Source organism: Macrosteles quadrilineatus, unplaced genomic scaffold (assembly GCF_028750875.1).
Source record: "Macrosteles quadrilineatus isolate MER2022 unplaced genomic scaffold, UCM_ALF_1.0 Scaffold_8__2_contigs__length_117827958, whole genome shotgun sequence".
Classification (NCBI taxonomy): Eukaryota; Metazoa; Arthropoda; class Insecta; order Hemiptera; family Cicadellidae; genus Macrosteles; species Macrosteles quadrilineatus.
Genome location: NW_026542601.1, coordinates 43,791,552 through 43,863,640, shown reverse-complemented (window position 1 = coordinate 43,863,640; position 72,089 = coordinate 43,791,552). Strand labels below are relative to the sequence as shown.

The window sequence follows — 72,089 nt, the reverse complement described above, 5'->3', positions numbered from 1 at the left end:
ATTTACCAAACCAGGCCAAGAACAAAGTGTTCTAAAATACGTTTCTTACACTACTGAATACTCCAGTTTAGAGAAAATATAATAGGTCTTGGAGACAAAATCAAATGTTTTAAATAGCCAATTTTTCCAAATCAATGGTTTACACAAACAAAATTTAAGAAACATTTTTGATCCGACATTTTCAGTTTTTATTAAAGTCGCCAAATCAGCTGGCGCAATGACTACCTTATAAGGTTTGTATTCATTGGCTGACGTCACGCACAGACACATTCTTACCTCAAAAGACAACATTTTCCCTCAGAAACAAGCAACCATAAAAAATTGAAACTGAGTTCATCGAATCTAATTACCGGCCCATTTCGCTACCATTCCCGGTGCCAAAAACGTATAAAAAGCTCGCCGCCAGTCAAAACAATAGCCTCTGTTGACCACCAGAGGGCACGCGCTGCAGCTGCATTCTGCATACTAATGCAACGTTGCATATTTATGCAAGCGCTTGCCCTTGAGAGATCACAGACCTTGTTCTGTGGCGATATGGTGATGGTGAGTACAATCACAAGGTGCAAATTTACAGATTTTGTATAAATTCTACAAGGATTTTATACCTTCACTCTTGAGTTGTGATATAAATTGTGCTTAGAAACACATATTTTTGTCTGCGGATTACTTTAAAACAACATTTAAATAAAAATTGGAAAACAAATTTTAACTTTTCTTGTGACTTTTTTGCAAAACTTATAAAATCATATAGGTACTTCAACTTTCAACTTAATTTACGTATTCATTCTTCAATCGCTGGGTTAAACTTTAGAGCATGACAATGATCTATATATTAAGATGTTTATTTTGCTTTACAGTTTAATCCTGGAATTATTGTACTCAAAGGTTGAGTCTAGCGATGATTGAAGTGCACAGTCAAAACCGATTGTCTCTTATCCAAATGATATATAAACATATCCAATATGGAAATATAAACTTACTATTCTTTGATCCATGTTTAAGTCTTGTGAACTCCGTAATTGTTAATGCAACTTTAACCGAGAGTATCATATTTGATTTACAATCAAAATTAAAATCATTACGGTGTTCACAATAGATCATTTTCGTGATATTTATAACTCTAAGATGAAACCGTTGCTGTAAAAAATCTCTATTACTCAAAATGTAAGGGTGTATTGCATAGGAATAGTAAACTGAAAGAGATCACCTGTTACAATATTTGTTTCACATTATCCATCTCATAAATGAATACTGTATAGAATTGGATGATATATACTACAGCTCGTCCCGTGGTCGAAAACTCGACCAAAAGTATGTATTGTGCAAACTTCTCTATTTTCACTCCACGCTGTAATTAAAACATGTGATTGGAATTTCTTTCATTTGTTATGATTTTCTGTTTATATTTTGTTGTTATTTCGTCACCAACATGGCAACATATGGCCTATGTTGTCATAAGTTTTGCAAACGATTTTTTAATGTATAAGATTTTAAGTGTTATTTAATTTTTTCTAATAACTTCTGTATTTTTAAAGACACTATCACCATATCAAAGACTTAGTTAAACATCTACAGTAGTCTAAACTAATTAAAGATGGATGGTTGGTTTTAAGCTAAATCCAAACCATTTAACATGAGCATATTTCGCACTTCAAACATATGGTGTAAAATAGTTAATGACTCACTTTCTACTCTTGTTATATACAGAGTGCCCCACGAAGAGGTTTAAACGTTGGGTTTTATATTACCTGTCTATTTATGCACTGAAAATTTTGAAACGCTACACAATTTTTAAAGTAGGATTTAAAAATATTCTGGGAAAATTTCAGCTCCTTAACCATTGTAGAAACAAAATGGTGGGATATTGGAAAAAATACTTTAAAACATTTAAAGTGGTTTTTTTGGCTTTCTAAACTATTTATATTGTCAAATTCTCGGAAAATAAGGTTTTTTAATCAGGAAGCTAGAACACAGCCTAATGAAAAACCTAAAAGTTTTGAGTTCATATTTATTCAAACTACTGTGATCCATACACAGCGATACACTGATACTCGCAAGCTCATATAAAGAAATTCTTCGGTATCCGGAGAAGTTCTTCTTCAATTGATTGTTTTAGTTCCTCATCCTTATTGAAGCTATGGGTATAAACTTGTTCCTTCAAGTAACGCCATAACAATAAGTCACACACAGGTAAATCTGTAACGTAGTAAACTAATTAAATAATAACTCAAGAAATAGATTTTTACAAAAAAAAATTCCATAATCTTTTAATATGCCACCATTTTGTTTCTACAAGGGTTAGGGAACTGAAATTTCCAAGAATATTTTTAACTCCTACTTTAAAAATTGTGTAAAATTTCAAAATGATCGGTTCATGAATTGGCAAGTAATGAAAAAACAAATGTTTTAACCTCTTCGTGGGACACACTGTTTATACTATTACATCTATATATCTAGTTCCGTAAGCCCAAAATACTGTATTACAATGAAATTGTGAGCGAACGGGAGGCCTTAGAAAGCTAGGAGAGGTCTCATTTTTAAAGGTCTGGGCGTGAAATTTTGGAAAAAATTATTCAGTTTTCTTAACTATACTTACACCAAAAGGTTGTTACGGAATAAAATAATTCACATTTAAATAGCATGGGAGTCCAGGTCATGTCTGCTTTGTTTACTTTAAAACATGTGGTTTAGGTTCAGTAAAAGCACATGGTAATATGTAAATCATTGATAAAACATACTCCCTTAGTGTTGGTTAGTCTATGGTAATATCCAAAGGACTATGTTTTAACCATGGTAATATGTACTGTAATATTTAAAGTTGATATTTAAATATGTAGTATTTAAATTAAAGCAGAAATAGACTTTTTCCCAATTTTATGTTTTTTTTTTATGGTAAAACAGCTGAGGTTATATAAATTGAAAAAATTATAACCATACCTGCTGAATGTGCATTATTTTGTTGGTGTAAAAATGTTATTGAAGTAGTAAACAACACAAAGTGAAAATTAGATAAAATCTTTTGAACAAACAATTTGACAAATTTAAACTTAATACTTTACAATGGATTGTTCTTTTACACAGTTGGGCAAGTGGACACTACAACTCTTCTGCCACAATGGCCTAATATACCTACCACAGCCTCAAAATAACAATGAGCTGCAAGACCTACCAGGTAGTACCAGGTAATGGTATGTAATAACTATTATAATATACAAAAATGTTAAACGATAATTCAAGGTATGGTAACACATGAAATTTGTACAAAATAATTACTAGAATATACATATAGGGGCTATTGCCCCTACTAGCCACTAGTATATTGAAATAGTATATTTTATAACGAGAGTAGGAAGTGAGGCATTTTTTTAGACAATAATATGCTTTAAGTGAATTTTACTAATTATTTTTTTAATAAAAAATTACGGAATGTTTTATATACATTACAGTTAAGAACATTACAAAACTAATAGCATTTTTTAGATTAATCTTTCTATCTGAAGTTCAAATTTTCATCGATTGTACAGTTTTGGTTATTACAAATTGAAACCGTTGATGGTAAAAGTCACATATTTGTATGTTACGATGTTGTCAAATAACATTACTTGTGCATAGTAAACATTCTTTTTGCGTGGTAAGCATTAATGATGGATTTTCGCAGGTTATAAACATACAACGAAACAGGCGATTTCACAGTAGTCTAGCGACAATATTTACCCTCCTTTGTTTGGAGGACGAGTGGTGTAGGAATTTAACCATGCCTGAGAGGCAAATAGCTGACTTAATCCTTTGAGGACAGGTCACTTTAAATAGATTAGAAATCAGTTTTACTCCGAATTAGTTTAACCCCTCAAGCTGTGCCTCTTCATTCTTGACTGAGTGCTTCAGGCTGCAGGCTTTAGTAGGTGTTTAGGAAGATTGGTACATAAAATAGGTGAAAGTGTAATATAGAGAAATCTTATAAAAATGAATATTCTATAGTAAAAACAATTTTACAATGAAACAACAATCATTCACTCTCATTTAGTCATTTTATGCAATACGATGGTCATTCTCAAGATAATTTATAATTTAAAAAACAATCCGTTCTGTATTCCAATACATAAAATTATTACTTACTAACTTACTCCCATGGCCATGGATACCCTAGGTGGTATTTGGCCTCGCCAACAAGTTGCCTCCATCTCTTCCTGTCTTCCGAATCTTCTTGCCTCGCTCTCAATATTCGCAAATCTTTCTCCACCTGGTCCTTCCAGCGATTTTTGGGTCTTCATCAGAGTTTTCTTCCCGCTGGGTTTTGTCTTCAATTTCTTTAATAGTTCCCCCTGGCCAGTCCACCTTAGTATTCTGCTCTTCGCTATGTCTGGGGAATTGAATATTTCTCTGATTTCTTGATTGTGCATAATAATTCTCCATTCTTCTCATTCTTTAACAGGCCCAAATAAATTCCCCAAATTTCTATTTTCAAATGTAACCATTACATTTTCTGTTTGTTTATCTATAATCCATGTCTCAGCTCCATAAAGAAGGATCAGTCTTATAATACACAAAAACATACAATAAGCCCTAAACAAAAAACTATCTTATTTGTATATTTAAAACACTTTTCAAAACTTATCACAGCTAGCCTGACGATACTACTGGACCGAATTACATGCGGGTTGTACCAAAAGAAAGGTTATCGGTCCTATATGTACAGGTTTTATTTGTATTTTGAGAATATTTAATTTATGTTAATTGGGTCAAAATGGAAATTCAACTTTTCTTATAGAGATTTAACATGGGGCCTATTCTATATATTAATAGACAAGCGTATTTATTGAAACCCTTTTTCAGCTCCTGAGCATCGCATGGAAAATCTACGCAAACTGTTAAAAATATATTTGCCTGTAGAAGTGCAGAATCCCTTTATAAATTGAAATAGGTGAAAATTCTATAAGAATAGGCTCAAAAATAATAACAAAAATGAATTTAAAATTTAAAAATAAAAATAACATGGGCCTTATGGGTTGCCATGTTGGTGACGAAATAACAACAAAATATAAACAGAAAATCAAAACAAATGGAAGAAATTCCAATCACATGTTTTATTTACAGCGTAGGCTGAAACTAGAGAAGTTTGCACAATACATACTTTTGGTCAAGTTTTCGACCACGGGGTGAGCTCTAGTATACTATTTATTTTAGTGTTACAACAGGGTTCACAATCATAGCTCACTCGTATATTCTTAATTTGTATTCACTTAAGTTGTATTTAAAACAATCTGTTTGAAAGTAGTCTAGTGAAGCAGTCACAACGAAAATTTGTTCCAGGATAAAAAGTACAACAGATTATGCAGTATACTAAATAGATCGTGTTTGCGCATATTCTTAAAATACATTGCAAATGAAACCAACTTCAAAATTGAAATGTGAAAACTCTCCACAAATAGAATATTGAGTAAGGAAGTTAGTTTTAAAAATGAACAAATATTGACTTGAACGAAAAATCAAACTTTCCATCGCTAACCCAAACTAACCATGACTTGACTGTAGAACCCAATAGAACCTACAAGGCGTACTCGACTTCTAACTCACACTTTCCAAAGCCCCACGGCCAACCATTATACCAAAGATAGCCATCCTACTTTATGCCTTGTGTCCGATAAGAAGCCATAACTATCTGTGCTTAGTCTCAGGAAGTGAAGTGAGAGCGTGTTTATGATTAGTACAGGTAAAATTGTACTAAAAAACCATTAGAAAACATAAAAATTAGTCCATTTATGAAACTTGCAGGAAACGTAGTAATTACCATTAGGTTTTAAAATCTGAAGAGTCCCTAGTGATTGTGGGGGTGGAAGTACCATTTTATGGGGGTTAAAGTTTATGGGGGTAGTGATTTTGAGAAAATTTTTATTTATGGGATCCAAGCAAGTGAGGTGTCGTATTAGGATGCAGAATCGAAAAAGAACAAATTAAAAGCAATACAACCGACGGTTTATTAGAAAAAGACTAATTTATTAATGAAAAACGAAATATGACAAATTAATTAAGGTAAAATAATCCAGTTAATATCAATTATTACAAAATTGACAATGAGTCTTTGTCAAATGTTAAAGTTGTGAGGAAAAGTAACCAAGAAACTGGCAATTTCGCCTCTTTAACCACCACGTGTCATATTGTTCATCAGCTACTGATGCATCATCACCATCCCTGGAATGGTCAGGGTCTCTAACTCGTTCTTCTCCATCGTCGTCTTGACTTAACACTGACGGCTTAGTATGGGTAGTAAAAATATTTCAGTTCTGGCAGTGATCCTGCAACTTAGGGTGAAATAATATATAAGACCAAGAATGTAAAACGGCTCGGACCCCAATTTTTAAGGACCTTGGTCGCCCGTAATGACGTCATCAATATGGCGCTCGTAAGAGGATGCTGGGTCGCTATGAATTAATAAATGCCTGAACCGATTTTAATGAAATTTGGCATACAAGTGCTTGAATACGATATCTAATCCCAGTTTGTCAATGGTCGAGTTTGATTAGGCCATTTCAAAATGGCGGCCGTTAATCACTAAAATAATTAAAAATTGTTTAGTGTTTTGTTTTATCAACTCTCTCCAGAAATCTGCAGCAATCTTGCATTTTCCTCGCAATGACAGGTTGTGATGCCGTTTCTGCATTTCATGGAATAGGCAAAATACCCCCACCACAGCAAACCTGCAGATTAAGTGAGTTTCCATTTGCCTGATTTTATTTTCAATTCAATCTATTTAAATAACCTAAAGTTTAATTAGTGTTAACTAGGTTTGCTGCTACGGGGAGGGTAATAAAAGTGTGTTTTTTTTAATTAAAATATGAATAGGTTAAAATAAGTAAATTGTCCAAGTTTTATAAAAATATAACCATAAACTAGCAAAATATCCAATAATGGTATTCAAAATGGCTTAGAGAGAAATTCGGAAATTTTACGTTTAGAGGGGCAAACATGAGAAAACCCAATTTTTACCCCATAAATCCCCCCGAAAACCCTGTTCTCATGGTTCGATCATGCTCGTTCGCAAACTCGTTCGAGTAAACGTAGGTTTACACGTTTTTACCAAATTTCGTCAACATTAGGTCATTTTGCTTGAGTTATCGTGCTAACGTTCTTTAAAAAGTACACGTCTACAGTCATTAACGCTGTTAACGTTTGACGTTTTGTCATATAAAAAAGTACAAAAAATCGAAATTGATTTTAACGAGTTCGCAATCCAGTATGACCATGGGAACGGGGTTTTTGGGAGTATTTATGGGGTCAAAATTGGGTTTTGTCATGATTAACCCTCTACACATAAATTTTCCAATTTCTCTCTACACAATTTTGGATACCATAATGATTTTGAATACCTTAAAAACCAATAATTTTGTTTATTGAAGTGTTTTTGTACGAATATTGGTTACCTACCGAGAAAATTCAAAAATTGTAAATCTATCATTCTCATTTTATTCTTATGGAGAATAAGTAAACTGTTGTAGTTTGCTCGTTTAAGGATATATTTTGATAAAACTTGGCTTTATTTATTTTGACCTTGGCTATTAATATTTTATTAAAAAACACACTTTATTATCCTCTCCGTAGCAGCAAATCTAGGTACTAATTAAACTCAATTAAAATATATTTAATTGGATATTAAATCTGGCAAATGGAAACTCACTTAATCTGCAGGTTTGCTGCAGTGGGGGTATTTTGCCTATTCCAGGAAATACAGAGACGGCATTGCGACCTATGATTGCAAGGAAAATGAAAGATTGCTGCAGATTTCTAGAGAGAGTTGATCAAACAAAACACTAAACAATTTTTAATTATTTTAGTGATTAACGGCCGCCATTTTGAAATGACCTAATCAAACTCGACCATTGGCAAACTGGGATTATATATCGCATTCAAGCACTTGTAGGCCAAATTTCATTAAAATCGGTTTAGGCGTTTTGATATTGCAGTATAACCAAATAGCGACCCAGCACCCTCTTACGAGCGCCATATTGATGACGTCATTACAGGCGACCAAGGTCCTTAAAAATTGGAGTCCGAGCGGTTTTACATTCTTGGTCTCATATATTATCTTCACCCTAAGTCACAGGATCACCGCTAGAACGGAAATATTTTTCTGCTACCCATACTCACTTAGCTGTCAGTGTCAAATCATGACGACGATGGAGAAGAACAAGTTAGAGACCCTCACGATTCCATGGATGGTGATGATGCATCAGTAGCTGATGAACAATATGACACGTGGTGGTTAAAGAGGCGAAACTTCCAGTTTTTTGGTTAATTTTCCTCACAACTTTAACATGTGACACAGACTCATGGTCAGTTTTGTAATAATTGATATTAACTGGATTATTTTACCTTAATTAATTTATCATATTTAGTTTTTCGTTAAAAAATTAGTATTTTTCTAATAAACTGTTGGTTGTATTGCTTTTATTATGTTCTTTTTCGATTCTGCATCCCAAGAAACATAGAAAACGACACCTCACTTGCTTGGGTCCCATAAATAAAAATTTTCTCAAAATCACTACCCCCATAAACTTTAACCCCCATAAAATGGTACTTCCACCCCCACAATCACTAGGGACTCTTCAGATTTCAAAACCTAATGGTAATTACTACGTTTCCTGCAAGTTTCGTAAATGGACTAATTTTTATGTTTTCTTAGGTGAGTTTTACCTGTACTAGATTGTCTTTGAAATCATAACAGTTTGTGTTTAAGTTTTTTCCACCGTCGATGTCTCTCTTGTTTGCTTTCGAAGGACTAAATTTCATGAAGCCATTTTTATGTAGTGAAATGACCTATTGTAGATAATTAATGTGATGGGAATTGTACGTGTTTATGATAAAAAGTTCTAGAAAAGTTGTTGATACATCCACTTTTCTTTTTCGTTGTAAGTGTAGATACAGTAAATCAAACAGAGTTCTAAGACGTCATTTTTTTATGTTTCTGTAACAAATAGTTGACGTATCAGATCAGTTCAATACATTAGGAAAAAATTAGACAAATAAAACCCCTTAAAGCAATGTCAATTAAGATAATCTCATTGTTATCCTATTAAAGAAAAAAAATAGGTATTTATTTAAAAAAAAAACTATTATATTAACTTCACCTTGTGCCTAGTGGTTATCGACCCCCTAAAATTATGGAAATATTATTTTTAATAAGACATAATCTCTTTAATACCATTAGAAGTAGTATAAATTAATTACAGATTGTATTCAATAAGACAAAATTAAACGTAGGGTTGAAGGCCAAAAATAAAAAAAAAATACGTTAAGTTAAGTTTAAGATATCACGTTTCCCTTTCTTAATAATTTAAATAAATTATACTGACGGCAGAAGTCAAATGAAATAATTGATTATTGACATGCAATCAGTATTCTATAAAACTCTTCCCAAGGAAATTTTCCTCCTTCACTAATTATTTACAGGGCTGTCAGTGTTACAAAAAATGTATAAAGCACATTGATATTTTTAGACACTTCTGGTGGGTGCTCAGTTTTTTGCCCTGTGAGCAGCTGCCCAGGAATTTTGAGTGGGGTGGAAGGGCTAAAACTGTTAGGTCATCAAAGGTCAACCCAACCAACAAAGGGTAATTTATAACCCTTATCACCCCCTTAGTGGGGTTAGGGGTGAAACAAAACTAAAAAACACACTAGCGTTCAAAACATTACATATTGTGGGTGGTAAAAACCCTAACAGGGAGGTTTTCTTGGGAGGGGGGGGCGTGTTTTTTTCTTATTCTATTGGCTCCATTGGGTCTAAGATTTTCAAAGAAATTACAGTAACATGTTTATTAGTGTCTTAAGACCTAAACCATCCATAAACCTGGTAACCATAAACTTTGGTAACTTTAGTGGAATTCTCATTTTATCGTCAATATGAATCCTTTTGTATATGTTTCTTGACCAGTCATGATAATGTGAGCATAATTAAACTCAAATATAGGTATGCAACAAGTAGTTTTATTTTATAGCAATTGTGATAACAATTCGTGAATACAGCCATTACCGGTATTTTTTTTAGATTAAACTATAATAAATTGCTTTATCACGTAAGTTTAACTTTTTTAGTTTATGACTGGAAAAATGTGGATTTTTTTTAAACCTCTATCTTCGTTATTGTAGCGATTTAAAATTTCAAATCGAAAACTTTAAGTCTAAAATGCCACCAAAACGTACAGTTTAGCAAACAGAGTTATATCCATTACGAAAACAGAATTCCCATAAAGTATAGTTTTACCATACCAACGCGGTTCCCACAATTTATAAGACCAGCGTACCCACACCTATCAGCTGTCAAACCAAAATACAAAACCCATTGTTGAAACATGAACACGACTGAAAGTTCCCAAATGAACGTCCTGAACATTGACTCCGTGGTTCATGACCTCAAGTCTCCTGTCCAGTAGCTATTGTTCTAAAGGATCTCTTCTTACAATAGAGTTCAACAGCTCAGCAAAATAATTCCAACACAGCTTCTATTGTTTAATAATTGCTGCTCTGACTGAATCAGTATTAATTATGAGTTTTACTGTCCACACAAGAAATTCGGTTCAATAGAGGAGTCAAAATAATTTGCTACACAGCTTTCATTGTTTAGGAACCGCTGATCTGGCTTTTATTCTTTAGAACATGTACTTAATACAGTAGTACCTTATTGGTAAATTTAATTAAAATTTTAATAGAAGTTAGTTGTAATTGTAATTTTTACTGTGAATAAGAATTGTAGCGATTCTGTTCAAATATGGAGTATAAACAAATTTTCCGCAGCTTCAATATTTTAATTTTTTATATTGAATTTGTATTAAGTGGCAAACTGAAAAAAATATAGTTTTAGGTTTTATTGTACACTAATCAGTGAAATTATTTGGTATGATAATAAACAATAATAAATAATAATTATTAATTTGTCGAATCAATAAACTTATTAGTATTTGATTTTGTGGGGTTTACCATTACATGCTCAACTTTACAAAAACTGTGATTTTACTATCCGTAGACACTATTTCTTTTTTACGTTTGACTACATCGTAGCTCTTAAAAATAATTCCGTTGAGGTTTTCTGCTATCCAGTTCTCACGGATTGTGAAAACCTCATCCGGACGATAAGTTTATCATTTAGTTTCATTTCTGGTAGGAAACCAAAATCCTGTGCGTAAAGAATCGACTTAGAAGTTGAGTAAAGTTGGGACTATAAAATAGATTAGAAAATGCAAATTTTAAAAGAGTTAGTGACCTTAATACATTTTTCGTACATTTCTTTATGCATTAGTTTCATACATATATTTTTATTTAATACATATGTGCATCCGTTAGCACGATAACTCGAGCAAAAATGATCAGATTTTGATGAAAAGTAAGTACAAACGTGTAAACCTACATTTATTCGAACGAGTTTGCGAACAAGCATGATCAGACTACGGGAACGGGGTTTGACCCAAAAACATAAAATTTAGCATTTTCTTTCCAAACAATTTTGTGGAGCTTAAAAAACATATACAATTTAGTATATTGAAGCGTTAGTATGCGCCTAATAGCACAGAAAACCTATGTTTTCTGTGCTAATAGTTAGGGGAAAATTCCGAAAAATTGTAAATTTAAAACTGCCATGTTATTCTTATGTAGAACATCATTGTGTTCTAGGCCTATGTGTTTCTTATGGATACTTATATATCCTATAAGTATACTGTTGGGGTTTGCTTGCTTATGGACATATTTTGATCAAATTTGGAACATGCATATATTTCTTACTAAACTATTAACATAAAAACACTTATACCATCCCTGTTGCAGAAAACTTAAGTACTCTTTAAAATAGTTATATTCAAATAGGGAATAAATGTGATATATTTAAGGAGACATTTTTGTGTAATCAGGCAAATGGAAATCCACTTAGTCTGCAGGTTTGCTACGGCGGGGGTTTTATTTGTATTTTACGTAGTAATGTATGGAAAGTTTATACTTTTATTAAACTGTAGTTTACTCTTTTCGCAAAACTCGCCTGGTAATACAGTGTTGTATTATAGAACATTACAAATACAGTTCCGTCAACAGGGCCAATATGACTAAATTGTCATTGAATAATTATTTACGAGCATGTTACTTATTTATTACGTGCAAACAGATTGTGCATAACTACTCTCACAGACTTTTGAAAACATTGAAATAGTCGCGATTTGATGGAGAATGAGGGTGCACAATAAGCTGTTCCAGCTGCAATCCCATGGTCCCTTGTAAGCCTAGCCCTATGTAAAAAACAGGCTCTCTAATAATTTGCTAATTTGCTAGAAATAATTAATTACCAACCTTATCATAAAACACAAATTCTCGTTTGAAAACAAAAGCATATTAGAAAAAAATAAACTAAATCTATTCTGGGCTAATGATGTTTTGCTCACCTAATAAGTGGAAACCCCGAGGATAATTACTTAAACAATTATTAGCAGCAACTAATTGTGCCTTTTGGTTGTTGTGTTTGGACTGCTCTAATTGTGAAGTGTTATTGGACTAAAGTCGACACAATGGTTCAGAGAAAGATTATGAATGTTATGTTTTGAGGAGTTAATTCGAATTAGATGTTTGCCCCTTAAAATTCCCCGTCCCTATAGTCTAATCATGGTTTGTGAACTCAAATATACTTAAAGTGATTTGAATATTTCTACAAAATTTCTTCAAAATCGGATGATTTTTTCATGTTGCTGTGATGGAACATCAAAACGAAAAAGTAAATCCGCCCCTAACCACTTTCTATCGACGCTTTCCTTGCGAAACTCTCCACAATTAACCTCATGATAATTGGGTTTGAGTTGACATCGCAGAGTTATTTTGTACTGATTATTTTAATTGCGTATAAAAGCACCTTCGTAATGAGACCCTTTTGTACGGAGTGTAGATAACGCTTAAATTAAACAGATTCTCACAGGTAACTGGTACAGCATGTTTTTTCAAAGCTTGCAGATCTAATTGCATCGGATTTCTTGCTAACGATTTTGGAAGATGTATTGTTGGAGTAACTACCACAGTATAATAAGCACATAATGAATAAAACTATTGGCGAATTTCCCAACTTAGGGCTCATGGTATCTAGACCCGGGACCGATTTGCTTTTCGTTTTAGAGTCCCCAGAGGCCAAAAACAATTGTATTGTAAGTCTGAAGGTTTGCTGCGGTGGGGGTATGTATATGTATTGTCAATATAACAATACTGTACTGTTGGTGTAACCAGTATATCTTCTGGTCACCCTATGGCAAAAGGTATATTGAAAACAAGGCAAAAATAAAACAGTGTATGAGTTAAAGGCTGGCCGAAGAGGAGTAGTTTATGAGCTTGGTGATGTTTATGATTGCAAACCCATTTCACCACCATTGAAATAGATACTTCAAAGACGTCTTATTAAATTGTAAAATTCAAAGACTGTTTCAACAGCGTTTCGTCCGTTTGAGTTTGTATGTCTTTTGAGTGCGCAGATGTCGATTTAAAGTCTTGCCTGTCATTTGGTGTAAATTTTGAAATTTAATATTCGATGGAAATACTAGAGGACGAACGAAAGTCTACAAAGAAATCTTTCTATTTGATCGTAATAGTTTTGAGATCGGTGAAATAACAAGAAATTTAAAGTGAAGCATCATAGAACACCCCATATGAGCATACGGGGCTGATACCCTTAGTATAATTTTCTTCACCTGAATATAAGGAAGAAATGTCTATTCAGTGTTTCATCTACTACAGGTCACATCTCAACAGTAAACTACCGTTATCAAACAGCAGTGATCAGTCGCGTTTCTAAAAGTAAACATTGTACGACGTTTCGCAGCAGTTTCACCCTTCTTCTTCAGGTGACATCGTGGTTGAGCCTCACGAACAGCAAATGTCACAGGTAATTGGTCGTTGTACCGTTGTGGCTTAATTGGGAGAGACACTATCTTGCGTTGCACAACTTGGGAAAATGAGGGGCACAGACCGCTGGGAGTTGTAACGGTGTATAGGGTGTTTTTGTTTTTGTACAGAAATAATTTACAGTTTGAAGTAGTTGTAGTAGTAGTACACATAGTTTGAAGTAGTTGGTATGGTTTTTGTAATCCGATTTTTAGAACGTTCCTTTAGAGGTGGAGTAGGATGATAGGATTAAATATTTTAACATGGTCTTAAGGCGAAAGCCTGTGGAAATTCTGACTGACTAATATAATGACAGACGAAATTCAATACAAAGAATGTATATCAAATTTTTAGCTCTACTATTGACGTTTGGACACTGAAGTATATACATCACACGTATACGGACCAGCTGTAAGCAGTTGTATATTTTTTAAATACCCCCACCGCAGCAAATCTACAGAATAAGTCAAATTTCATTCACCACAGATAAGTAACATGATAACATACAGTAGGTACTGTATGTTATGTTACTTTTGTACACGCTGGTGAATAAGAAGATAGTACTGTATTTTAAAACATCAAGTAAGATAGTTTGTATTCTAAAACTGGTTACAAATTTAATATGGCCATTTTGTAGTTCGTGGTAACGAGCCTGTTATTATATATCACATTATATTGTTCACAAAAAAAAACACACAAAACCAGTTTATTATTTTTTTCTCTCTTGTCAATATAACATACATATTATTAAATTTAATTTTCTCTCAATCAATGAACATTCTATGGCCTGCACTTTATAACAAACAAAAAAATAACTAACTGCATTTAAATAGATTTACAAGTTTTTGTTATTTATCTTTTTCGGTTGGTATAACATAAATGTAAAAAGGACAAACCTTGGACACAATAGTTTTAAAAATATTATATTCCGCATCGAGAGTTATCTAATTGTATTATGAATCTTGTGATTTTTCTTATTATCTCACTCTATTCTCTATTGCTAACAAGGTTTATTCATTGACTGAATAACGTTGACTGTACAACGTTAAACTCCTCACAGATTTGTATACGTTTTTACTGATTTCTGTAAACAAGAAATTAGTAAAACTTAATTTAATAAATTTTACCCAATAATTAAATGGCAAAAGCCGAAGCTAATCATATTGCAAAAACTAATATTTCTGCCAAACTATTTAGTAAATGATTCGCAAATTCCAATAATGAAACCTCCCGCTAATGAATCTTGGCTAATCCTACCTTTAAAAACCGCCTTTCCAAAAAATCGATTACAACCTTCGATTTTTCAAAAGCGCGCTCTCATCGCAGCCCCGGACGTTGATGGATACAGTTATTTCGGTCGTTCTGGGCAGAACACAATCAAGAAGTCCCCCTCAAAAATCGAGATCGCCGAAAGGGCTCTTAACGCACAATAAATCCAGATCGAATTTTGATAAAGGCCAGACGCCCACCTGTGTCTAACCGGGCGGTATTGTAGTAGAAGAAGGGGACAGAGAGGGAGAGAGTGTGTGTGAGAGAGAGAAAGGTAGATAGGGGGAGGGATAGAGTGAGAGAGTGAGATACCCTCCCCTACTACTCCCACCACTCAACTCACTTGTTGATCAACTCAACCAGTATCAGAGAGTTCTCCGTTAGTGCAACATCGCTGCTTCAGTGATAACCTTATCACCGAATACGGAAAAGGAGGCAAAACTGACTTTGCCAGTTTTCGACCTATTTCGCTTCTGCGGTATTTTCCAAAAGTGTCGCGATGTGTGACGAGTGACTGTGGCAGTGTTACAGTGCGAGCAGTTATATACTATAATGCGATGTGGTTCAAGAGACCAAGGGGCAGGCTAAGAGCTAAGGATCCCCCTGTTTATCTGCTTTTGACAATTTTCCTGTGGACTTTTACCTTTTTTGGAGCATCGCTCGCCACCGTGATGGGAGAGGAGTGCGATTGGAGTGGCAGGTTTGTTTTGATTTCGTTAACCTATTTAGTTTTAAGTTCTATTTTTCTTCTCCTTTTATACTTTGTACTTTATACTTTCATACTTTTTTTAAAGGTTGCTATATAACTGAGATTCTTGTTTACTTTTCTATTCGAGCAATTAGAGCTTTGTTCAAGGTTACCGTAAGTCTTCTTGGTCATGTTATGGTTCTTAACAACTTCAAACACACGATAAACCACAAGCTCAAGTTTTTTTCCTGTAATGTGAGTATGCAGATTGAATTACCGAATTGATAACTACACTACGTTCAAGGAGTTTATTCAATACTGCATACATATATAATACATCATTATAATTCTCTATATCTATTTAACAACTCTCCTCATCTTCCATACCAAGCATAACACTTAGACTATAGGTACATAATATTTGAATTAAAACACCGCTATATCAAATTTCTGGTTTATAATACTACAGAAGAAAGATGTATTTCTATTCTGTGCTCTCTGGTACACTATCTCTGTCTCAAGAACCAAAGAGGTTGAATTTAGACTAATATTTTCTGGCGCGCTTTGCAAGCCATGAAGGCGGAAGGGAGTTTTCAGGTAAGGATTTTTTCCCGCCCCCGAGTAGGATGGATTTATAAGGGCAGTGGCCTAGTTAAAGGACCAAAAAACTGCTTCAACGGATTGTCAAACTTAACGTTGCGATAAAAAAAATAATTACACTATTATGCTATCCAAGTCTCATGTTAATATGGTTATACCTTAGGAGAAATTGTAAACAAAACTTAGGCTTCCAGCTATTACCGTTAGGATTCCAGTTACTGCATACCGTTCATTCTGTTTAATTTTTTCATCTTTCAGTACTCAATCCATAAAGATTAGGCCTACTTGCGACGGAAACGAATAATGGCACATTGATTGCCTGGGTATCCGAGTGGTTATAGCGTTCGCTTTCAAATCTGATGTTTGCTGAATCGATTCATGATTCAGATGCCAATTTTCATAGGACCATATATTGATAACATTAGTAGTTCCTACTGCGTTTAATTAGTTATTAAATCTATCAAAAGGAGGGCGTTAGACAATAAGTCCGTTCGAACCGTTCCCTTAGAACGTAAAACCCCCTATTCTGATAACGGATAACACAATTAGACCTACAGTTTGCCAAGGAAAAGTATACATCTCAAATATGCTTTGAAGGATCCACTTATCACAAACATCATAAATACATCATACAATCTTAAATGTCCACGAGTCTTTGAAACTTTCCGGAAGGCTAACACCTGACGAAGGCCGATGGGAACACAAGAGACAGGTTTATGGTTTTATGGCTATATTGCCACTGACGTTACCTGAAGAAGGCAAGAGAAAGGGGATCGAAAGGTTGGTTTATTGAGGCCGTAAATGCTGGTGTAGAATGAAGCGAAAGTTTGACGAGGGGGTGTTAACGCCGTTAACGGTGCAAAACCCATGGATAAATATGGTGTCCGGAAAGATGGGGACGAGGAAACTTAGGGACACGGAAACTTGGGGACAAATCGGGTTTTGAGCCGAGGGGGAGGCAAACGGAGGCTGACTAAGCTCTGAGAACGACTCTTTAAATCGACTCGTTCTCTATTTTTATTGTACCTAGGTCTAGTCGTAACTACGACTTGTATTTATATCTAGTTCTATCTCCCCTTACATTTTTCACCTTGTTTAAATGGTTACTTTTGTAGAGCTTAGGGACAACAGATTTAGTACATTGAAGTGTTTTTGTAGGGTTATTTTATTAATCACGGAGTAAACTCGAATTGTAAATTATTATTCAAGCATACATTTTTTAAATAAAAAATACACTTGAATATTTCTAAAACAGTAGCTTCAACTTCGTGAGGATGTTATAGCCTCCAATTTATGTTATACGACCGTGAACATAGACGAATTTCTCTCGTTTGTATTAGAACAATAATACAATATAATTCAGGAACAACCCGTGACTAGCTATTACTGAGAAAGATTAAAGAAATACTTGTTGTAAAATGTAGTCGTAGGCATCTGGTACAAAGTATTCCACCTTTTGTTTAATCTAAGCAAACCCATAAACATTCAGTACTTGGAAAGGTAATGGAAATATGAGTGAACAGAATACAGCGATGTCCCGTTAATCCCCTCGCACGTTTCTCCGAATCGACTACATTTGCAATTTCTTAGATTTTCCTTTCAAACAGGCCAGTTATTGGGGTGTCAGGTCACTCGGGTCAGTTAACTTTTGTGTAGTTGCGAGAGTGTGATTGACCTCCAATTCCCAACCTAAATATTGTTTTGGTTTTACGTGGCAATCGCAAAAGAGGAACTCTAAGGATCAGCTGTTGATAAAACTATTTTTTTTTTGTGAATTCTTAAAAGTGGTAGTAATTTAGGCCTAATTTATTCCTTCGTCATCAGTATATACTGATTGAAATATTTATATAAAAAATTATCCAAACACTGATTTGTATGATATTGGACACGTTTTCTTTAATTCTTTACTGCAAACGTCACTTACCAAATACCAATAATGTGACGATATAATATTTCGTCTGAAAACAAATGCCGATCTGTTTAGAAACGTGTTCTTCCTACAAACTTGCACTTGTATCTTTAAGTTATAAGTTATTTACAATCAGTGACGTGTTTTGGAATCGCTTCCAGGACAATTAATTTAGTGACAAATTTTACACGTTCGTTATCGGTACAGGTTTTTGAAAAAAATGTATTTATGGTTCAAAGTACCAGTACAATCGGTACATAACTAACTCATGTCATAGACTCGCGGGCAAGAATAACTCTTAGTAGGGTCAAAGGAATCCGAATCAGAGTGAATCAATAGTACTAAGTCTTAACAAAGTAATACATTTTGATAAATTTTTGGTCAATTGACAATAACTTGTTAATCTAAATAAGGTGAACTAATGATCTCAGGATGAAACTATCAAATTAATTTAACCAGCAACAATTATATTTTAAGATAAAAAAACATCGAACAGTAGGCCTACATTTAAAACATTGTTTATGCCAAACCATGAGTAACAACGAATTCTGTTAGTTGGCAGCCTAACATGCAAGGTATGATGTTGGATAAGGCAAAAGTATGTAGGCATATAGTTATAACGCCAAGAATAGGAATAATCTTATTACCGTATGTCTTTCGCTGTGCGATCCGGTAGTGCCGCGAGGCGCGAAACTAAATTAAAATACCCCCGCCGCAGCTAACCTGCAAACTAAGCTAATTTCCATGTACCCGGCTTGAGTTCTACTAAAATATTCCATAAAAATTGTCAGATTTATTTCCTATTTAATTAACATTAATTTTAGTAAGTACTTAGGTTTGCTGCTACGGAGTATTTGCTACACTTTTATGTATACGAGAGCACGCCCCGTGGTCGAAAAATCGACCAAAAGTATGTATTGTACAAACTTCTCTATTTTCATCCCACACTGTAAATAAAACATGTGATTGGAATGTCTTCCATTTGTTTTGATTTTCTGTTTATATTGTGTTGTTATTTTGTCATCACCATAGCAACGCATAAGACCCATGTTAATTTTTTAAAATTTCAAATTCATTTTTTGTGCTTATTTTTGAGCCTATTTTGATTTATAAAGGGATTCTGCACACCTACAGGAAAATAGCTTTCTAACGGTATGCGTAGATTTTCCCTACGATACACACGAGCTGAGAAAAAAGGTTTTAAAGAAACATGCTTGCCTATTAATATATAGATAGATGCTCGTCGCCGTATGACTTATAACAACACCATCAACGTTACAGCTTCTTTGGCATAGTTATATTTATTTTACAATTTACTTTTTGTGAATATGACCGTAGACAGTTTTGTATGTGTACGCAAGAATTACGAGACATCCGTTAATATATTAAGGTGATAATTAAAATAACTACAAACTGACAAATCAGTTGTATACTCCAGGTATTCCGTATTCCATTTACTATGTGATTTTCTGTCTATCAGTGATATAGTCAGTAGATAGATTTCGTGGGAACTAGATAGTGACAGGATTATGCCGGGTTGCTTCATCCTCAAAATTGCAAAAAAAATCAAACTAATTATCGCTATTCCAACGCATTATGTGCTTAAACAAATAACATTTGAAACGATTATTTTTTTGTTTAAGAGTTCCTTCCTAATACACAGTATCATCGCATTTTAGTCTACTTAAAATACTTCTTAATTTTTTTAGGTTTACTGTTTGGAAATATTCAAATTATTATTTTGAAGTCAATCCCGTTACTGTAGCTCTCTGTGAATTGAAACAAGAGAACGATTCGTTCTAAAAGAGTCGTTTCAGAGCCTAGTTCAGCTAATCTCTCCCTCCCCCCGGTCGAACCCCTATTTGGCCCTAACTTTCCGTGTCCCTAACTTTCCTTGTCCCCATCTTTCCTAAACTCTCGTCAGCTGCTGTTCTGTTTTGATTTAGAGGGTGTGTTGTTAAAAAAATCTGTAAAATGGAAAGGAATCAACCAGGATATACAGCTTTACTTAATTTCCTTTTGGCAAAAGTTGAATTGGTTATATTTTAGTAAACATCTAACTTAATTTTGAATCATAAGTCGTTACCGATATAAGTTTACTTCGCGCGTTTTTCTACCGCTGTGAGAAGTAGAATACAATTTAATGTAATCGAGTTACGAGAGTCTAAAAGTCGTCATTAATAACAAAAATTATGGAAGACGCAAAAACACTACATTTTCAGAGGAATCACTACAAAAAGGGGGAATAATTTACGAACCACTATAATTGACATTTTGACACTAGGCTATACGGTAGTTTACAAAACATAATTACATTAAAAACCCAGTTTGCAATTTATGTAACAAAAATAAACCAAAGTCGAGAGTATTGTTAAAATAGCCCCTTTGTTTAACAAACTCTAACTGCCAGAGAAATGTTTAAACATTAGACTTCAAGGTAACATTAAATAAAAAAAAACTTATACGTAGAGCAGATAAAAAAACTATTAACTGTAGATCGAGTTCATTGTTGGCCAGTCACTTTTTCTACGTAAAAAGTGTTAAGCCAGCCATTCAACAGATGTCATTCGCGATATTCAGTTCCGATTTTAAATGTTCAAACGCTACAAAAGCACCAAGTTCATTGACAGAGATCACCTGCCTTACACAAAGCTCGTCTTTAGCCGTCCAAGCAGCGGTCAAAACCCGGCAGGGGATTTATTTTTGAAATGCCCACAATACACGGGTGGCACATGTTAGCAGGCTTTAAATCTACCGTGAATTCCTTTTAGAAACGGTGGACTTTTCTAAATAAACGCAACTGAAAACGCCTGATGGACCAGAATGGAAATAGAATGGTGAACATTTACTGCTAATGGATTGGGGACGTTTACATGTTTAGTTGATTGAGGATACTTATCTTTAAAAATTATTGTTTTGTATGTTTTTGTCAAAACGAAAATTTAAATTGTGAATAAATAAATTATCATTGAACAATACATCAGCTTCTAGTTGCAAACAGTGCTATTCCATTCTAAAGTTAGAATATCTAAAATTTTGAACTGAAATATAACTTGCCAATCAAAATAGAACTCAACAATTGACATGTTTAATTAATTGTTGTACTGTACTCATTCATGACAAGAGTTTTATTTTTAAGCGTTAACATCAGTGGAATTTTCATGGATAAACATTGAATCATACTCGATAAACTTTTAGGTAAAAGCTGTCCAAACCAACCTGTTTAGTGTAATAACCTGTATTGATTTAGATGTACTACAGGAAATCTTTGATCAAAACAGGAATTAATTTAAATTACAGGTAAGCCCAGATTCTAAAACCTCAAACAAATCCATAACATCCAACTAACGTTTCTAAACATACTCCAAAAACATTATCATCTTAATTCATAGCAGATTTACTAACGATCTCTTCAAAACGACTAAGTAGAATGAATGGGTCAAAATATTCCAATTACAAGCCTAATGTTCATCCTGTTTGGTTTTTGTCGTCATTTGATACAGATGTCAGCTGGAGAGATATAGGAAGCGTTCGAAAAAGTCAACACATTTATAATTGTAATCACCCCACATGCTGGGAAAAAGATGGTACTTTTCCCATTATCGTTACGTTACGGATATTGTAGATGTCTTCACATGTTGGGCCACTCCGTGTGAGGTTTGATGGATATCAATGGTAAGTAAATGGACGGGAAAACCATCGATGTTACAAAAACTATACAATGCGTCCTCGATTTAATATTTCATCTCGCTGAAAACGACTTGTTCGTTTTCAAGCCAAACAATATATTATTTCTTCGGTAAATGTTTCAAATTGGCAGTAGGCTTAATCATTCACATTTAATTTATGTTAGGAATAATGTCGTTACGCGGAATGATATTTGTGAATCATCTAATGTACCTAATCATATAATCATATTAATCATAATATTTAATTAATTTATCTTGATTTACATTAATGTTGTAAGATAATAATGATTTCCTGCACTTGGTATTATATCTATTTCGGGAAATTCTGCGTTTAGTAATAATAGTTAAGTGTTTTCAAAGTTTCTAAGAAATAAATGTTGGCTAGATCACATTGAAATTAAAAACTTAATGAAATGTGTTGTAACCTCACCTAACACAACAATCGAAGTTCGTCGGTTCAAACTTTAGAAAATTCAGTAGCTTCTAATTGGTTCGAATTTGGCCCAGATGTTCTTGATTATCCGGCTTCCAATAAATAGCCCTGCCTAAAAGCTAGCTGGTCTTATTCAGAAACAATGTTACAAAGATCATCGACTTAAAGTGGGTTGTTGGATTAGTGAAGTAATTGAAAATTGTGGCCTTCAAACATTTTCCGCTCAGATCAAATCTGCATCCACGGCGAAATCTCACTCAAATATCTCTCTTTTTCTCCAAGTGCTGCCCTTTGTTTTTCAAAATTCAACTACCAATGCTGCACCAAACCACCATAAGGCGCCGACCGCCCCGTGGTTCAGTCATGAAGGAAGAGGTCAAGTTCCAAAAAGGCTTTGCGCCGCACGAACAGGTTTTGGACGCTGGGAACCGAAAACAACGCGGGGCCCAGAGTGGCTCCTTGCGGCACGCCTATAGTAGCCGGCCCACACTCGGCTGTGACAGGCTAATTTGCATTGGCTTTTTGGAGGTGTCGACTCCTTGAAGAGTTGACTTTGTGATGGTTTCAAATTCTTTTTCCTTAATAATACTATTTTGTTGATAATTTTCTTAGAAGAAATTGATAATGGTTGTATTGGTCCGTCGTATTAATTGAGTAAAATCCTATGGATGATATCAAATGTTTTGATTAGAATACAAAGTTCGTTTTTATTTTGGAACAGATTTAACACGAATACTTGGTTTTATTCTAGTATTCGTGAGATTTAATCATAAACTGTAAACACGAACAAGTGTGGAAAACTAGTAGGCTGTGTATGTAAAATGTATACAATATTTGCGCCAAATAAATTGCGTGGTTCTATTTGTAAAATAAACGTAGTTCATGAATTTACTCTCCTCAGTCACATAAAAAAAGATCCAGGGACGAATTTAATATTTCTTAACTCTTTTAACTCATCACGAGAAAGGTAAAATTGTGGTACAAACCAAAATAATTCGGACTTTAAACTTGTTTAGAATGTCGTCTCATTTTTAAAGCAGAGGTAAGCAATAACCTCTAGTATGTAAAATAACGATTCCTCCTCATATTAGCCTAAATAATAACATCTAAATTGACTAAAGTTTTTATCCCACGCTTAGGTTAACCCTCTCTGTCATTATTCGTGGCCCGGGGGAGCCATAAGTCAGTTTCGAACTCCGAATTAATAACTAGCAGACAGTCGATTAGCATTTCATCTACCGCTCTGACCATTAGCCCGGCTGTGTGAACGCTACGTAGATACAGTGTGTAGTTTGAGGTTATCGATGTGTTTAGTAACGTGCTCTGTCGGCAAACTAAATACTACGCATGCGCATAACACTGTCATTTCGTCGGCGTAGTAAAATAGTCCGCGCAAAGAATTGGCCTTGTCTTGTTATCTGAGTTATTAATACATGAATGGAGATTGCTTGTTATATTATTGTTAATATTGATTAATTGTTATGTAATTTACTTAAAACGTTGTCATTTTGCACGAATTAATTATATAACATTTACAACCAACTTACCCCGAACATTCATCAACTGTTCACCCCACAGTTAATCAAATCAATCATTTAATACTAATTACGATTCTAATAATAATAATTAAATGGAATACTATTTAAGTTTCTGAATTAGTGTAAGAAATTGCGTAATGTATTCGTAAAAAAATATTGATATTTACCGGGTGAATTTGTCCAACACAGCGTGTTTGGGATCGACTCCTAAATCTATATAACGTTGAATGTGGGATGCAAATCATGATTAAACATGCCTTACTTTCTGAGAAAACTTTAAATAGATAGTTTAAACTGATAACTTTTTAAGTGTTTTGCGGTCCAAAAAGTCAAAGCTGACTCTCTATTTGCTCACAGATTAAAACACAACGCATCGATTTGTCATCCTCATAGATCAGCTTGAGGCAGTTTTAAGCTACGTTTCTGTTCGATACTCATAAAGAATGTTTTGATGTTTCATATTTATGTAGTGCTATTTAACCAAGTGTATAGGTTTTATTACTTAATAGAACTATTTCGTAAACTGCGAACTGTCCACTACCATAGTACTATCAAAGAGATGTAGCAAATGTACTCCAGAAATATTAGAAACATACAGTCGACATCAGCCAACTCATGTGTAAGAGAAACTTGAAACCCAAAAAACACGCTTAATTTTTACATTAGAATAAAAAGTATCTGCAAGTATACTTTTTATTCTAATGTAAAAATTAAGCGTGTTTCGTTGTGGTTTAAGTTAATAAATTGAAATAGGCTACTAATGAAACAAAAATATTCATACAGTACTTTTTAATAATTGACTATCTTTAACATCAACTACGATAATTCGCAAAAACCTTACATTCATAAACGTGAAAGATTTAAAATTCCTCTACAATTTAGGCGGCTCAACACACCGACGGACACAGAGATGGGCGGCTTCTGCGCATGCGTACTAGATTAGAGGTAACAAGCCTGCGCGTCGCTAACAGAATTATCCTCCCATTACAACTAATGGCTGCGCTGATCGCGCCATTTACCTGTTTACGCCGATCCCTCTTTTCTGGCGGGAGAAGTTTGACTCAAACCCAGAGAAATATTGAATGCAAAATCTGTATTCATATTAATTAGTTTAAAAATTATTACGTAATCTTTACAAATATCCGATTGATTTTGTGAGGTTTTCTTGCTAGAGAAGGTCCAACTAGAAAAATAGCGTTTGCAAACTTTTTTTCAAAATTTGTAATATTTGCTAAACGATTGCGTAATTTTTGCGAGAATGCAATTGGTTTTGTAAAATAAGATGCGTCAAGAGCAGCTGACCATGACGCACCATAGTCAGTGAGTCAGTGAGCTGTTCGTTTGAACAGCTGTTTTGATTGAGTAAGCTGATTGTAACATACTTGACTTGACATCCGGTCAAAGAGACTTTTGTTGTCAATTGCTTATGTTTACTAAGGGGATAAAACGGAAATGCTTGGATCATACTTTGAGTTAATTGTTTGCGCACATTTAGGCCTAGTAGCTTGGCAAAAATTCAGTATAATATAATGGTAAAGAATTAAATTAAGAGTAAGGTGAAATTCACATTAAGTTCATTGCATTAACATGTACAGTTAATTACTCGCTAACAATGAATTAGTGTCACATGTTCACGTGGTCATAGTCTCAACGTTAATTCAATAAGGCTTTAGTTTAAAAAATATTTAATATAAAAAATAAGTGAAATGATAAATTCTTTACTTTTTAAGGCCCTTCTTACACTTAATGAAATGATCCCTTACAATTAAAATATTTTTTATGTAAAGTGATATACTAATTATTTAAGCACACTTATGATAAATAAAATTCAAAATCGTCGAACCAAATAGCCGCTTTTAAACTGTTATTTTTCCAAGTGTGTAATATATCAGTAATTGAATATTTTAATTTTTACGGAATAAATTCTTCCCATTGCTAAAACCTACGACGGAAAAAGCATGAACATTGACGGAGACAGCCGAATGTTTACGATCCCTGCCGAAGCTGTACGCCGGCGCAGAGCGGAATTTCTAATCTCGGTGATTGCCGGTAGGGGCGCCGTGAGTGTGTCATTACTCAAATTGTAATCCCCGACTGTAATCCGCATTTAGCCAGTTCCACGGACCTTGGAATTTCGTTGTAGTGGAATCTTAATGCCAAAGCTCTTTATAGAATTTTAATTAACCAACGTCCTCGTCTATTTCGTAATGCATTTTCTATTCTTGCGTGTTCGATTGTGCCTGAAATAAAAAAAGATTCCAATATCATACAAGATTTCTTAAATCATAATCTCGATTTAGGCTACCATTAGGCAATCACCCCAATGCGGTTAACGATGTATTCGCAAATTTCTAATTCGCAAGAGAGTATGAGATTATGGATTAAAATAAGAGTGATACTGAATTTTTATTATTGCCTATATTTATTTTCCTGTCGTAGATGTTGCATATTACTGTAAAGAATAAAATCATAATTTTAGTAAATCAATGTTATTCGTGAATATACTTGAAGCGATTTCTTACTTATTGTATGGTGCAATGACTAAGAGTACCTCATAGAAAATGTTAAAAGTCTTAAGTTTTCTAGGTTTCTAACCACGAAAACCTTTAAAAAATAAGTTTCCCCCAACTCTTGAATATCTAATTGTACCTAATAGCTTGACAATGCTACGAAAAGAAGCCAGGTTCAAGAGTCCATTTCAACTAGTCTATTCTCTGCTAGATGTCAGTTATTAGACACTTTTTCATGGTCTGCTCTCGAGTCGGCAAGGCCTCCAACAGGTTTGCAATTTCAAATCAATTCGCACTACTTTCCCTAATTGCGTTCGGAGGGTAATTTTCTTGTATTAACACCACGACCTTGACTAGTTCTTGTGATTTTTACATATTCATGAGTTTCATTGCCCACTTGTTCTTGCGCAAGAGGGAAAACGTGTAACTGGAGTTGTGTTCCGAAGGTATTGCTTCTGATTTCTATGTGAATGTTTTAGATACCTAATACGTTTGGTATACGTAAGTGACATGAAGCATAGCATCAACGTCAAGCTGTTTGCAAGCAACGTCCAATGTTGATAAGAAATGACAACACTTACTCATAAACAACAATGATAACGCATCGTAAAGAAACAAGCATATCCTGTGACAACGTCAACAATCATTAGTACAACAGCTGCGAATTCCCGTTGATTAACTGTTGTTTGTGCTCTTCGTTAGTCGTCATGATTAAAACCTTGACCACAAAATTTGTAATCGTGAAACTGTTCTCCAACTTATCTAAATTATCGTTCAAGGCTATACAGTACACTGACTATAACTCGTATATGCTTTAGGAAACCCGTTTGTTCAGTCAATTGAAGAGACTTGAGGGTTTCCCCAGGAAATGTTAGGAAGATAAAGTTCTTCTATCTCCATCGCCACCTTCAACAGCCCCAAACACCTAATCTTCCAGACTACACTCACGCCATTTAAGCCCACCTCAACTATTTGTTGGGTTCCAAATTCGTCCCGCAAACAAGGTAGATAAGTATCTACGGAGAGTTTTCAGAAACAGCGTGTTGTTGGTTGACTGGGCAACAAAGAAAGACAGGTGTTCTACCTGAACTCTGAAGATAATCCTTAGCCCTTCGTGGTGGCCAGGCTAATTACCCCTTTTGTTGGAGTAGCCCTTAGTAGGAGGAAATTGGCAAGAACTAATGAGCCCAGAAGGGTTCGTTGTTGAAACTGGTTTTGGAGGTTTCATTAAATTTCTGCTCGAGGTAAGGGTTCAATTGAAAGGATTTGGCAGGTGGATGAAGATGAGAATCGCAGGAGTAATTTCAAAAGGGGTTTTTTCGGAGCCTTGAAAAGTTGTAAAACTTTAGAACATAATTTCGAAAACATTAAAAGATTATTGTTTGGTGTCGGTTATAGCGTTGAACGTAATGCATTGAAGAAGGTGCCGAATTGAGAATTCAACTTAAATGGTTGAATCAAACAGCCCATTGTCTAAATAAACACGATAGTCGTTCTATCATTTGACAATTCACTGCAGCATCACGTTTAATGTAAAACTTTGTTAAACACCGCGTCTCTCTCATAATCATACAATGAAAAGAACGTTACCAAAGTGTCCAAGCACGACGCCCTGTGGTACCCCACTATGAGATTCTTCTCACATGCGTCTCTGTCGTGTACCTAATGTTGGAAGGTTCATCAGTACTCAATCCATTGTCACCGCTTACAAAGGAATGTCCAAGTGTTAACGAATTATTGAAATGCAAATGGCGCCGTTGTTGTATGCAGAGTTGTCATGCACCTCGCGCCTCGCTGGTGACAAAGGACCAATCACAGAACACAACGCACTTTGGCATACAGATGTGGACGTCACAGAAAGATACCTATGCAGAAACTGTCGGGATTATAGAATATTGATGAAGATTTATTGCATCTCTGGAACTATCGTTGACAGCTTCTTGTCATTATCTTTTGGATCGTGATTATTTTCTTCGAATTTCCCCGTACGGTGTCTTTTCCGAATCATGAAAAATAGGATATTGGTATTTGCTGTTGTTAACATCAACTATAAGACGCTTTTATATTATTGCAAACTTTCAGTGCCTATCTATTCATGGATTATCCAAAGACACCATATATTTTGGAATTATTTCCTTGGAAGTTTTTCTTTGGATTGTACATTGAAACTACTTGGTCTCGTCAAAACCACTGAAAGCAATCTAAGAGCACCACCATATAATTAACCCTCGCAACATTTCATTGCATTGCAACTTAACCCTGACGCAACCCAAGCTGTAATCAGAAATCAAAACTGGTTCGATGAATATTTAGCTATAACGAGCGCACAGCGCCCCTGGCGGTGGCTCCGGCAACCAACTCACTGCTGATTTACGCCTGCCTTAAGCCACAACAACCCGTTCCACTTTTTTCCCCTCGAATGATTTCGTCATACAAAGAAAGCGTTAAAATTTAATGGCCCCAGCGGTGTAATTACGAGCTTTTATTCGGCCCTGTTTAATTTAATGTCGCATAAGAAGTGGTTTCGGGTTTATGGCGGCTACAAGAGGCTTTGTAGATCAGGCATTGTCTCGGAGGGAGAGATGAGGAATTATGCTTCCAGCCTGAAGGTGCATTGTATTGTGTGCTAGAAGATTTTTGATTGTCTGTAATGTCCTAATTGCAGTTAGTATTCCTATAAAGTGTGCATTTTGTCTTGGAAGAAAGGTTACGTGCTTAATGATCCTGCTATGCTATACAGTATAGAACAAGTAAAATGTTAGTGTAACTACTTTTAATTTTGCAATATAACATGCAGTTGTTCTATTTCATACTTCATCGAGCTGTCCCCACTCTGTTAATTTATTTCTTCTGCATTGGGCATGTGTAATTGGTGATTTTCTAGTTTCCCTGAGACCTGAGAGAGCTGTGATTTGTGAAGCGTCTGTGCTATGATTGTATTTGACCAGAACGTAAGAAATTATATGAGTCTTCTTCTGTTTCGTGATTTTAATGTATTTTTTTATGAAGTTGCAAGAATTCACTAGGAATTCGATACAGTAATAGTGAATGCACATCATCTGTAGTATTTAGGATGATAATGCATCAAATACTTCCTTCTGATACAGTAGATTCACATAGTCCATAGTTAGTGACATAGTTCCATTAAGTCCCTCGTATACTGACCCACCGTTAGCAATCATGTAAAATAGGTCTACACAACTACGCAATCAAAATGCAAGACCACGCCTTGCTACATACTTCTTGACAAAGGCCAAACGCCAACCGCCAGAGGCCAAGTCCAAGTTATGACGACAATGGGCCAAGCCAAGATAACATCAAGTACAAGATATTACACGCTGTCAAGTTTCAAAACTACGAGACGGTTGAGTAAACCAAGGCTCTGGAATGTGCCCAAGCCCAAGGGTCTAGCACGCGCTACGACGATATCCAGATGGCTTTAGTTTATCAGCTGACAAGAAACACAGACCTTTCGCCATCAGCTGATACATGGGATCAGCTGATCGCAGGAGTGTTTTGACATGTTCACGAGTCTGTCTTAATAAGGGCCAACTGCGAACATGATTGATGATCTTGGAAGATAAATTATTTTTTTATCTTTGACATAAACGTGAGTAGCAAATCTACCAAGTATTAGGAGTCGTGATTGATTCCAGATGTTTTAGAGTTGGTTAATTTATTTGATGGATTTTATGGCTATTTGTTAGGCTATCATTAGTTTCAAGTTTAATGAAGAATTCCTCCACTTTCCATTAAATGTATGTATTTAGATTAGGAGTCATAATAAAGACTGGCTGAACGCAAGCGTTGCTGTGAAAGATTTTCTTTTAGAAGGATAGTCTGCATTGACTTTAAAAATGTCATTTGGAGTTCTATTGAATTTGTTTGAGTAACTGATTAAAAAAATATCCCTAATTATAACCGTAAATTCTACCCATCAAGACAATAGCCTTGTCAAAAGATATTTTGCTTGCAAAACCAACTTCAACAGCTGCTCGCTTATCTAAAAGCATCCGACCCCATGAAGTCATACAATAAAAACAAATTGCAGCTCATTCCCAGGCAAAGACAAAAAGACACGTCATAAATTGAAACCTAACCCCGACAACACAGGCAAACAAACAAGAATATGACGTGGGATTAATAAAAGGAATATGGTAGGGTTAAGGTCAAAGTGATACTCGGCGTGAGGTGTCGCATACATCAGAGGTTATGGAGAAGAAGAAGTCAGAGAGAGGAAAAAGAAGCTGGACTTCGTCTGTCCACGGCCTGCTAAATAACGGCGTCATTCTGTTCCCCCGTGGCGTCAGGGCCTGGATAATATATCTAGCAGGTCTTGGAAATATTTTGAACAGCTTGACACTTATGAGCTAAACTTTGAGCTAGAGGACCATAAACTCTACTGGGTATATATTTTTATACCACCCTCTTTTTCGGCTAGTTAGAGAACAAGATTGGTTGGTTGGTACGCTATGATTTGGGAGAGGTTATGGACAAGTCTAAAATGATTGTTGTCAACTACTATTTTGTGCTGTCAAAAGCTTAAAAGATTAAAAAGCAGGGTAAAAAGCTAGGTAAAACTCATAACATATATGCGTGTTGATAATACCACTAGTCCGACTTAAGTGTTGAAGAATACAAATTTTAATTTGACAACTATCTGGAATAATACTTTCATAATCTTCACAAAAATTGCGTTTGCTGGCCTAGAGGTTAGCGTCTCTGACTTCGGTTTCGGAGGGACGAGATCGATTCCCGTAACATCCACAAGCTTTGGATTGCTTTCCGTAAAAGCTTTTGTGTAGCCTACTCTCTCCAGTGAAAAAATCCACAAAAAAAGAAAACAGTTTTATAAGTTTGAGTCACGTAGTTTTGGTAATTGTGTATTGTAAAAATCCACTAAGAAAAATATTAATTACACGCACACCCTTGTAAAGTCACATTCACTCCAGATTCCAAAACGTCTCAAGACCTTCCATGAGAAACCAACCTAACCCAATTGCATTCTTTTGCAAACTCAGTAACAAGCTGCAAAACGTATTGCGTTCCTTTGCGCAGAGTATAATTTAAAGCGCAAACCGCTAAGAGGAAAGAAACCAAACAGGCTGCCTATTCAGGAGTTGCGCTGATTAATTAATCTTTCACTGCGGTAATGCTAACCATGGGGTACCACAGGGGTCCGGTCTAGACCCGATATTGTTGATTTGACCTTCGGCTTATTGCAACAGCAGCCAGCGAGTTCTATGCGCGTTGAATATAAATGAGCATGCTTTGTTTCTCTATGCCGTCTATTGTTTCCACTCTTATAGTTTTGTTAGTTCTTTTGTATTGTTCAACTCTTGTAAACGAATTTTGCATGGAATATAGAATGTTTTGAAACAATGAAGAAAGGAATACTGAATACTACTTGTCAAAAGAAGGCTTTGCAGTTAAATTTTGCGTCTGTGAATATTCTGTTGGGGGTTGCAAGAATACTTGAAGTGGATTGACATGCTCTAATATGTCGTGTCTACCAATTCCTCTGTTTTCAAGTCTTTCTCTGGCAATTAGCAACCAAAACGCTCCTAGTTATTTGCTCTGTAAAAGAACATTACATAGCTTGTACTAAAACCCTTCCATATAGCAACAACAACAAAATGTGATAATTAGTAGCAGACTAAATACAGAAGACGCTGTTTACAACCATCCGTCACACCTTGTTTACTCTCCGTACTCTACTTCCGTTTCCAACAAGGACGCTCAAGGTCCCGGTGTTTCCGGCGACCGTGACGGAACTAAACTGACGGAACCAGTTCCCCGCTTGGAACCGGTTACTTTAAACCGATTACTGGTAATTATCACAGTGATCGCTAGCCCCTGATTTGTATGGTAATCCCCACGGCGCCGCGCAAGCCGGATAAGAGCTTATATTTCTTCTTCTTCACACTTTGGAGGGTTATTCCGTCTTAATCGATTATTAATAGCTTATTTGGGAATCAGGGGTCATTAACGGTGTTGACTTAAGTATTTGTAGACATCTGGAATAATTTTATCTTGCTCAACAGTCAACACGGTTAGCAGAAAGTAAACATTTTCGTATTAATATGTTTATTTTATCACATAAGATACTCAAAGTTTCTAAGAAACTAAAATTATATATTATTTAAATTAAAAAATATTAATAAGGATGATGAGGCTTTATACGGTATAGAACCATAAAGTATTATTGTAAAAAGAAAAATTTGTAAATTATAATAGTTAACAATAAATACAGAGTTAATTTTTTAATCATTAATGTTTTCGAATCCCACTTGACCTAGCGCCAATAAATTAAAAACGTGTTAATGAAGATTATCGTTCTAAAATCATCTCATATCTCCTAAATCAAAAGCCCCTTTAAACTTTTTGGTATAGCCTACCATCCAACAATAAAAAAACAGTTTCCATTTTTGAATTTGTTGACGATTTTCAGAGTTTCTACGGCTGAAACAAAAAAACAATCTATTATGGTCAAGTTATAAATTAAATATTAATATACTTACAACAATGTAGATACTGACTGATTGGTTACAGTTACACAAAGAAATTTTAAATATCCTTTAACTCTACGTTATTACATGACATAAATATAATGCTACCTAAAGAAACGATGTACCGAAATGACGATACCGAATGAAGATTATCTTGCTAGATCACATATCTTAACACCAAAGCGCGATTGCCCATCAATTTGCACCCAGCTGTTTCTTATTCATTGAATCTCATAGACGGCGACCGGTCAAAATGAAAAAGCGCTTTAATAATGCAACAGTCAGATGAATATAAATAACCCTTTCTACATTTCGGACACTCAAATTCCCAGCGCGGCTACCGGGCCCGGTAAATATGATAATGACCTGTCAAGATATAATGACTGCACCAGTTCCTACCTAATTTATTGTGAAAAATTATACACCTTTTGACTCCATTAACGCGGCTCGTTTTGTTTTTGAAGGGTGAATTTATTTTCCGGTTTAATCTAAGGATTCATCACTTTTATGCCTGTCGGTTTGATTTACTGACTGAACGCGTTTGATTGGAAATGTTATTTGGTGTGCAATTTTTTTTTACCTGGTGTAAGACTAGATATATTTAATATTGATAAGTAATTATTCAGTCGCTAAAAGACAGTTTGGCAAATTACAATGAACAATTTAATTTCAAATCATAAACCTGATTCGTCGCAAAAGAAAAAAATATGTCACATTTATATTATGATTTTAGTGATCTATAATAACTTGGACATATTTTAGCTATAAAAATAAAAAAATTAGATTTTAACCCCCATGTCAACATGAACCTTGATCACACAGAATAAGTTAACCTTCATATCTTTAAAGCAAGTAATTTTAACTGAGCGTAACGACATCGTAACACTTTTTCCAAAACAGGGCAGTAACCCGATAGGCCTGTAATCGTTACATTCGGCTTTTTGCCATCGGCCTAATGTCCCTTTGTTCTTTTTCTCTCCCTCAGTGGCCATTACAGCATCCAACCACGCCCTTAAGTCCTTCTGTCTGTCTGTCTGCTCAGGTAATTGCTGCTTTGGACCTTTAGTGCCGCGTTTCCGTTGGAACCATTGGTTACAGGTCATCAAGAAGTGTTGCAAAGTTGCAAAACTGCGTTCTAAACGGGGGAATTTGACGTTATGAATAGCTCTTCTCTTTCTTATTTGCCAGCGGTTCCTCATTTCGACAATCCTACATTTCAAATACTGTTTAAACGGGTTCTCCAAACAGACACTTGTTGGACACAGGCGGAGTTTCAGAAATCCAAGAAGGGATCCCATTTTACCCCCCGTGGACAGGAAGCATTTGCTCCCCGCTACAACAAACTGTTGCACAGCCGTGGAGAACCCCTCAAGTTCTTAATTGGAGGCCCTTCCACCCTCTAACAGTTTATTTATCCCTTCAGCCTCCCATTACTCTGACGTTGGGTCTGATTTAATGCGGGTGTTATTAAAAATGATGTTTCAAATCTCAGTTTTTCTTGTGAATGCAAATAGACTGCTTGTTTATGAAGTTGAATCATACGAGTGGAGGACTACGTTAAGACTTTTATGGATTAGGCAATCTATGATTGATTGGATTGAAACATGTTAAGGATAATGTTGTGTCATTGTTTAAAATTGTTGTGGCGAATTTATTTTACTGGAGAGGTTAAAAGGATTTGGTGAGTTATACGACTGTACGTATCATAAATGAACGTAAAAAGATAGCAGCATGTCATAGATAAAACGATTTTTGTTCACTCAACGAATAAAATTTAATGCTATTTTGGTTCTTATTTTGGGGGACCAAAGGTCACTCCAGAAGTCAAAATACGTCAGCCAAAAGATCTCATACTAATTAATTGCTTCCTTATGTAGGAGTAGAATAGAGGATACCTATATTTTAATCCACACTGCTAGTCAAAGTCAGATTCACTCTAGGACATACTTTGTGAGGCAGTTAACTAGGATCTTTTCGTTCATAACTGGCCGCCTTGAGCGTTTGGGTGATGATGACTAGTTAATTTTGATTCCCACGAGATAAATCATCTTCCCTACCTCGCAAATCTTGGATCTAGAGAAGACGAATGAAACAGAAAAACTGCACCCATTAGCGGTAGAGCCCGAACAAAGTCTCGCTAATTTCCACAATTTGAAACAACGGACGCAATCAACGAAAGTGTTCCATGGGTTCGGGAGGACAAAAACAAAAGCTCACGGCGCCTACCCCTGGGCCGCAGTTTAGGCTAATGACACAGGCGAGCTCAAAATTTGATAATTGCGCGTAACAGCTTCGGTAATGGCTTTCTGCCTTTCTGGGCCTAGGTACTGTCGCCGGGTCCGTTCTGGGAACTGGAACTGCCCCTGAAATTATTTTGGGATTGATTGTAATAGTTTTTGGAACAATTATGGGAGATGTGTTAGCCGAAAGGAAACACATAATGGTGGAGGTTGATAAAATATCTTCCCTTCTCTCATCCGCTCAAGTAGTTCCATTACTGATTGATATTGTTTCACTTCCAGAAAACACCTAATCACTTCTCATCCCTTAAGTCCGTAGACAAATCAGAAACTGGAAGGGCCTATTTTTATCCGCCCCACCTGTATCGTATCCACCCCACATGTTGCCAACACTTGTTCTGGCCCATATACCCTCCCTCTCTAATGTCACCCTACACCACCAGCCTACAGGAAGTAGACGATTTGGCACAGTGAGATAGAATAGATCCTAGACAAATTCCTTCCCTACCCACCTTGCAGCCCTTTGTTGCTAGGTCATTCATAGATTAAATGTAAGGTTCATTCATTCCACTCCTTGAAAGATGGTTTAAATTTCTTCCGAATCTAGAATCCTATCCATCGATTTGACAATGTTCTGTGGAAAAGATTAAGAATTTACTGCTGTTGTCGATATATTTTTGCACCAGGCCAAACGTGGAGAGCTGTCGGAAAATAATTTGTCCCATGGTTTGATTATCAACATCGTAATTAAGGTTCTACAACCGATTGCCTAAGAATAAACTCTACAATTATATTAAATTCTACAAGCTACTGACTTGTTTTGATTTACAAGAAAAGCTTCCATTACACGAAGAGCTCTGTGGAAGACCAATTGACCTATACGGAACCCTTGAGAACCCCAGAAGTTGGTCAATAATTTGCAGTCGTGACGTGGCGATCGTGTGGTAGTTACCTCACTGTGACGTCACAACACGTTTACCAACCAAGCTCGTTTTGAGCTGCAGCCCAGGGTCCTTTCACCAGCTGAGTAATTATTCACAGTTTTTACGACCTTTTGAGTCGTTAGTTACGCGTTTTATTTCACGGTTCGCGAAGGTGTTTTCAAGTAGGAAATTAATGTCGAGATTAAATCTTGGGTGTTTAAAAATGGTGTTGAAATATACATTGGTGAAATAAGCTTGCCTGTCATGCACACTAATATAAACACACAAACAAATCCGAAATATTTCCTGTTTTGTCTATTGCTCATACTACTGGAATAAACAAGCAAAACAAATTCGTTGTCATTCTGGAAAGCAGCTGCCTACTCATTTAAAAACTCTGCTCCAGCTTTATCAAAAAGACCTTGAACCATGGCCGCCATTTTCAGTCCAGACGGCTGTTAACTTATTGACAAGTTGATATGATGTTGACTGGCACTGATAAGCAAAGACGTTCAAACACACAGATTAGTCTTGATAAGCAAAGACGGCCAAACACGGAGATTAGCCGAAGACGGTGGATTTCCTGGTTACATAACCTCAAACTTGTTTGTCAAACAAACCAATCTTTTATTTGACAGGATACGCGTGTGTTGAGATTTGGTGTGTGACTTCGTGTAAGTAGCTAAAAGGTGTTTGACCAAGAGCGCACTCCATGTCCCATTTTTGGAATAGCCGTTTTAAATTCGTCAACCTTTACAATCCTTACTCTTAACTATTTGTCTAGGAGACTGACTTATCTCCTTTAGCTCCTATGAGTTCTCCATCGATTTCTGCCCATCAAAAGTGCCTTCAAATCCAGTATTTGAAAATAGCAACATTTCCAAAATTATATTTGGTTTGAAAGATCCCCAAGAAACAGAAGCTGTGAAAAATTAAGTTTAACACACGTGCTAAAGATATCAAGGATGCGAAAGGAAATTATTTAAACTGAAAATCCTGATATTTTTTCTCACTTGGAAACAACGTACACTTCTTGACCAGGTAACGGAGCCCGGCTAGCGAGTGGGACAGACGCGGAGTGAGGGGAGGGGGCGCAATTATGTAAATAAGGCAGGCGCGAGATAAAACCTTTTATTGTTATGGCCAGAATACAATGGCTCCAGCCCGGCTTTTAGCCGTATCACCGCCCTGCGTGAAGCGATATGCTTTGTTGTCTTGGAGTGTGAGGAGTGAGAGAGTAGAGAGATAGACTGAGAAAGAGATATGGGAACTCCTGGAGTGACTTGACGGATAGATTTTGGTCTGAGGATCATTCATCAGGGTGCGGCCGAGTGGAGGTCAACGTCTTATAGGATTGTCGAGGGTGATTTTGGTAGCTGGAGTGGAAGCTGGGGGTTAAGAAAACAAAGAGAAATATTTGCAACAAGTTAGCAAGAAGTAAAAAGTATTTCACAGATGCTTAAATGCCTTGTTTGGTTATAACACATCTTTTTAGTAGGCGGTACAAAATCTCTAAAGGACAAATTTTGAACAGTTTTTCCTTTTCAATCGTACATAATGTCTGGTATAAGAATCAGCAGTTAAGTGTGTGTTTTTATGTTTTAACTAGAGACCCACCTGCCCTACTAACTGTTTGTCGAAGATTGCTTAAGAAAATGCGAGAGTGTCTGAATTGCTCATGAGTCGTATTCAGGCATATATTGTAGAATTGTGTTCTCGATAACTAAAAAATCAAGCATTTATCCATCGCAATTCCATTCTGAAACACTTGTACATCAACAGATGGTGAACCGCTCGTCCAGATGGCGGGACTGTGCTCCATAGGAATCATAACAAGAGTGAGAGAGAAGGAGACAGAGAGAGGTTCCTAACCTAACCTCACCGCCTCAGACTCTCTTGTGCGTCATTTTCCGCCAAAACTGCCAATAAACATTGCATTCCCGGGTCATTTACGGCGCGAGCCTCAATTCTCTCACAGGTTTTACCGTTTTTCGCGGTAATCCGCTCGTCAAGACCGCTTCGGACCACCAGATGGTGCGTCAACGCGACAATGGCGCCGGTCAGTTTATAGGTTATGTTCCGTAGGTGGTGGTCGTTATTTAAATGAGGGCTTATTGAATATCACTATTTATAAGACACTTATAAGCCTTGCTGCTCTTGGGCGGAATACATGAAAATAGTCCTTTTAGGTTGCATTAGTGGACTCTACTGTCAAATTAAAGGCCACTTGTCTGACTTGCTTGTTTGTATAGGTAGGTACAATACCTAACACAATAGTTTCATGTATATTGTTGAACCTTGATTAAAAATGTTCTTGTGCTTAATATAACCGTTTCTTAATTTATAATTCTAATAATTTATGCCAACAAATTCAGCCTTTCTATGATATCTTAGAATAATTGCGACTTCATAGTATTCTGTGGCTACAAAAACAGGTATAATTATCAAAGCGCTGGTCAGTAGCAGCTAAAATAATATTAAAATATATTCAAAGCAAAAACAAAGAGTTCATCATACGAAAAATAGGGAGGTGCGTACGTAAGGAGATAAATCTCTAAGGCACGCAAGGAAACAACACGTGGTTGAAAAGGAATCAGAAGAATTTTCGAACCAGAATTACAACTGAATCACTATCTTGATCTCATCAGGCAACCTTTTAGTCTAATTATCCTTCCGAACGGATAAAAAAGAAATTAACACCGATACGCATCGGCGCTTAGAATTAATTATGCATTCTTGATCCTATCGAAGGTCCCCTCGGCCCCGATTGAATCGTCTTCTGGGTTTCGATCGTTTGATAACTATTCTAAAACCCGATCTAAAACGAAGTGTGTTGACATTTGTTCGTTCGTCACTCATGATTATTTAGGATGAGTTGTAAAGATCTGTTAAGTGGTGTGTCACTTTGAATAGTTTAATTCTTTTCTTGTATTTCTCAGGGTCATTTTTTTGTGTTTTTAGGTTATGACGCTTATTGGTCTAATGTTTTGGGATTTTAACGCAGAGAATTATTGGAATTCATTCAAGTTTTGAATTTTATCTCCAAGATTATGACGTCTGAAGCTCTAGGCGTCTAGGCTCCACCCAGTCGCCACGACATCTGGCCACCGCCCGGTCAACTATCGTTACCCGACACCGCAGTCCCTCATGGGTGCAGGTTCGGTCCCTCTTTTTAACGCCATTCATACGTCTATGTCGATCACGGTTCGGCGAGCCACTATACAGTTTCTACCGGTCAGGTTAACTGATTCGATTTTGAGGGTTGGATGATTTTTCACCAGATTTTTGGAAACAGGATATTGGTCAGTTGTTTTCGCTTTGTGGCCATCTTAGGTTCAGGTTTTAATGGTTCCTTTGTTGCTTCATTGTTGTTGTATAAAGAGCAAAGATTTTAGTTTTTCTAGTATTAGTTAGCTTTTGTGATTTTAGTTTTTCTAGTATTAGTTAGCATTTGTGATTTTCTATTATTTGTTTGGAAGAAACAATAAGAACCATTCATTATTGTATTTCCATTCATCGGTTGTTGAGCTACAAACATAGCTTGATGACGTTTTAGGCACTAAAAGTATACAGCCGGAACTGAAACATAATTGTAAAGAATCCAATCTGTACACATCGTAAATAGTTTCTCATTATAATCCTCTTTCGACGTCTCTTTTCACTCAAAAACTGTGAATAAATAAACCAAACTCTCTCAACCGAAGGGAAATAAGGAATTCCAAACATAATTGAAAAAGTCCAAGATCTACATAACAGCACCCAAAAACGCTGACCGCCGTTAGAGGCTCGGCACAAAAAGGTCACAATAGCTAATAACACTGGCTTTGTCGCATGAATAATAACAGGCACACGCGCGCGCCCGGCTCCCTTATTAACTTCGTGAGCGACAAAGAAGAAGAAGAATGTAATGTAATCTGCGCTCAGCAGAGCTTGTCGGGCCACCTGTGCTGAAGGATAGCGTTACATGGGCTATCGTGACACAGGAGCATGACGTGACACTTGACACAACCCCTAGAATGACACAGCCCCAAGAGAAAACCCCTCTATGTTGTCCACCTTTAGACACCCTTAAGTTGTCTTCATCAGGAAACACAAAACCTAGCATCCACCTATTGAGAAACAACTCATAGAATGGCCTGTCTCCGGAAAAACATCCGACGAAAAATATCCTACGTGTAAACTTTTTATTTACAAATCTGAGGTGATGATTAATCCCAACGAATAAAAAGACTCTCCGACTTTCCAATTCATGGCCCATACTATAAACTAAGAAAATAAATCCCTCATCCAAATTAAAAAAAAAAAAAATGGAAAGAGATATTAGCAATCCTGAGTTTAAGAGCTATCTCTTCAGAAACTTCATCATATAAATTTTTGTTATTACTCATCATGTAGTTCCAAAAATCATCAATATAATTATTCAATACATACTATAATGTTCTTAAAATCTTCCATGCTGTTCATAGTGTTCTTGCTTTCTTAAAAGAGATATTATTGAGTCTGGGTATTCAATAGCCCCCATACTACAGAAGCATTTAACCGATCATTCATAATTTCATCCTTAAATTCTAAAAATTCCGTACTGTTCTTAAAAGCTGGCTTCCTTCAAGGATGCCTTATGAAGATCAGACGTTTCAAGAGCTTCCATACTTGACAAAAGAGCTAAACCAATGCTACTTCACTCCATCCTTAAATTCTTCGTGAAATCTGCCATGCTGCTCATGAAATCTCCTTGACATCGGAAAGCTACCGAAGTCTTTTACTCATCTGCAAAGTCATTTAAAATGTTTCAACCTATAAAACCCTTCATATCTGGGTTTGAACATTGAACCTTTCAATGTTCCCAGCCAACCCCAACTCTTGGGTCAAGAGCGCTGCCAAAGGTGAGTGAAAGCTAGGTCCAAGGTAGGTCGGCCCTGCCACGACCGACAACTACGTAACAAGGCCGATACAACCGCTGTTTTGCAACAAGTCGTGAACACCCTGTAGTGGTAACTGATAACAATTAATCTCTCCACTGTAACTGACGGCGGTGTTGAAACGATCGTGTACTTTTCTCCCTTTGTAGTGAGAGCAGATGGATTTGTCTGATTGGATTGGAGTTGCATAAGTTCATTGTCGTTGAAGACAATATTGCAGAAGGAAGAAGTGAGAATCGCAGTTATCTATTACAACTTTATGTTAATACTTTAAGACTTTCCTCACCATTCGAATGAATTAAATCAGATTTAGAACCCGGAATCATTGACTATGGACCCAACTTTTTGGACATTTAATGTATTTCAGTCCGGTACCAAAGGCATACATTGGACATTGGCCTATAGTTCCCTTAACAGAAGGTAGAACATGGTACCTACTGCAGAGTTAGGACTGGTGTGATTCTCACTAAAAAGTCGTCGTTTCTGTGGCTGTGTCAGTCAAAATCCTACAGCGATTGGCAAGACATAATCATTCTATCTACATTCTCCACCGCCCAAAAGTAAATGCCTGAATGACATGATAAATAATCTATTCTATAATGCATTCTATAATTTCTATATTTTTTCTCGCATGTACAACAACAAAAACTCACTTTGATTATTAGTACATATCTTCTGCTTGGTTCTACACTTTTAGTCTAACTTATTCCAATAGGGTTAGATGTTTGTTTGCGATGTCATCATAAACACCTATCGAAGTCAACTTAAAACCTGATGCGATTCCGTTTCTCTTGCACCCTATATAGATGTTTCCTTCTGGACAGTGCCTCTACTATAGTCACATAATCTATTCCATTTACCAGTTTAAACACTGGCAAGATCTTTATTACATCAACCCTCAATCACAGACCACCCTCCGGTCCAATCCACCCTAATGCGATGTTTTCCACTCGACTAGTACCTCACTCCGGTTCGCCATGACGCCAGTCTAGACCGCAAGTCAATTTCAGTTAATCTGCCGTCGTCGTGACTCTCTTGATGACGGAAGTTTCTATGACATTTCGTTTCCAACCTGCAATTATAGTAAATTACCTCTCAAACTATTCAACAGTTTTGCATTAATTTTCTCCTTCACTTTCACGATTTGCGCCATCTTGACTTGCGACCCGCAAACCTTTGGTGGCTTCCGAACCGCAGTGTGTATATTTGTAGGAAGTGATGTAATTCTTCCGCGGTAACCGTTCATCTGTAAATGCATCCAACGGTAATATTTGTAATTTAATCTGTTAAAGTGTTTATGTTCATTTTGTGGTACCTGTCTTCTCGGATGACATAATCAACAGAAAGATTGCCCTTTTGAAATCCAACTTTTCCCTTCTTACAAATATCATTAGGAATTTTAATTTAGGTAAAATTATAGTTGTATCCTCTACATTTTGCGAAAGAAAGTCAATCTTTTTTTAGAGTGGGTAATTTACACATAATTAATGTTACTTCACTTCACAACAGGAGGTTCTTTCATTAGAATATGTGGAATAAGCTTATTTCCAAATACCAATATAAACCAATCCTTGCCGAAAAAATAGAAACTACTTCGGATGGCAACGGTTTTCCTGATATCATAGTATTAATTTGCTTGGTATCCCTATCTCTAGAGATCTTCAACTAATCTTGAACCACTTTCAGACTTGATCTGAACAGAAGGCCAGAAGATTTAGTGGCTCTTGAACACGTGGGTTTGCTCCAACGCCTCTAGATGTTGGCCTTGATTTATCCAGCCCTCTTGTCATACTAGTCGCCATTTGTTACAAATGATTATTCCACCTTCTTCTTTTTCTCGTGGACTACAAGGTTTACTTGACAATGGACGCCTACGAGGTTGAATAAAATAATCTGATGCAGAACAGTGTCTCGGGGTTGGTGAGTTGTCAAAGTCTCAAAGTTTTTGGCTAGAAGATTTGATGGAAATTTTATTTTAATTATCTTTATAAAATTATTTAATTTGTTCTATTTTGCCTATCGAATAGCTTCACAACAATTCATTAGTTTGCGTTACATTTTTCAACAGTAGATCACGTGAAACAGTTATGTTTGTGCAAACCAAAATCTCATATGTTGTGTGTTGACATTCACAATCAACAAATCACTCAAAATGACCACAAGAGTTCGTGGAGAGTAGATATTCTGTTATATAAAAAATAGACAAAACAGGACTCAACCTGTAAATTAAGAGCTCACCACAACCACGTGATTCTACTTGGTCAGCTGGTTTCTGCCGATCAGCTGATTCGGACAGCCTCTCATTACCACCTGATGTGTTTGATTGTTGAACAGCTGTTTACGCTCGGTTAGGCCCACGATGGCGTGAGGCCAGACCGCAGTTCCTTGTGGTTCCACACCTTGATAGGTTGATTGCTGGTTCCCCGGTCTTTAACACCCGATCGCGAACCACTTCTTGTTTACTTTGTGTACTGATTGATTTTTAATGAGGTGCTTACGCGACCTTTGTTATTGATCATAGTTGGTGTCAATGTCTCTTCAATCTCTCGAATAAGGAAAACATTCAAACAAACTAGTGGATCAACCAAACACTGCTTAAAGATGAAAGTATGAAGAAATCATCATTGATAACGCTCAAATAATTAACAAATTGTGGAAAACATTGAAGATGTTTAAACTGCACGTAAGTATTTTTTCCTTCTGGAGGTCTTAAAATCTTGTTCATGCTAGATTTTGATGAGAGTGTACACGTTGCAGTCAAATTTCAGCATGGGTTGAAACCCTGTTCAACTGCACCTGCCTAATAAACACAGTGACTGCAGCTGAAGAAAATTAGCAGGATTTACACTAATAGGGGCAATCTTGCAACTTTGTCGAACTGCACCGCTTTCTACTTGAGTTTTTTACCCACGGAATTTGGCAACGTCAAATCACTTCTCGCGAACCAGTTCTGCACGTGCTGTTCCATCCCCTCTCCGCTCGCGTATGGTAATTGTCGGCTGGAGTCAAATCTGACACGGTAAAATGCTGCACCTACCAGATAGAAAGCGATCACAGCACCAGAGAGCTTTGTTGGTGAAAGTGGACCGGATAACGGCCGAACCTTCAGATGTTGGGGTCACCGCAGCTTCTCTATGTGTGTTCGGAACGATTGATTCAAAGAAAAAGGATTGTTACAAATTTTTTTGATGCTAATTGCTAAAGATGCAAAGATAAGTTTTGTTAAACATTTCGTGTCCGTTCTATGCGACCAATTTGTGTTCTCGTGCTCCTGTGCATCTTGCTTAGATTTTAGTAACAGATGGGGGTTTATTAAATGTTTAGCTTTGTAACCATGATAAAGCTTTCATATATTTAAAATCTTGCACAGTTTATAAGTAGGATCAAATTTAAAACTATCACGTTGCGTTTGTCCTTTATGCGTTGTGTATGTAAACCATCTTAAACCACCGACACAAAACCAATGGGTCTTTGGGAATTATGCTGCATTAATTAACACTTTTTGCTGTTCATTGAGCTATATTATAAAAATTCTGTCATCTAACACCTCTCAATAACAATCATTTTACTACACAGCAACTAAAACACTAAAAATCCCTTAAATTGTAAATATAAAATAGAGTTATCAACAAAGTCTTTTTATGTGATTTACCAAAGTACTAGCTAACTTATAATTTGACTTTTTGTTTCAGTGGTCTGCACCCAGCGCGAGGAGTTACTCCAGTGTACCTTCGGTGCTCCCAAGGCAGAGTTACCTGGAGTTATCCAGGAGGTGCTTTGAGGGTTCTCCTACGACTTGGATCCTCTGGGAGAGAGTTCAGAGGGTGTATCAAGTCCTCTGCGTCTTGGGCTGGCGCTAGAGTCTTCCTGGAGGGCCCCAGGTCCCTGGTCAGGCTGTTGGACCAAGAAGACTCTAGGTGAGTTAAACTTTGTTGTTTACGCCACACTTAAAATTTAAATGCGTGAGCGTTTGGTTTTACTCACTCCATGGTTTTGTCAATTGTACTAATTCCCGTGATGTAAATTATACCAGCTAAAATGATAGTATTTCCTCATCTTTTTGTTCTTGTTTGAGATTGAATTGGATTATAAGCTTGCTGTGTATGTTCTATGATTTTGGTACTCTTTAGCCTTAATTTGTCTTTTGGGTAGAGTAGATTCCTCAGGGTAGAGCATTTGGACTGTTGTTTTCTTTTAGCTTTCCACCCTACACTATTTTCCAAGATCCTACTACTGATAATTATAATTATGTGCAAATAGTCTCTGTTAGTTGTGCGTATTCTTTTCACGTGGTTTAAGTTTTTGAAAGATTTCTGTCGTGGTTTAGCAAAATATTACTTTAAAATATCTCGATCACATTTCCTTTCTAACGCTAGATTGACTGTTTCGTGCCTCAATCGCATTCTTCGCCATGTCATGTTTTATACGACCTTCCTCTTTTCGTGTTACAGACAGAAGGTGAGGTGTTTCCACAGTCGTGGAGGCCAAGCCGCTCTCTACGTAGAAGCTACGGGAGCAGCAACGTTTCCGAAACAGGTCGCTGAACTCTTTTACGATCTGGAAGCACTACCAAGGCACAGCGGAGGATACCATGCTTCTGATGGTAAGTGTCTTTATTTGGCTCAATTCCTTCTAGTATTACATAAATAAGTCAACAAACTTGTTAAACTTTCTTCAGTTATCAATACATCATAACTATATCCATACTCTCCGTACCACTCTTCGTGACAGATAATACCACCTATCAACTGGGTACGACAGATCGATTCGAGTCAATTATCTCAATCCTACAAAGGAGAGATTTCATAATCACTGTCATACATATAAGGATCCAGTTGTCGGCCTCTATGCAACGGCGAAGGCTTTTGTAGTGACAGCTGCACTCAACATTCCAGCCAGCTGATCGCTATTACAGATGATTGCTGTCAGAGCTGCCAACATTGTCGCTAAAATTTGAATTATTTTTTCAGAGTGCAGGCCGTGCTCGAAAGAAGAGATGACACATGCGTTCTGCACAAGTGATCTCGGTGAGTTATTGATACTCATTTTATAGTTTAAGATTAATAGGATTCTAATTTTATTTACTCGTGAATATTTTGACGAAGGTGCAACAATGAGTAAAGATTGCTCTGTTTAAATAATGTCAATTTAAACAACGTAGAGTTTGAACTTTTACAATTTGTATTACCGTTATTTTTCTTTTCCCTCATACTTGTTTAGCAAGACACGTACATAGTTTCTATCCTCTTTCCTCTGCCTATTTTTCGCCTCCTTCCTCCTCCTTTCCTTATCCTGGCCATCTCCTCCCCCACTCTCTTCGTGTCCAGAGGTCATGCAGGCCGTTGCCCGAGTCCTTATCAGTGTCAACAAAGCTCTTATCACCTCTTTGTCCGCTGCCGCCTCCATAATTCCTTCAGCTTGCGTCAGTCACGTTCAAATCTCTTGTTTGCTCCTGATGTCTGCCCAAGATATTGACGTGGCCACGGAGTAAAATAAGTAAACGAAACCAGTTTTACTATGTTGAGTTACTCCGTCTGATTGATAAATCCAACAAAGTGTTAGTGGATAAAGCCTATTAAAGCATAAAGGAGTTTCAATACAAATCCTTCAGGAAATGTTGGTTATTTTGGATTTAAACTTGAAACAACGAATATAGCGTAATGAACAGGTCCACTGGTTATGTTAAAAGTGCTAAAATACATTATTTTTTTTAGTCTTCTGGGTAGCCAATGTGTTATAGTACTCCTTTAAACCTATCTATCAAGACTACAAGTTCGATCCGAAGTGTCCATCGTGGACTATGGGTAATTGAGTTAACAATTAATGATGCTTTCGCGATGCAAACAATTGACTAAAGTTCAACAGTGTAACAAAACCTGGTTTTTAACCGTTCCCTTGAAAAAAACGCAAAATATTTAATCACGAGAAACACATATACTGTAGTAACAACCCTATTAAGCACAGGCAAATTAGCCCAAAAAAGAGTTGTAGCTCCTAAAAATTAAGCTGGAAATGAAGATCCTAAATAGGTTAAAAATGAGTTTGCGACGGATTCTGAAGTGAGTTAAGTCTTAAGTGTATGGGAGGCAAAAAACCAGTCCAGAGCAGATTAAAATGATTTCCAGCTTTCCCCCAATTCTTTGAAGCTACAAGTCTAATTTACCTGGGCTATATACTATTTTCCCAATGTATAAAATCTTCCCATAAAGCAGTTTTTCAATAATAATAGTTAATAATTTCCTCTCAATTACTACGTGACACTACAAATATTTTCCATTTTTGTTTTGAAAATACAAGGATATGAATTTTATTATTACTGTTTGTGAATCATATAAATATTTATTTACATCTTTTTCTCCTTTTTTCAGTAACCCGAGGTATCATCCGCTCAGTTGAGAACCAAGAAGACCTCGAAACGTCTTCAGTCACTGTAAAAGTTACGAAACACCTGAGGCACTCTTCTTCCACCATTACCTCAGACGGAGAAGAAGAAGAGGAGGAAAACTCGATTTTTCCAGAAAAGGAAAATCTTGTCCAGTTATCTCTTCCGGGACACTGTGGTGCCAAACATGGGACGGGAGAGTTTGTCTTCATGGCCAGACGAAAACTGGGAGACCTAGCGATCACGTGTGCGCCTAGACTTGAGGATTGGGTGGAAGTCGTGAGGACCGAGAGTCTTAGTGGGAGTGCGAACTGTGTTTTGAACAGTTAGGCTGTGATAATACCCGAGAATTGAGTTTTAAGATTAAGATTAATTTATTTTTAAACTGAGTTACACTAACAACACTTTGAAATATAAAAATGCTTATTCGCCATTAGAGGCTCCATTAAGCTCAATTAGCTCCATTAGAGGTCAATTATTTATGACATGAAAAAAGAAGAAATGTTATTCTTTTGTCTCATCATATCACAATTAGGTGGATTTTTTTTTTTGTTTACATTATTTGTTCTTTAACATTTTGATTAAAAACTATAATCTTAAAACTTCTATTGTCAATGAGTTTCATAAAAATAATAATACTTTTTTTCTATTATAATCATTTTTTTATAATTAAGACCTAGCCTTTAATAATTTGTAGATTCTGAAAGATGCATAAAAATTACATTTTAAAGTGTTGTTGAGTGTTTAACTACTTCTTTAAATTAAAAAAGAAATCTTTTTGATAATTGGTTTTTTATGGTAAAGTGTCATATTTATGATTTCTGTTTTGATGTTTATATTAAGATCGAACAAAACATTCACTGAGGTATTTTTTTAATCATTGGGAATTTTCATGCATTTTAATTGTTTTTCCTTTGCTAAATTTATATGAACAGCTAAATAAAGCATTGCAAAATTAAAATTCATAATTCAAAAACTAAACAAAATTTAAATTGTTACTTTTTTGTACAAGAGGTGCTTTAGATTACACTTTGTTATTGTTGTGTTTTTGAGATTCTGTGATAATATAGAATTTTATTATGTTAAGTTCCATGCTGTAAAGTTACTGTAAGTCAAAGTGTATATAAAATAGTTACGTTGTATATAAAAGTATGTTGTATAGTTTTTCAAATACAATTTTTTGTTGATAATTGCTAATATGTTTCTATTTTGAAACTATTTCAAATATGTGCAAAATTAGATCCAGATTATTACAGTTTTTTGTTTCTAGATGTAAAAGGGCTTATGCAATGAAGGCCTTTTATAACTTCAAGTTTGAGCCTGTAAGAATAATCAAATGAAGTCATTTACATTGCCTCAGGAGCCCACCCAGATTCTCTAATGATGCAGCTGATTTAATGACCTTTAATTACATTTACTCATGTAGCATGGGGGTCATTTATAATCATTATTGGTGCCGATGAATGTTATTTCAATAACGTGAACTGAAGTAAAAAGTCCTTGGAAAATTATTATAGAACTCTGCAAAACTAATTTTCTCCAAAAATAAAAGAAAAATACTATATATATATATTTGATCTAAAATAGTAAAGTTTTAAGTTTAAAATATTTAAAAATTTCAAAATAAAACATAAAATATAGTTTATGTTTATCTGTACAGCATACGTTTGTTGAATGTGCTACTAATTATAAGTGTGTAAAGTGTAAATTGTGTATATAAGAGATTTTAAATATGTTACAAATAAAGTTATTTGTGCAATATCATTTGCATTCTAAAGGAAGTACAGGGGTAGTTCATATATTTTCATTTTTATATCTATTCATGGCAATATTTTCTCACCTTTTGTCTAGCGTTTATTTTTATTTTCTCTTTATTTCTGTATATGTTTAGTATATAAAAACTATTACTTTGTGAATTCCTTGTGCCAAATTGTTACTGTAATTTTTACTTTCTCTTTATCTTTTTACTGAACTAACCCACTAACTTGAATGTATATATGTACAGGCCTGAAGTGCCATTTCTGCTAGCAGAGTTATATTTGTACATTTTGATCTCATTCCAGGAAATTTTGTATGATATTGTATAGAAATTGAATAAAAAGAAATTTTATTTTGAGCCTTACTCTTTCAATACATTTTTTGCCCTTGTCATGTCCAAAACCCCACTATGAAGACAGAGTATGCTTCAGAAGGTGAATAAACGAATAGGTATATATGAATATAAATAATCTGCAATGATTGGTTATAATTTTATAAATATTTAAAGAAATATCAAGTAAGTCAATGCAGCTTTGAGGTAGTAAATTCTATTACTGTACTAAAGAAAGACTTAAGCATAACTTAGAATTACTTTTGTCATACTGCAGCAAAACAGATGTTTTCAATTAATATGTGAGTTAGAGATCTGAAGTAGCAATTTTTCTCCCTAAAACATGAAAAGTATTGTAGTTTTGTAACTGAGTTTTCTTAAATTATGGTGCAACATAACGAAAAATATAGTTCATAACACGGGCAAAAACTGTCATTTCTTACCCCCGAAAGATGAATCACTTCAAGCCCAAGTGATGAAATACACAACTGTATTTAAATACTTAGACTTTAAAGTATAAATTTTACTTGCATTTAGTATTTAAAGATTATGAGAAGGAATAACAGATGCACATTGGATTACATTAATGGAAATTGCTAGAGAAGTAAGGAAATTATAGCCTACCGACAAAAAAAGAACTTTATAAATTATAATATATAAAGATTGGTTATTTAATTAATTTATTGAATATTATTGTTGAATTTATACTCTACATAAAGGCTTAAGATTTTCAATATAAATATTTATGAAATACAGTAACTGCAACAGTAGTATATGCATAGTAATCAATTGGTAACATAAATATTAAATACTAGCAGAGTACCCGTCCTTCGTACGGGGTTGGAATATAAGTATAAAATGCTTATTGCAGTTATACTTAAGCTTTGCGTTTGCAATAAGGGAGGACACAGTTTGATAAAATTTGTTTTTTTTTTAATTTACAGTATTCTATAGTAATACACATCTACCATAGCCATAATGTTCTACCACTTCACCTAAACAATAGAGAATAATAAATTAAGTTATCAACGATTCGCAAAATATCACAAATTATTCATGAAATGAAAAACATAAACATAACTGTAAACAATCCTACTTTGACAGATCTCATTGCGAATCACAGTTTTTTGTTGCTGCTTAGTTCAAATTAGCTGTTTTCATAAATGCAAAAAAAATATAGTGCTGCACCCTGTTGGTAAATCTTATAACTTTTTAATGCTCTTCCATATCATAGAACCAACTTTATTAGTTGAAACAGCTGACTAAATTCTTTAATTCCCTTTAAATATGAATACTCATAAGGTTAACATGGGGAATTACAAAGCCACTGGGGCGGAGCCCGAAAGGATTTTTGAGATAAGAATATGCCTATATGTTAATCGGGAATGTAAGCTATCATCATGCCAAATTTCAGCCCAATCCGTCCAGTGGTTTATGCGTGATTGAACTTCAAACACACAAACAAACAAACAAACACACAAACTTTCACATTTATAATATTAGTAAGATTTCGTAAAACCAAATATTATATTCATAATAAGTGCCTACTAAAGTTTTTGTCTTAATATTACAAAAGTAACCAAATCTAAATAAAAGTCTAAGTAACCAAGTGATGTGTAGACTTAGTTTTAAAATCTGAAGTTGCTAGTTTAATCCTGAGCCTATAGTCTGTATGATGGGACCTGTCTTTTAGCCTCGACCATAAGACAGGCCAGTCCGAGATAGCGAAGGGTCAGAAGACAGGTTCCATCATATAGACTATAATCGTTGACAGTCAACGCTATAATCATTTGCCATTGGATGCTATGCAACAAACATTTAATTTATTATTTTATTTATTAACACTAACAATAATCGATATCAATACGAATAATGATTGTTATCAATACGAACAATTATCGTTATCAAATTCGTAAAATGATTGTTATCACTACGAACATTGATTGTTATCCGAACAATGATTATGATCATTATCAATAGGTACGAACAGTGATTGTTATCAATACGAACAATTATCGTTATCAATTAGTACAATGATTGTTATCAATACGAACATTGATTGTTATCCGAACAATGATTATGATCATTATCAATACGAACAGTGATCGTTATCAATGCTAACACAGATCGTTATTAATAACAATGGATTAGATGGTAACAAGACTTATCTAAATATAACAGGAACTTGAGTGTTTTCTTACAAAAACTAAACAAATGTAGGAAAATGAAAATTAACAAAATATAGTATTGTTTGCGAGTACAATTTACATTTTACCTACACCAAAGATTATGTAGGCCTACTCCCTTGGAGAGTTCTAATAGTCTTGAATCAGCTAAAGACGATTCTGTTGACGCCAATGCGCGTTGATTTGTTGATATATGTTTCCGTTTCCGGCAAAGTATATAATCAGGTATTCTATAGAATGCCTAGGTAATATATATACATTGCATGAAATAAGCCAGACACATTAGGAAATAAAATAAACATTATACACGAAGCCTAGTCAAAGTAAATAATATTCTATTATCATAACACCATTGTTCATACTTTGCTCAAAAGTTGTAGGCAATGTATCAATGTATGAATGGTATGCCTACTCATTCTATAGAATGTTTGGATTATACACTGTTTACCGTAACATATCAAATCTTGTATTTATTATCATATCTTTGATGACGTATTTTTTTATCAAATCTTGCATATTAAACAACAGTTTATTTATTCCCCAAAAGAATAACATACGAATTTTAAATTTACAGTTGATTCTTATTTTACCCTTGACCAATAGGAGTCTTAACCATCGATGTATATATACATCGATGGTCTTAATTACGCAAGTTTGGAAATAAATTGTAAAATTTATGAAAACCCAATGTATACCCCGTAAAACCTCCCATCATATACCCCCCCCCCCCCATAGTCATCAAAATCGGATGATTTTTACTTGAGTTGTAATGCTAATGGACTCATATATAAATATATGGAGTCTTAACCAAAAAGATTATGTTAACTGAAAATGATATGCTTTAATTGTCAAAAATAAAACTCCTTTCACGCTTCCACATTTATATATTTACTTAAATTAGAAAAAAACTTTTAACTCTGCGTCACCATGAGAGACATACAGTAATGACCTATTCCCTAAATGGAAAATGCTCTAAAAACTAACAAATTTAAAGAAAAATGTGTATAAATAACGTACAAATAATGTTTTTTACGTCCACGTTATCGATTCCAGGCAATAACGAACACTCAAACTAGTGACGACTACAACGCATTCTTCTACGTCCCCTAGGGGGATCTTAACAGCCTTAAAGAACTCTAATAAGACCTTTAGGCTAAGTAAACCAATCAGATCAATCCAGCATATGGTCTGCGTGCATCGAGAGCACCCTTGACTATTTATTAACCTAGCCCCGAACAGTCCATTATAAATCAAACGTCAGTTGAAATAGGTGCCCAGAGGGTCCACTATTTGGTTCGAACCTGGACCTATATTAGTTCATCGTAATTGGGCCTCTAAGCCAAAAACGAATACACGGAGGTCTGGAAAAGTAATGGTAGAAACGAATAATAAAATATTTTCGTTTCCTGAAATTATATTAACTTAGTCAGTTTGTTAATGCTATAGTAAATGTGTTAAATGTAACACACATACTACAAGCACATACTTAAGCATTTTTGCAAGAGCTAAAGGAACATAGATGGGTAATTTTTCTATATGCAGTGCTAATGATTGAACTCTAAAACGTACTGATTCTTTTGCAAAGATAATAACGAAGGTAGTTTTGGTTAAAACTATTTTAGTTTTTGTTTAGTTTTAATCAATACTAAAGGTTGGCCCGTCGTCGAAAACTCGACCAAAAAATATCTATTGTGCAAACTTCTCTATTTTCATCCCACACTGTAAATAAACGTCATGTGATTGGAATTTATTCTATTGTTTTGATTTTCCGTTTATATTTCGTTGTTATTTCGTCACCAGCATGGCAACCCATAAAGCCCATGTTAGTTTTTTTTTAATTTTTTAATTATTTTTTGTGCTTATTTTTGGGCTATTTTAGTTTATAAAGGGACTCTGCAAATATCTTTCTAACAGTATGCGTGGATTTTCCTTGCAATGCACACGAGCTGAGAAAAAAGGTTTTAAAGAAACATGCTTAGCTTGCCTATTAATATATAGATTTAACTTGTTATTAGTATAGGTTGGTAAATTATTTAGTAATAATTTTTATTTATATTAATGTTAATATCACTTCGGAATCTTCAAATCGTTGAAAGCCCCGGTAATGTTTATGAATTTTACCATCCGTCAACGGAATTTTGGTCCGTGAATTGTTGAAATTTAGTGTCTGTCACGACCTCAACTCAATGCATTTAAGTTTTAATTAAACTTTTCTAATATCAGTAAACAAATATCGAAGAACATTTATGTAATATACCAAATCGTCCGTATTTAATCTGTATACAATTACTTATGTAAAATATATCTGTAAAATTTAAAATCCAATAGCGACCTGTTACCACTATCATCCACCACTCATCCTGCTGGTTCGCAAACTTGTGAAAGATAATGTAGCTTTACATTTATGTAAAATTCCATTACAATAAAACCCTAACTGTCCGAGTTTATCGCGTTCATGGACCACTCACACACACACACACAATCGCAAGACGGGTAGAAGAGTTTACCGTAGGTGGGTACAGAGACACATACTGTAGGTTGCCTATGGTGCTAGGTCAACGAACTGAGTGGGCTTATGTACGAGACACAACACACACAGTAAGGGGCTGATTTGCATAAAGTAATAGGTCATAAGTCCAGACTGATCTTAGATATGAACAGAGCTAGAAGAAATCAACAACAGAGGAGATTCGTCGCAGGGAAATGTTGAGGTTGATTGGTGTTTAGAGTATTCTGAATCCGAGAGTGATATCATAGACTAATAACATGCTACTTTAGAATATTTGCCATCCTAATGGATCAGCTGAAGTCAATTTTAGTGTTAGTTCCGTCCGGTCACAGAAAACGTACTACTATAGTACGTTTTCTGTGGTCCGATGAAGCTATGGGTGTGTTTCTGATTACTTTTTGTTTATTTTTATTTCAATTGTTCAAATAAATAACTTATTTATCAGCATCGTACGTGTTATTAAATTACCTTAACGCACAAAAAATACGTCAAATAACACTTTTAATAATATATCTACACTTATTCTTTTTACTCACAAGACGGTAAACACATATAAAAGATGGTAAGTTAAGTGGTGATCTATTTCGATTGGACACTCCAATCACCATCAGACCCAATAGAAGAATTCATTCGATTTTTCAATACCATTTTAACCAAATAAACCTATTGAATATTAAATAATTTCTTGTCCTCTTATTTCATAGCTAAAAAGTAAAGCACAAACCTTAAAACTATAGAAAAAATGTCAAAACTAACGCTCAGTGTCACCAACATGAGACATTAAAAAGAGCTCCATTCGATGAGAAGTATACTTGTTAATTTAATCATAATATACCAATTTTTACAATAATTTTATAAATAAAATATTGACGAAAGGTTGTCGTCTGCGGGTGAGGATCCAATGATCCTTTTTGGCAATGGTCCTTTTTGTATGACCATGGCAATTCGTTGAACTAGGTAGCTCCTCGCTTTATAGTAACCCGTTTTTTTCAATTAGCTTGTGGCCTATTTTATTTACCCAGTTCTTGCCTTCTTTGCACCATGGCCCAGTATACTTGTATTGGTTCGTTTTATAGAGATATTGATGCACCTTCCGAGATGAAAGTATCTCAGTCAAAGGGATAGCTCAGAAATTAAACAATGGTCTGTGTAACCATTGATTATCCACGCTCCGCTCATTATAATAATAAACAAATCAAGACACATGAGTGTAGTGTACAGTCAAAGGTAACGTTACCAATAAACATGTAGAAAGTCGCCGCTTATCTTTGTACCTCGAGTGTTAAAGGTTGCTGGTTAGGTCCCCAATCTGGGTCTATTCTGAACCCAAATACCAGTTGTTATTGAACTAATCCTTCCTAATATATTACGGTTTTTGTCGTAAAGTGGATTATTTTATAAAAAATAAATGTGTTTATACGAGGACATAGAGGACAATTTATTTTAATCATTCAATTAAAAAATACTTCTGGAAGATGCTAAACAAAATTCAAGGGAAATAATAATTTTTAGTGAGCAAATTCCATGGCTCTATTACAGCTACATTTTCAGTGATCAATGATAACATCTCTTGGAAATGACTGCATGATGACCCAACATGATAATTCAATACATAGTGCAATCATAAGGTTAGCCGTTTGATGCTGAGGGAAATCAATAGCTTTGTAACAGATAGAATCTTGACCGGATAATTTCTTTGAAGGAATAAGCATTGATTATAAACAGAGTAGACTTCCCATCAATGTAAAAATTTGAATCCAAAAAACGTGGTGCAGTCTGTTGAGATGGTCTACCAACTAATGACAATATTCTGTGTCAAGTGGCAAAACAATCAGGTGTTGGCATGGATTTTAATATTCAACCCAATACACTAGTACCCTCTGGTGAGATCTTCATCTATTTTCATGGCCTCTAATTTGTACATTGGATGTTAAGTCTACTCGGTGAATAGTCAATGGAATAAGTTAGTCCAACCAAAAAGCTGGTCTACCAGTAATAAAGCCAAACGCATCCATTATGCACTCATCCATCACATTTTATATTCGGGCTCTTGCCAATTTCAATTGGTAATACACAGTACAATACCATACACCGATACAAACTTGTGAGGTATATTAAGGCACAACTCGTTGTATAGTTTACAGCCGCCAGGAGTGTTCCAATGTAGTATTCTTGGGCCGACAATGTTCCCGTCTAGGTCCGGTATGGCAAGGCAAGCCTGGTGCTTGGGGCTGTAGTCAAGGAGGGGGAGTGAAAGGTTGCTATGGCGGAGTTTAGGCCTCAGGCCAGTCTGGTCGTGACTGACCAGTCGTATCGAGTGGCCTTAGGCCCACTAACGGACTGGTGTACTTATGGTGCAGCAGATTTGCAGGTTAGGTGCAACGGTCGAGTGTCAACGGCGGGATTTTATAAAATTCTAGACTTTCGTGTGGCATGTCAACCAATGATAACAATACAATTTAGCAAACCAATTTGTGGCGTGAAACCAAGCTACAAATTTGTTTACAAAATGTGTATAATGATTTGAAATGTCTGCCAACTGGCTTATTGACGGAATGCCATGTCGACGAAGTGGTTTGTCTTATTTCATTCAATATTCAATCAATTGGCTTTAGGTGTTTTAGGTTAATTTTAAACTCTCGATCAATCGTATACCCCATTACCTTCAAATAGAAAAACATAGTCACTGAACCGTGAATCCGACCTAGAAACTTCAGAAGACTTCCTCCCGAAGAAGAATAAGTCACCTTTGCCAGATGTGTTACTTACCTTACAACAATACTTGTCATATGGCTAGGCTGTGTCCATGACCTCCTTACTGTAATTTTGTTATGGTATAGTACAAGACAATGGTCCTGAAAAATACGATGACAGTACGTGGATCTTTCGAACTGATGAAGCTATAGCTGAGTTATACAGTACTTCTCGCATGTAAGCAAGAGGTCGCTGGTTCAATCCTGAGAAAAGTCAGTTGTTTCAATGGTTCGAAACTTTAGCCAACTGTCCTTGATCATTGGACAAACACAATATGGAGTTGGTTGATGAAACAGCTGGTCTTACCTTACTCAGTGACAAAACTGTACAAGACATGACTTTATTCAGGTAAGTTAACATTTACAAAGTGATGATATTAAGAATAGAAATATTGGGTTTTTGTACATCAAAGTACCTGTAGCGAAATATGTAACATCGGTCTTATAAAGTTTGCTTGACTTAGAAAGTTATCTTGAGAATAAATCGTGCTAATTCAATAATTTTCAGTAATTTTTAAATATTTAAGTTATTTGATATATCCTGCGAGCTTGTAAATGTTTCACATTGATCCTTTTTGTCCTAGGACGCTATGTACGAGCCCGGGATTGTTTTCACATTACTTCAGGCTAGACCTATGTGGTATCATCACTTAGATAAAATCCATTGGTGATTTGGTGGGATTTGAATGCGGGACCTCAGGGACCGGAGTCCCGCTCTCTAACCACTAGACCACTTCGCTCCTCCATCCTCGCGCTGATCATAGGAAGGACAAAGATAGACCAAAAGGAAGAATCAATTCCATTAACAACTTATCAACACTAAAGCAAGTAGCCTACCCCTCACACCTACAGCAAGAATAATAAAACCTGTCAAACCTACGAGGAATGTTACAGAGGTGAAATTTAATTTGAACCTTTCGAAATCGTAGCGTTCACGCAGCCTACGGCGTGCCCTGTGGGAAATAGCAGCGGCCCAGTCACAGAACCCTGAGGCACGCCGATAACACAATTACGCTAATGCAGGGGTTCTCAACCGATTGATTGATTCCGATTAGCCTTCGGGAGGATTTCTATCACGGACGTTACAACTAGCTTTTGTTTTATTTGGTAGTATTTAGTATTCCTTGTGAAGATGTAATGTCGAATGCTTGAAGCGTTCCTTTGAAACTATTCGGTTCACAGTAAAATTCTTGTTGATTGTGTCTTTGATAAATGGTCCTCGTTATAGAAAGTTGGGCTTAGTCAGTAATGCAGCTACTGAAGTGAATACATCTCAGTTGATAATATTGTATAATGAATGTGAATAAAACGTCTTAGGAAAATAAAATTGTGTATAGTTCAGTTTCGATGTAATGAATGATTGAAGCACCATTACTTTAACGACATAATAATCTATAAAATCGCATTTCAAACCTTTCCCTGGTTGACCTTTTAAATTTCCTACATGTTGTGATGACAAATATTAGGTATATATAAGGTTTATATAAGGTTAAAATACCTGTTACTGCCTAGTGATTCTTCTTCTCCTATATTGGACTATACGTTTGGATGTATAGATACATCATCGTCAGCTTGCAGCTTGAAGACAATGGTTAAAATGCCAATGGTCACATTTTTTAAAATAATGGGTTACAATTTGTTCAATTCGCAACCTGATGATGATGTATCTACATCGAAATAAGAGCACTTTGATCAAATATGTTTTTCTTTTACTAGGACAAACAAATTGCCTTCCTATAATTTGAAACCATTTATTCATGTAACTCTCTTTCCTCTTCTAATTGGTTTCCTACTTTAAGGAAGCCTCCTCCCCTTTCAACTATCAGTAAAACATCGTTGGTAGATATCATGCATATGAAAACTGGAATACGTGTACAGGGCTGACGCCCGATTGCGGAGGGGCAGTACAGTCCCGTTTAAGTATTCTAATAATTTTCAAATCACATCATTGATGGTCAAACTGCACGATATTTGATTTAAATCCTCGCTAGGTTTGCTGACCCAGAAGTCTCAGCTGGATTCAGATTCACAAAATTAAACAGACGGTCATTCAGGAATCCACCCTTCTTTGGTCAGGTGGTGAGATCGAGTTGCAAGAGGGTTTGAAAATAAACCACAAGGGCTTTTGCCACCTGCCCTCCTCAAAGCTGTCGGGGTGGAAGGGATGTCACGCCTTTCAAAAAAGAAACGTCATTGGCCATAAAGATTGAATCCGTAGCAGTTTAATCGAGGTTTCCAATATTATTCATTTCAAAGATGAAACATCAATAACCTCCAAGTACCTAGTTAAAACGATGTTTTCCAAGTATTTTCCTTGAAGGGATGTCACACCTTTCAAAAATCGTCAATGACCATAAATATTGAATCAATAGCAGTTTAATCAGGGTTTCTAATATTACTAGTTGCTCTGCCCGTGCTTCGCTACGGGGTGAGAATGCAGAAAAGAATAATTTGGTTTTACATTAAGATACAATAATATACTATAAGAAACAGTTACAACACACTTAACAGGAAACATGTAGGCAAAGGCTCTCGTGCTTAATGATTATTTAAATGAAGATCTCTTAATGTATTACAGTACTATCATTTTATATAATGTATAGTATTTAAAATGTATGCAAAAGTATAATTCATTGACCACATGGCACTAAGAAACAATTCTCCTTGTAAACAAATTAAATTAAATAGCAGAACAGCATTTCTGACAACAGCTGGAGTTTCATAACAATGTTTGTTTCCCATGTTAATCTTATGGAGAAATATGAAATTTTAAGGGGTCCCAGGGCCTCACTCTCTAATTATTTCCCTAAAAAGAAAGTTTCCTGCACAACTTCACGTTACGCTCTTTCCAATGACACCAAAAACATGTCAATCGGTTTAGTAGTTTAGGAGGAGTAATTGTCACAAAAAACCTGCTTGCGTATTAAATAAGTACTAGTGTCCCTGTTGCTCGAATTCGAGCAATTTCTAAGTATTAGAGGTGTTATTTTAAAAGGAATAACGTTCATAATTTCTGATGACTTTAAAAGATTCGACCCAAAGATTATGGAAATATTCAAGATGTACATAACAGAATATATAAATTTATCCAGGCTCTCTCGCTTTTGTAATATTTACGCCAACCCGAATTCAAATAGTAAATATTTCATTTCAACCAAGTCAGTAAATGTTTGTAGCAAACTGTAAAATTAGCAAACTTATTGACTGTTTACAACTAACATATGTTCTTCTTCTCACTTAATTTCTGACAACAGCTGGAGTTGCATAATAATTTTTGTTTACCATGTTAATCTTATGGAGGAATACGAAACTTTAAAGGGTCCTAGGGCCTCACTCTCTGATTATTTCCCTAAAAAGAAAGTTTCCTGCACAACTTCACGTTACGCTCTTTCCAATGACACCAAAAACATGTAAATCGGTTCAGTAGTTTCAGAGGAGTAATTGTCACAAAAAAACATGCTTGCGTATTAAATAAGTATAGATAGATATAGATAGATTCAATTTAATAGATAAAGTTTCAAACTTAGTTGAAATTATTGTAAATATTCATAGTAGGGCGGCATAAACGTAATTGAAAATGCATTCTCAACATTAAAACTTCACAAATGGGGATGGAATCCATGGTGGAGTTCCATAGCATAGTTCAAACGAAGTTTACAATATTATTCCTTGCAAAAGTTAAACGTCAATAACCATAACAGTATAACATTGAACCTATTGCAGTAGTTCTGCAACTGATGAAACTATGTTTTGTATGTTATTTAATTCAAATAAAAACGTCACTGACCATAACGAGTTGATAGACGTAGTTCCATTACGCAGTTTTTCAGAAATATTATTGAAACGTCACTAACCAAAAATATTGATAAATCATGGAGTAGTTCCATATGCAGTTTTAAAACTAGGTTTTCAATAATGAAAATTTCGAGAAAGGAACGCCACTGACCATAAAGATTGCGTAGTTTTCCACATAATTAAAGGAGTACTGTACTAGACATAAGTAGACCTAAGTAAAGATTTGACTGGTTTATGGAAACAATAGCATCCACATATCCTGGTATGCGTATTCACATTTTCAAGCTGTGCTTTCACTACTGCAGAAGCCCGTTGTAAAAATATGAGACCAGTTGGCCGGAGAATTAAATAAAGATCAGCTGTCAATTAGGGACTACTCGGGACTGTCCGATTGTAATTTGTCCGATCGATGGACTTTGACATTGACCGCGGTAGGAGACGAAAAAAATCGTTTTGGAAATAATTGGATACGTGACTGTTATTTAAGTAAGAAGGAATTTCGGCAGTGATGTTGTTTAAAGGTTCCCAGATGGATCCTGCGAAAAGTCGGTAGCTTTTTGGTGTTTCCTGATCATTGGGCTTTTAATAAACGACACTAGCTAATGAAACAGCTGATCAGTCAGTATCAAAGGTATACATATCATCTCACTTCATTCTACACTTACCCTTCGCGCATATTTGGGTTAAAATACGCACATTGGTGGCGTCCCCATCTCAATGGATAACTGATTATATCTCATGCCATCTGGAATGGATTTTGTATTACTTACTGAATTGGAAGTCGAACCAGAAAAACCATTTCGCATTGTATTTATGTCATAGATTTAAATTCCGAATATTAAATCAATATAAATTTTAGATGGATGTTGATGAATATCAGCGGACCAGTGACAGAACCCTGAGGCATTCCAATACCACAATTACGTAGTAGGTATGCAGTAAAGTAAGTACAGTAATTGTAATTTATGGTCTAATTATAATTTTAAATTGAATTCCAGTATCTTGAAGAAGCTTGAATTACGGTGGCAATAAGAAGTAGGTTGAACGAAAAACGTAAACAAATTCTATGGCGTTTAAAAGCAAACAAAAGTGAAGCACAACTCAGTAACAGTTTCCCACAAACGACAAAGGCCACCATTCTAAGAAAAACAGCACACGCAAATGAGATTTATATCAGTTATTGTGTTTAACTAAACATTAATCTTTGTTTTCCCCAGATTTTACAAATGACAGCAACACTTTTGATTCAGAAAATTAAGTTTTTCTTTACTTTTGTATTAACGATTGGATTTTTCCAAAATGTACTTAACCATCATTTATTAAACGTGCACGACTGAAGAAAAAAACGAACACAATTACCGACGAAGCAAAAATCAAACTGTTCAAGCGAACAATGCCTTACCAATTACCGAAACGATCCGAACATTCGATTCGGCGATCCGAACCAGTTTTGCGTTTGGCCCGGAAACGAAAAACGCGCCGAAAAACATAAACGCTCATGTATAATGCGAACCGGAGTTCTTATATTGTATAACCTTTGATACCTGCATTCCGCTGTCGCCAGGTCGACAAGTCGCCCAATCGCACATCACAAAACACCGGGATTATAATTTATAATCTCCCTGTTAAGTTTTTTAAGTGAAAAATCGATTTACGAAGAGATGTTTGTCTTTCCCGAATCACTTTGCGGTTCCAATCCGGATTTTGAGATTATTAATCGTCGATCAGATTGTTCAAAAAGGGAAATCGATTTGTCATATTGATTGATATTTCGATCGATTATATGTTACAACATTTATTGGCGAAGATCAATCAAATCCTTACAAGTAGGACATGAAGGTATAATGACAGATTAGTAAACAGTCTTATATACTTTTGGTAACGCATTGAGAAATTAGGCATCGATCATGAGTGGTTTTTACTTCTGAGGATCATGACCTTGGTTTGTTAGTAGACACTACTATTTACTATAAACAGTTCTGAGCTTCTGATTTATAATGAGGGGCCACCAGTTGGTAGTAAAGATTGAAGCCTGGAGTGATATTTACCATTTGTTTTAGTCAGTGATATTCCACATTCTCGTTCTCAATCAATTAAACCAAGTGCTTGTAGCAGCAGGGATCTTCCGTACACTAATTTCATCAATAGAAGATGCTGATGGTTTTTTAGACGATGTGCCATTCTCTGACGCATAGACCTACCATACAAAATCACTATAGAACTCTATCACTTAGGCAATCAAATGTTGACACCTAGGATTCTGTACTCTCAGTTTCAGTCAAAGCAAACTTGCACCAGGATCACTCTCATGCTAAGTAATAGTATTGACTTTTCTTATGCACACAAGTCCCGACACCTTACCGTGAGACCCAACCGTCTTAGAACAAAGCTCTCTTGTCTTAAAACTGAGAAGCCATTATGAGATATTTGAAGAACAAATTCCACTCCCCGTCCCCTCCTTCACCTGAACTGTCGAAGATAAGGGAGTGTGGACAAACAAATTAGTGGAGACTGCCCTAACAGCTTCACAAGTCAAAAGGCCTTCGTGATGGTCTGTAGAGGAGTCGGATTATCACCTGACACCTGCAAATACACACGAATTTTCGAGGTAGCATCATTCATAAGGATTGAGACTTTGCGTCAACAATTGTTGAATGGTTGGTTGGTAGATGGTGTTGCTTATTTTGTACACCTTCTGTGTGGAAAAGGCATGTCTTTGATCAACGGTGGATGCCAATTCAAAATCTCTTTGGGTACAATGTGCTGGATTAAATATACCAACACACACTCCGTGTAAGCACAGAAAACATACTACTATAGTGTGATTGCTGACGGAAAGCGGCTGGCTGAAGGGTCGACCCTACTCACACACACGCAGGCCTCACACACACAGACGCAAGGGATTAGGACAGACGTGGGACGGACCATTGTCCTGCCGCGCGAGTCATCACTGGCTCCCGGAAATTAAACTATCAATTTTTTAGGTTTACGTTTGTTATAAAATCTGGTGACGCTTTTGACTTCAGCTCAAAATGCTTAGTAAAATGACACCAAACAATATATATTTTGCTTACAAAGTGTAAAAGCTACGAATATTTTAACACGCCTTTATTAGCTAGCTACTTGTCATAATCATTTCGTGTTTGGACTCATTTTTCATTGAATTAAACAACAAATTTATTAACACTAACCATTTTACTGTATATCTAACATCAAATGAATTGCAATTTTGAGGTATCATACAACAGATGTTATATTTCTTTAGTGAATAGGGGATCGGGGCTTTCAGGCAATTAGGACGGCGGTGAGTGTGCGTGCGTGAGTCGGGTCCCTCGCAGGTAGGTCTGAACTCCAGCCGCACTCCGGTAAAAATCAGACTATAATAGTGGTGTAAGGTAGGTTCATCAAAAGCATTTCTATTATTGTATATAAGTAGGGAATTAACTTCCGCTTGGCATAAAAGCTACGTCTATCCTTCTTGTGACAAAATTGTCTAGAGCCAACAGGACCACAGTATGCACGATTAAGTACACCAATGTTTTGTACTCCATACATTTAGTATTAAGTAAATTGTACTCAATGGGATGTAGGCCCATCAAGAGCTTTTTTCATTTGTCAATGGGTGGTGAATATTTGCTTGGCAAAAAAAGAATGCATGCTTAATTTGGACACTTCAAAAGCGCCATTTTAAGTAGACTATTTGAGGGATGATATCTTATCAGTTTAAGCCGGACTGTGAATTGAAATTTATAAAGGTTTTGACTCATAATGTCACAATAACGGTACACAGCTAAAGATTCATGATTTTTTAATCAATACTATACTCTAAAACAAGCGCGTGTACGGACAAACTTTTTTTTTGTTCCGAGTATTTATTTTTATTTTTTATATGTGGTATTTGGATGGACATGAGAAATCTATTGGAGTTCGTCACAAGGCTGGGAATAATCCACTTTCCACCCTACAGCCCTTGAAAGTGCCAATGCTATCCTGTCAATACCTTTTTGTAGCTGCATTTAATAAAATCAGCTGATACAGGTTATTTTTATTTCAATCTATGTATTTATAAAGGCGTATTAAAATGTTTTCTTTGTATCGTCTGAAATGTGTTCACATTGATTACCGTACATAATAAACATCTTTAATTTAGCTAAATTAATTTACTTATATAATAAATTTAATATTTAGTTCAAAACGAGCTAAAAAACCACGAATACTTTAACAGAACAGTTCTGTTCAAGTATTCGTGGACAAAACATACTTGTGTTGGTTAGTCTATGTTAGTACTGTATAGGTAGCTTTAAAAAAATATAAACTGTTTTAAACTGTTTGTGTTCCATGTTTTGGTAGGAGTTTAGGGTGATGGAAATTAAGTGAAATTCGCAACAGCTTCGACTACTTACTTTTAGATTACTATTAACTTAATTAATTAAGTAATTAAAACTAGTGATCAAGTTGCTTCTGAGTGGGCATTGCTTTTGTGTCGTTTTGGTAGGAAAGAGGAACATATGAAATAAGATTCAACCACTTTGGGTAGCGTCGATATTCTTTTCTCCTACTTTCAGTTACAGTACCTCTTATTTCGTCTGGTATCCACCTCATATTACCTCTTCCTTGAATATTAAATTCCCCTGTTCTTCGTACTGAAACCAACCGATCACAAGAAATACACCTCCAACTCAACAATCGGCATGCAAGACGAGGAGGCATCAACTCCCGTCAGTTAGGTTTTTGCTCGTCACTTTGGCAGGACGGGTGGACGAGATTCCTTCTGTGCGTCGGCAGATGGTACGACAGATACCTGGGTATGGGTATGGGTACGGGTGCAAGTATGGGTTGATTGGTATGCCGCACGTACCAGTGCTTGCATTGTTTTTCTCGGCCTGTTACAATTCCAAAGAGTCTTCGAGCCTAAGTACAAGAGCCGGAATAATTTTCTATTTGGACAGACGAAGATTTACGCACTGACGTACTAGTTGACTTTAAATTACCTTGTAAATGATTGGTAGTAAATTAAATCAATGTGTTTGGTAGAGGGAGTTCAACACTGAAGATTTATTCTTAAATATACTAGAGACGCTACGTTTATTTCTTGATGGATTAAAGTTCTTCAGTTTAAGATGAGCTGACATCATTACTATATCACACGGACATTAGAACAGAAATGGCATGGATCATAAACATAAACGAATGACGTCACTGGCCCGAAGGTAAACATGTTTGTATGATTATTCAAATGCAACTGTCAAAAACACAACTCAGTTTACTAGCATAAGATTCGGGCCAGTGAAGTCATTTGTTTATGTTTATGATTCATACCGTTTCTGTTCTACGTGATCACATGGGTGAGGTATTGTTGAAGTACCAAGATGTATTCGCTAAATCAGCCTTCCCTTACCTTTGTAATGAATGATTAATTATTGAGATTTTCAAGAACCAGGTTAATGCTGGTTTTTTTTAGGAAAATCATTGCGTATCTCGAATCATCCACTGAGTAACAATGTTTTGTAGCAGTGTGGACTTTCATTTTTCAATTTTTCTAATCTGAACTCGATTAGGTCTGAGTAAGTTTAGATGTTGGCACCTGGGCCAAATGGGCTAAAAACTTAAACCAACAATAAGGTACAAAGGAACCATTTTATTACCATATTCAAAATGGTGCCCTCTTCAAACCCATTGGCTCAGCTCCGGGGTTCACACGTCTATGTTTACTTTACTCTTCGAACCTGGCTGTACATGGGGCTGGGTAATCACCGCGATGGACTAAAGATGTTCACAACTACCGACTTCGGGGAAAATGGAAGAGTTTAGAGGTGGTATGTGGTAACGTTTCAGACAGCTTGTCTCAAAATATTTTATACGATCTTAGACCAACTAAAACAAGTAGGCTTCTCGTCCTATTGTAAAATCTGAAGCTCGCGGTTCGTGTTGGTGACATCGGTAACACTGAGCACTGGTGTAGAAGAAATTTTGTTTCTTCAATTTTAGTGCTAATTAGATTAATTGTGCTTTACTTTTTGTTGTTATGCCAGATAACGAGCTATAGTTGAGAGTTAAACGGTATTATTTGGTTATTTGGTTTTAACAGATTAAACATACTCCCTTTTGTTGACGCCAAAACTACCTCATTCTCCATTAACAATGTAAAATTATCCTTTTTCATACTCAAAATTTAAAAGATACAAGAGGTTCTACCCGCGATTCACGGGTGTACAGAAGCCACCATTAAATTAATTTAATAAACTTTGACTTTATATTTCATTTAAAGGGCCCAAGTTCGAGAAATTGTCATCTGAGAGGATCTTAATAGCAGTGTGGAACCTTCATACCTTACGTCCTAATTCGGCCGAGGTGGGTACGGTTGTACTTGAACTCGCCGCTCTCTTTCACGACGTCTTTAATTTCAATGAAATGGCGACCTGTTAAAGATCGCTGACAACCTCTTGGAACGAACAACATACAGTACACGGTTTGTTAATCTCATATCCATCGTGTTTCGAACACTTTTAATCACTCACTTGTATCAAACAGTTGGAAATAGCTTCACTGTCCATTCACCGCACCTCTTTTAAGAACATAAAAGCATTGACTCTATATTGTATTAATAGTCAAAGATAAAAGCAAATAATAAAATAAGTAAACAAACATGTAAAACAACAATAGTATATTACGTTACTAGTCCTGAAAATAAGTGTTTACCGGACGAGTGTGGTCGTTCCCGTGCGAGACGAAGTCGAGTACGGGATTACCATTTGAGTCCGGTACACACATTTTGGACGAGTTACGTACGATAGTTTACGCCATACTACTAAATCTGTACGAATCCTTATATATTTCCACCAACTAAAGGACAAAAAATCACTAGTCATAACCTCTCTATGTTTTTGATTATAACCATTCATTGCCACCTAAATACAGTATACAGCTGATTGGTGTCCGGTAAAACTCATTGCAGTACAGTAGTACGCAATGAAACCCTATTTAAATAAGGTGGTGGCAAACAGCTGTTTTCTGGACTAAATCCTTGCGTGGGAAGTTCTTCAAAATAGTGTAGTATAGCGTAAACTATATTTACAATTGCATTGGTCAGCTGTTGTTCACTTAATTAATCGAATAACGTTAACTTCCAAAACATGCAAGGGTAGCTCTTTGGAAATCAGCCCGTGGGGCCTTAGAGAATTCGTCCATATCAATACTTTTCGGCAAATCTACACACTCTAAGCTTCATTTTGATATGCCATCCATATGCCTATATTTTTATTTGGTAAATGGCCTTAACCGTTTACATAAAATTTGATTGTATCACTTTAATAATATAATAGATCCTCCACAAAAACGAATTCTTCAGTACCGTAGTTAAACCTTTATTCTTGAAAGTCGTAAAGGAGATAAGTTAAGTCCATGGCTGTACAGGGAAATTGCTTATGCGAGTCGCTGGTATATTACTGCGCCCGGAGCGAGTATACATTAAGACGCCATCTTGGCTCGTGCCAACTATGGCCTACAATGCTTCCTTGCGGCACACCGCTGAGTTTTGACCGCTCCACTTCACAATCTAATGAAAAGTCCGGGTTGGGGAGTAGTGCCTTTGTAAACTTGTTCTTCAATTAGCTATATCTGTACTATAGATTAGACTATATTCTACTGTATGGATAGTGCAATTCCCATCGTAATGTACAATTTTAAGGTTTTGACTTTGCACGTATTGGTAACGATGTAAGTGTTAAGATTATCTATTGTATAAATTTGTGTTGCTATATATATATTTAATCGCAAGACCTTGTATCATATAGTTTATTGCGTAGCATCTCTTTCCCTCTCTGAGTCTTTGTAACCCGTTTAGTGTAGCAATCTTGCCAATTTTACTACTGGCTATTGCATTACACCCTCGTGACCACCTATTTGAGAAATATGCGTCAATACTTACAACCAATCTTTCTGCCGAACCTATTTATTAATTAATTTGTTGTTTTTCGTGCCCTCAGGTCATCTGGTCTCTATGTGCTAACCTAAAAATACTTAATTGGAATGATCTGTTGACCTCGAGTTATGCGTTTGACATTGATTAGTTATGATTCACAACCAGCTGCGTGGTTCAAGGCCAGGCAATGGCTCCCGCATCTCCAGAGATTATCTATTAATCTCCAACTTCTCCATTTCCATTGCATAAGAATAAAATTGAAGTGCGTTTAAATATGTAGTTTTGATAGATCAAGTTAACAATGATGATTAACTGGCTTTACTAGGTGGATGTGATGTATTCACTTTTAAAACTTGACAAAATCGGCTGAAAATCTTTCATATCACCTGAAAAGTCAATTGTAGAGTTTTTCATACTATTATAGATTTTGCATTAGCTTGTTATACACGTTCAAGAAAAACACCAACCTAATTTTGTCACCATTTCACCCCTGAAAACCATGTAAACAGTCCTAAGCCTAAAAGGATAAAGTTCTTTTTACATGATTTTAGGGTACAATATCTTGTAGACTTTTGGCCCTATTCCTCCCTACTATTTTGAACCTTTTGAACCCCCCCCCCCTTTTGAAAAATTTTAAAACTCAAAGGTATACTTTCCCAACACTGTAGGCAAGATATTAATGGCAAATTGGGACTAATTATACACTTAATGATCGTTTCCTCTTAAAAAAAATAATTGAAATGCTATAACTGAAATGCCAATCACGCTTAACTCCTAAATGCTCATTATCCATGGCGATGTATGAATCACATTACAGTCCATTCTATATTGGCCTTAATAAAACTGAAAAGTCCACTACGTCTCAAGATAAAAACCCAACCATATGGGTACATGTTCTGCCATAGTATCCCATTTCCATACTATCTGAACAATATCGAAACGATATTTGAAAAGTCAATCTCGATTTTCTCTTCTTGTTGCACTGTTGCAGCTGTTCGTCAATATCACCAATACCTCTGCCTCATCTCCATCCCGTCATGGCAGAATTTTAATTAACGCTCCAAATGGAAAAGGAGCGGTCCTAATATGTAGCCCTGCGGTACGCCGCGAACGTCTTTGTCCCCGACTCACATTCCGTGGTCTTTGTCTCAGCTGATGAGCCGCCATTGTCTGTGACTCGTGATCATCGCCTAACCTCAAATTGTCGTCACCGTCCTGCAATTTATCGCGGTCGACAGTTAGCTTAAACATGCAAAATGATCCGAGTACGCGTTTGTCATCGTGCCAGACGTGTCGGGAGAAATGAACGGTTTGGATTGCTCACCACTCACCAGTCACCACAGTCTAAGTTTTTGAAGGTTGTGGTATGCAAACTCTTCAATAGCATGTAAATTTACCACAGATACAAAACTTTGTCGGATCATCCATGTTTTATAAAAATTTGTATTTTTCTCTTGACCCTAAAAGTGTCAAAAGTTCTAAAATTAATTGTATGTTTTATTACTCTGAGGTATGACTAATTTGTACTGTTATGTAGTTAAGAACTTTCTACAAATCTATGCTGTTTAATTTAGATCGACAAAATGGACTCATGATTGTAAAATGTGGATGTTTATGTTAATTTGTGTTGTGATGTCCGGTCACGCTTGAATCGGCGATTTTTTCTTCTTATTTCAGCCAAATGTTATCATATGATCCTTGATTGCAATATCACGGACTATATAAGCAAGAGTTCGCAAATAATATTCTAGAAAATATGTTAGAATTATTTAACAGTGTGTTAGGTCAATATAACGATAATTTTGAACAAGTATACCGACACACTGGTTTGATTAGAAGATTGAAAAAAAATTGTGATATTTCAGTCCAGGGAGCCGAAACTACCCGGACTGGGGCTGTTATAGGACCAGGTCCTTTTCCGCCTTAGCCTTAAACAATCTTTGGTGGATGTGCCAGGAATTGAATCCGTCCCTCCCGCAATGCTCCCGCACCGAAGTCCGGAACGCTAACCTACTAGTAGTCTCGCCACACACCCGGAGAAGGATCCACGGCCTTTAGCATATTTTGTACTCTTCCGTTTTAGGCCTACCGACCAAACCAGGCATTTTCTGTTGAATCCACGACACCTGGTTAGGTTAGGTTATGTCTAACTTAAAAAATACACTTTCCTTTATCGTTGGTTACATACTTAACCTAACCTTAACTAACCTGGTGTGGTCGGTAAATAGAAGAGTATGATACCTACCTTATATTTTGTATGGAATATATAAACACTATTGTTTGCTTGGAGGAAGTTTTAAAGCATTAGCCTAATCTAATAGTTTTTTATAGACAATATTAGTACATATTAGTACGTCATTTAAAGGCTTTTGAAGTGGGATCAAACATAATTTTTGCTCTTAAAGGTAGCCTAATATGGGCACGTGAAATTGAGCAAAAAAGGCTTGAATAGTAGTAATCTGATCTTTCTTTTCACTCGTTCATAAACAACCCAGGTCATATCAACACGCCGCGCCGACGTTTCGCCCTCTTTCAACCCCCTTTGTCTGGGCAACCCTTGTCGCGTTTTCGCAGACATGTGTACACCTTCACTCATCACGTTGCCCCTAATTTTTCACCAAAAAACGTCTTTGAGATCCAATTTCTCCGCAAAATGCCGACATATATTTGATGAAAGAAAAGAGTGTTCTATAATGAAAAAATAATTTTTAATTTTACACTCCAAATGTAACATATTAAATGTGAAATCATCATCTTTTAGCACATTGCAACTCAATATTCAAAAGACTAAGCAGTGTTTTCACTATTCTATAAGCTTTTGAGACATCTCATTGCAATTATTTCATCCCTCATTGCTTCTCCTCTAATTTTAAAAGGCATAAATCTGTATTAATGATAGGCACTAAGTTTATTTTAAAACATTTTATTACAAATGTTGGCAACTGGACCCAGCAACTGGAATTATTGGGCATTAAATAAACGATCCTGGCTAATGAAACAGCTTGCAACGTTGTAAAAACGATGCACAAGTCATCTTCACTCAATTCAACCCTCATTGCATTCTAATTCAGCTTAAAAAGAGAGTCATGGCATCATCACATAAATAAAATACATTAGCGATTAGTGGGATTTGAACCCGGGACCTCGGAGACCAAAGTTACATGTTCTACGACTATACCAGTTTGTTCCTTCGATGATGAGCATATTATACTAAATTACAAATTAATTAAAGCAGTATTGTCGCTGGCATAAGGTTATTTCCAGATATGTCAACATTATAGTCCACGTCTATCATGTTCCACGTGCTTGAAAGTGGAACGATTTGCTTAGCTTTTTT

General features: G+C 35.8%; 1 protein-coding gene across 1 annotated transcript; it reads left to right on the top strand.

Moving 5' to 3' along the window:
* Positions 1–15,531: 15,531 nt before the first annotated feature.
* Positions 15,532–48,207, top strand: LOC129001851 (meteorin-like protein). The gene is made up of 5 exons (XM_054429306.1): positions 15,532–15,859; positions 44,810–45,034; positions 45,569–45,720; positions 46,088–46,144; positions 47,486–48,207. Exons 1-5 carry the CDS (start codon positions 15,717–15,719, stop codon positions 47,827–47,829), a joined length of 921 nt encoding a protein of 306 aa, XP_054285281.1. The 5' UTR covers positions 15,532–15,716; the 3' UTR covers positions 47,830–48,207.
* Positions 48,208–72,089: the final 23,882 nt, after the last annotated feature.

Bases quoted from the DNA above. Each gene is read 5' to 3' on its own strand.
- LOC129001851 (XM_054429306.1), top strand. From the start codon at position 15,717: ATGTGGTTCAAGAGACCAAGGGGCAGGCTAAGAGCTAAGGATCCCCCT. The intron at 15,860-44,809 runs GTTTGTTTTGAT...TTTTTGTTTCAG, and splicing joins GAGTGCGATTGGAGTGGCAG to TGGTCTGCACCCAGCGCGAG. The intron at 45,721-46,087 runs GTAAGTGTCTTT...TTATTTTTTCAG, and splicing joins AGGATACCATGCTTCTGATG to AGTGCAGGCCGTGCTCGAAA.